This window comes from Lepidochelys olivacea (genome assembly GCF_965140295.1).
Source record: "Lepidochelys olivacea isolate rLepOli2 genome assembly, chromosome: 1".
In the NCBI taxonomy this organism is placed as follows: domain Eukaryota; kingdom Metazoa; phylum Chordata; order Testudines; family Cheloniidae; genus Lepidochelys; species Lepidochelys olivacea.
Window position 1 is genome coordinate 221,450,105 of NC_140411.1, and position 71,887 is coordinate 221,521,991.

The window sequence follows — 71,887 nt, forward strand, 5'->3', positions numbered from 1 at the left end:
AGCATAATTATGATGCATTTTATGCAAGATGGGTCATGTGAGATGTCATTGAAAAGATTATTTGCTGAATATGATTATCCTATTTGTAGGCATGTATCATTTTTGTATCTGAAGTTATGAATATTGCCTATGTATCTGTATTTCAAATAGGTAATCCCTACTAGAGAAGATGCTTTCAGTCTAGATGAGTGGTTGAGAAGGGCTTAGTCCGGGCAATGAGCCATTAGAAAGAATAATAGGCCTTAGGAGAAGCTTATCTCCCACCTGGTGAGCCTTCCTGAGAAGGTCCAAACAGTCTGTAAGTGATGGCTGCTATGACTCTGCAAGGACATGTGACCAGTCCACATGATGCTGGGCTCCATCTTGGAATGTCAATATTTTTCCATAGACCGGACTGGGAACCAAGCTTTGAAGCAAAGGGTTCCCGCTATATGCAAAACCTATGTAAGGCAGGTAATGACATCATCTGTGGTTCCTCACTCCCCACACAAGAAGACTCCTAGAAACAGCTGAGGAGCAAAGACTGAACTAGGGGAAGTGCTGGACCCAGGCTAAAGGGATTTCTACCCTGTGTATAGAACACCTATCATAGAATCATAGAATATCAGGGTTGGAAGGGACCTCAGGAGATCATCTAGTCCAACCCCCTCCTGCTCAAAGCAGGACCAATCCCCAATTTTTACCCCAGATCCCTAAATGGCCCCCTCAAGGATTGAACTCACAACCCTGGGTTTAGCAGGCCAATGCTCAAACCACTGAGCTATCCCTCCCCCCCTGGGGATTCCAAGCTGTAAAGCAAGTGCAGCTTGCCCCTTAAGAATCTGCAGCCTGTTTGTATCATCTCTTAGGGTGAGAATCTGCTAATTCATATCCCATCTATCTAGTATATTAAGATTAGTTTTTTGTTTATTTGCTAGGTAATCTGCTTTGATCTATTTGCTATCCCTTATGATCACTTAAATCTATTTTTTGTAGTTAATAAACTTGATTTTGTTTTAATCTAAACCAGTAAGCTTTGACTGGAGTGCTTGGGGGAAATCACTGCTTGGTTACTACAAGTGTGGATTGTTCTCTTCACATTGAGGGAGAGGTGGGCTGGGTATGAAACCCATATATTGGTCAGATTTGACCAGGGAAGGACACTACTGAACTGGGGTCCCAGACTGGCAAGCTGGTGGTTAGAGAGTTTGTGTGTAACTACAGCTGCGTGAGTCCCTACTTGTATGAATGCTAGTGAAAGTTCAGGCTGGAGGGCTTTGCAGCTTGTCACAGCATGTAGCAGGGCAGTTACCCCACTCCTGGGGAAAAGGTAGGCTGATTGGGGAAGTGGCCACAGCTGGCCCTGATATAAGGGCTAGGGGAGGAGCTGGGTCAGTCTCACTCCAGCCTTGGAGTGGGAAGGACCTAGCTTCCAGGAAGCACAGGGTAGAGCAGTGCTAGGGAAGGGCAAGAGGAACTGGGGAGCTCCAGCCTGGCAACTCCCCAGGATGAGGCCTTGTTAAGGGCTTAAGGAGGTACTGGGACTGCAGAGGTGCAGCCCAGGGATAGGCAGAGGCAGCTGGTCCAACCCCCTTAACAGTGATGAGTGGCCATTACAGACTGCAGTTTGTCCCAGAGAAAGGGGGCTAGATGATGACTGGCAGTAGCCACTGAGGCAAGGTGGGTATAGGGGGAGGGGGTTCCCCTAGAAGGGGAGACCCGGAGTGTGGGGGTACTGCTGTGGGCAGAACCCCAAGGAAAGGGGCACTGGGGTCTGGGAGGGACACAGGGCCTGGGGCAGGAGAGACACTGGCCAACAGGAGGCGCTCCGAGTACCGGAAAAGAGCTAATTCCCGGGCGACCAGCCAGCGGTGCTGTGGCGGTGAGTGCTTGATCTGCTACACAGCAGTACAGTGTGAGAGGGAGCCCAGGCTGTTGGGTCAGGTGGCTCAGTGGTACCTCAGTTCCACGTGCCCCCCTGGGGAGGGAACCCGTCACAGTCTGTGACCCCGACTTCTTCCCCTGACTCTATCCAACTTACCTAGGAAAATACATTGGTCCTGGCCATCCCTGCATTTCTGAGTGGTGAAGCAGTTTCCTCCATTAAGGCAGTAATAACACTCCAGAGACACAGCAGCTGAAGGAGACAAGAGACAAAACAAGGAGGGTCAACAGGACAATGGCCAAGGTCCTTCTTCCACTCAAGAGTGAATTGAAATGCAAGGCCTTCCCACCAATTTTTCTCTGTGGGGGCAGGGTAGATGGAACAGAAGTGTGGTCCACCAAGTAGGGTGCAAACTTGAGACATGAGTTCATTTTCCTGGTGTGCCACAGACATCCTGTGTGACTTCAGGCAAGTCATTTAGTGACTGTGTGCCTCAGTTCCCCATCTGCACAATGGGGATAATAGCACTTCCCTGCCTCCTACGGCTGTTGTAAAGGTAAAAATATTAAGGATTGTGACGTGATCAGATACGATGGTAATGGGGTGATTAGGAGTAGCGTAGACAGATATCTAGCTATGGAACCATGCGGACTTGGCGGCCGGAGGAGGGTCGATCAGTCTGTGACCTTGTCTACGCTTCTCTATACTTGAGGTAGCGTGTTGGCAGGGGTGGCACCGGTCTCTTCCTAGGTGGGGGCCGGGGGCTGAGATGGACTAGACAGAAATAGGGGGGCCTACACCTTACATCATGTGGGCACACTATTTATTTATTTATTTATTAGCAGTCTTCAGAGCTGGGCACCTGGCGAGCTGTGGCGGCTCTCCGGCCACCCAGCTCTGAAGGCACCGCTGCCGCCACCAGCAGCACAGAAGTAAAGGTGGCAATGCCTTACCATGCCACCCTTGCTTCTGCATCTTAGTTGACCTTTGAACTGGGAAAGGTGGTTACGGGGGACTAAGGCAAACTTTGGGGTGGCTATAGCCACAGAAAGCTCTGCACTAGTGCCGTCCCTCCATGTCGGGTATTCATAGCTACGCAGAGCAGTGAAAGGCTGTGGCAGGGGAGGAGCAGTGGGGGGAGGCTCCAGCACCTCCCTGCTGGACTCACCTTGTGCCATCAGCATAAGGGTGAGCACACACACAGTCAGGTTCCTCATTTTGTGTAGAAAGGCTTTAAACAGACAGTGGAGGATGAGAGCAAGCAGTCAGTCTGGGGAGTTGGCTTTAGGAGATGGCAGCAAATTTTTTTTTAAAAAAGGCAGTGTCATTAGTGGGCTGCATGTGGAGAGTCAGCACGCCTCAGAGCACGGAGGTGGGACTCCCTTACTAGACAGCTCTGGCCTGCCACTCTGGAACCCTGTGTTCACCTCAGACGCGGAAAGCTATCCGAGTCAGTAGCAGCAATTCAGAGAAGAGCCACAAAACCCACCAGAGGCTGAGGGACTGACCACGGAGGAAAGCTCAAAAGAGCTAAGTACACAGAGCTGGGGTTAGTGATGACAAGGGCCTGCGGGGGGAACATGGTAGCAATCTTTACACAACTGAAGGTGTAAACACCATGGAGGTAACTTTGTAGGGTGCATAAAGGGACATAACGAGGCATGATGGGGGAAAGTTCTGCTGAATATCCTATGTTTTAGTTCATATTTGTCTTGTCTTTTAAGGAAATAACGGTTATAAGGGCTTTGTCCCCAGGGCATTGGCGTTTCTGTACCTGAATAGATGCCATTCCTACATTGGGGGAAGGGGGGTTGGGTGGCAGGCTCCAGCAGCAGGACTTCAGGAGCCTGGCTGTGTGGCCCCAGGCTCCAACCGCGGGGCAGTGGGTACCAGCCCTGGCCACGCGGCCCTGGCCTTCTGCTGAGGTCCTGCAGCCCCTGGTTGCAGCTGCATGGCAACGGGTGGTGGCCCCCACTCCAGTCCTGAGCTCTGGCCACGCAGGGGCGGGTGCTGGCCAGAGGCACTGATCCCCAGCCCCTGCTACATGGCAACGGGCTTCAAGCATGGGGCTTTGGGCACGAACCCCTGGCTCCGGTCACAGGGCGGCAGGTGCTGACCCCCGGCTCCGGCCGCAGAGCTTCAGTTGGCCTGTGGCCCAATTCTGGCCATGCAGTGGCGGGCGCTGGCTCCAGGCTCCAGCCACACACTGCTGGGCTCCAGCACCCAGCTCCAGGCTCTGGCTATGCAGCAGCAGGGACTAGCCCTGGGCACTGACCCACAGACCGGGTTCTGGCTGCAGGCACTGAGCCCCGGCCCTGGCCACATGGCAGCAAACACCAGGCCCTGGCTCTGGCCATGCAACGGTGGGCCTCATCACCCACCCCCATTGCCTCTGGCCTCCGCTGCCTCCCATAGCCCTGTATCCATTCTCCTCACCCCCCACCCCCGACCCTCCAGGACCCTGCTGTGTTCCTTGCCTCGCATCCATTGCCTCCATTTCCCCAGGCCCCCGCGGCCTCGCATTCATCCCACCATCACCTCTGGCCCCTGCTGCCTTCCCCTTCGCACCCTCCCACCCCCCATCCAGCGCTTAATGGGTCCTGGTGTTGCTGAGAAAAGTGATATTAACAAACACACAAGTATCACTTTTCACAGCAGCCTTACTAGCTATCTGTGGAAAGTGATACTTGTACGTTTGTTAATATCACGTATCACTTTTCATAGCCTCCCAGGTAGCTATTAAGTGTGCTGTGATATTAACAAATATGCAGATATTCACAGCAAGCCCCAGAACCCACTGAGCCTTGGATTGGGGTGGGGATGGGGAAGCAGCATTCTTTTGTTACTGAGTCTGCTGAAAAACCCTACAAATATACATTACACTGATTTGGATGTGAATCTGTGCATATTTAATTGTTTTTTCCTAAAGATTATTAAGTATTTTAGGAAAAAGTGTCAGTGTGGTCACAAGTGAGAGTTGGTGGCCGCACTTGGAGGCCACCAAAACATTTGTTGCAAGAACCCCTGATCTAATGCTTAATTTCACATTCTATTTATGCTGCTAGATCAAGCAAGGAAAAAAGATCTCACATACCTGGTTTACAGCTGAAGCGCAGGGCAATCTGTTTCAAAGTTGCCGTGTAGAGCTGCTGGTTTATATACTTCCCCATATGCCTTTCACTTCCACTCCACTCCCACCCAGTAGACTTGGAATTTCTCACATTTGTTGACTTTGTTTTACAATCTTTTTGCACAGGAAAAACAGAGGAAAGAACAGCCCACAGCAACCCTGAGTAACCTTGTGTTGAAACACTTCCTTTTGGCTCGGACTCGGCTTTTAGGGAAAAGTTGGGAGAAGTGGTGGCAGCTCTTACACTAGGTGCAAAGTACACAGTGTATCTTCCAAAGAGATGAGGAAATATTCAGAGAATCTGGGATGGCTGGAGTAAACAAAACAAAACAAAAATCTCTCTAAGAGGTGCTTCCCACCACAGTAAATCTATGGTATATGCTTATGGCTCAAACCTACACTTTATTTTTTTAGTCCTTAGATCACAGACGAGCATCATGTCCATATTTAAAAATTGCACAGTTGTATCTTAAATCAGTCTAACTATACCTGTTTAGATACATTGTTTTGTGTATGTTCACACTGTGGTGCTCACATCGGTGTAGCCCCTGTCACGTTACAAACCATGTGTTCACACAGCAGTGTGCAGTCTAGGTAGATCTCCCAGGATTCCTTGCGCTGCTTCTAGGCTAGCTGCATTCCGGGCAATTTCAATAGCAGATACTGGGATACTTCTCAGATGGCCAAGGGAGTTGTGGGAAGTGGGGTCAAATTTGCTTAATCACTGTTGCCATTTTGAACACTTTCAGCATGGAGGTGACACACATGAACAGTGGGCTCCAGTCCCTTACTAACTGTGAAAAGCAGATCCCGTCGTATTGGAGATGTTTCAGTGACGCATCCTCAGCAGCCCACTAGACCCAGCAGGATTGTTACAAGAGTTGGAATGATGGAGGACCAGGTGATGGATTCCGTGGACACGTTTGTATAGTCTGTGTATTTGGTGAACTCTACTCGACAGAGCACGGCTTTGGGGCCTGGCCCATGAGCACAAAATGGTGGGACCAGGCAGTTATTCAGGCCTGAGATGACAAGCAGAGTCTTCACGATGCTGAAGGGCACTTTGCTGAGTCTGTGTGCTGAGCTGACCATAACACTACCGTATACCAGAGCAGGAGGTTGAGAGGCCCCCTCAATGTAGTAATCCCCATTTGGAAGCTTGCCAGCCTAGACTGCTACTGGTCAGTGTGGAACCAGCTTGGTGTTGGGAGAGGTGGAGTGTTGTGATGGAGGTCTGCAAGCACTGCTAAATTGTGTGACAGAGGGGCAATGTACAGCATGTCACTGAAGGATTTACACTAGGGCTGTCAAATGATTTTTTTTTAAAATGCGATTAATAGCACTGTTTAACAACTATAGAATACCAATTGAAATTTATTATAAATATATTGGATGTTTTTCTACATGTTCAAATATATTGATTTCAATTACAACGCAGAATACAAAGTGTACAGTTCTCACTTTGTTTCTCTTTTTTAGAGAGCAAATATTTGTAATAAAAATACAATCTTCCAATCTACAAGTCAAAGCATGAAGGGGGTGTCACAGAGTCCCCGGGCGATGCTCTGGAACTGCTCCCTGCGAAGCCAGGCAGGACTCTGGGGAAGTCTCCTCTCTGTGAGCAGACAGTCTGCAGGACACACAGCTTCCACCTTCCTGGGTCTGACCTCGGAGCATTCAGCATCCTCTCTGCCCCTCCGTGCGCTTCCCACAGCCAGTCCACCCAGGCGAGGTCCTGCGGAAGCCAGAGGGTCCTGCACCCCAACTCCGCAGTCAGACGTGACTCTCAGCCAGCCAGTAAAAGAGAGGTTTATTAGATGACAGGAACGTGGTCTAACACAGAGCTTGTAGGTGCAGAGAACAGGACCCCTCAGCTGGGTCCATTTTGGGAGGCAGAGAGCCAGACAACCACATCTGCACTTCACACCACGTCCCCAGCCAGCCCTAAACTGAACCTCCCTCCAGCCTCTCTTCCTCTGGGCTTTGTCCCTTTCCCGGGCTGGGAGAGCACCTGATTCCTTTGTTCTCCAACCCTTTCACTCTCACCTTGCAGGGGGGAAGGGCCAGGCCATCAGTTGCCAGGAAACAGGGTGTCGGCCATTCTCTGTGTCCAGACCCCTGCACACACCTGCCCTCTAGGGCTCTGCAATGATCACACACCCTTATCCCACCACCTAGATACTTAAGAACTGCATAGGGGAAACTGAGGCACCCCCACAATATTCAGAGGAAACATTAAGAACAGTCCCGCTTCGTCACAGGGGGATATGAATGATTAGTCTATCTGGCAAGTAAATATTTTGCAACTCAAGCTACAACAGTGCCATGTGAACGCTTGTTCTCACTTTCAGGTGACATTGTAAATAAAAAACAGGCAGCATTTTCTGTAGTGATCTGCTCAAGGTCATTCTTGGCAGGCACCAATGATACTGCCAAGGATGACCTTGAGTAAATCACTGCAGCCTATGTGTCTCTGGGAAGAAGGATAAAGGAGTTTGAGGCACAAGTCGTGTTCTCATCCATCCTCCCTGTTGAAGGAAAAGGCCCAGATAGGAAATATTGTGGGGGTAAATGCGTGTTTGCTCAGGCAGTGTCGGAGAGAGAATTTTGGATTCTTCGCCCATGGGATGTTGTTCCAGGAAGAAAGATTGCTAGGAAGAGATGGGATCCACCTAACGAAGAGAGGGAAGAGCATCTTTGCAGGCAGGCTTGCTGACCTAGTGAGGAGGGCTTTAAACTAGGTTTGCCAGGGGATGGAGACCTAAGCCTTGAGAGAAGTGGGATACTGGGAGGAAACACAAGGAGGGGAGGGTGCAACAGGGGAGGCCTCCTGATTCATACTGAGAAAATAGGGCAATTGGCTAGTTATCTTAGGTGCCTGTACATGAATGCAAGAAGCCTGGAAAACAAGCAGGAAGAATTGGAAATCCTGGCATAGTCAAGGAACTATGATGTGATTTGGAATAACAGAGACTTGATGGGATAACTCACATGACTGGAGCACTGTAATGGATGGGTATAAACTGTGCAGGAAGGACAGGTATGGGAGAGAAGGTGGAGGAGTTGCACTGTATGTAAGAGAGCAGTATGATTGCTCAGAGCTCCAGTAGGAAACTGGAGAAAAGCCTGTTGAGAGTCTTTGGGTTAAGTTTAGAGGCAAGAGTAAGAAGGTTGGTGCCATGGTGGGCGTCTGCTATAGACCACCAGACCAGGAGGATGAAGTAGACAAGGCTTTCTTCGGACAACTAACAGAAGTTTCCAGATCACAGACTCTGGTTCTCATGGGGGACTTCAATCACCCTGACATCTGCTGGGAGAGCAATACAGCAGTGCACAGACAATCCAGGAAGTTTTTGGAGAGTGTTTGGGGACAACTTCCTGGTGCAAGTGCTGGAGGAACCAACGAGGGGCTGGGCTCCTCTTGACCTGCTGCTTACAAACAGGGAAGAATTGGTAGGGGAAGTAGAAATGGGTGGCAACCTGGGCAGCAGTGACCATGAGATGGTCGAGTTCAGGATCCTGACAAAAGGAAGAAAGGAGAGCAGCAGAATATGGACCCTGGCCTTCAGGAAAGCAGACTGGGAGGCTAATATGAGGGGGAAAGGAGTGCAGTAGAGCTGGCTGTATTTTAAAGAAGTCTTATTGAGGGCACAGGAACAAACCATCCCGATGTGCAGAAAGAATAGCAAATATGGCAGGCAACCAGCTTGGCTTAGCAGAGAAATCTTTGGTGAGCTAAAACACAAAAAGGAAGCTTACAAGAAGTGGAAATTTAGACAGATGACTAGGGAGGAGTATAAAAATATTGCTAGGGCATGCAGGGGTGTAATCAGGAAGGCCAAAGCACAATTGGAGTTGCAGTTAGCAAGGGATGGGACGGGTAACAAGAAGGGTTTCTACAGGTATGTGAGCAACAAGAAGAAGGTCAGGGAAAGTGCGGGACCCTTACTGAATGGGGGAGGAAACCTAGTGACAGATGTGGAAAAAGCTGAAGTACTCAATGCTTTTTTTGCCTCAGTCTTCACAGACAAGGTCAGCTCCCAGACTGCTGCACTGGGCACACAGTATGGGGAGGAGGTGATCAGCCCTCAGTGGTGAAAGAACAGGTTAAGGACTATTTAGAAAAGCTGAACATGCACAAGTCCATGCGTCCAGATCTAATGCATCTGAGGGTGCTAAGGGGGTTGGCTGATGTGATTGCAGAGCCATTGGCCGTTATCTTTGAAAACATGTGGCAATCCGGGGAGGTCCTGGACAATTGGAAAAAGGCAAATATAGTGCCCATCTTTTTAAAAAAAAGGGAAGAAGGAGAATCTGGGAAACTACAGACCGGTCAGCCACACCTCTGTCCACAGAAAAACCGTGGAGCGGGTCCTCAAGAAATCCATTTTGAGGCCCTCGGAGGAGAGGAAGATGATCAGGAACAGTCAACATGGATTCACCAAGGACAAGTCATGCCTGACCAACCTGATTGCCTTCTACGACGAGATAACTGGCTCTGTTGATATGGAGAAAGTGGTGGGCATGATATACCTTGACTTTAGCAAAGCTTTTGATACGGTCTCCCACAGTGTTCTTGCCAGCAAGTTAAAGAAGTATGGATTGGATGAATGGACTATAAGGTGGATAGAAAGCTAGCTAGATCGTCAAGCTCAATGGGTAGTGATCAACGGCTTGATGTCTAGTTGGCAGCTGTATCAAGCAGAGTGCCCCAGGGGTCAGTCCTGGGGCCGGTTTTGTTCAACATCTTCATTAATGATCTAGATGATGGGATGGATTACACCGTCAGCAAGTTTGCAGATGACACTAAACTGGGGGGAGAGGTAGATATGCTGGAGGATAGGGATAGGGTCCAGACTGACCTAGACAAATTGGAGGATTGGGCCAAAAGAAATCTGAATAGGTTCAACAAGGACAAGTGAAGAGTCCTGCACTTAGGATGGAAGAATCCCATGCACTGTTACAGGCTGGGGACCGACTGGCTAAGCAGCAGTTCTGCAGAAAAGTACCTGGGGATTACAGGGATGAGAAGCTGGATATGAGTCAGCAGTGTGCCCTGGTTGCCAAGAAGGCTAATGGCATATTGCGTTGCATTAGTAGGAGCATTGCCAGCAGATCGAGGGAAGTGATTATTCCCCTCTGTTCGGCAATGGTGAGGCCGCATCTGGAGTATTGTGTCCAGTTTTGGGCGCCCACTGCAGAAGGGATATGGACAAATTGAAGAGAGTCCAGCGGAGGGCAACAAAAACAATTACGGGGCTGGGGCACATGACTTATGAGGAGAGGCTGAGGGAACTGGGGTTATTTAGTCTGCAGAAGAGAAGAGTGGAGGGGGGAGATTTGATAGCAGCCTTCAACTTCCCGAGAGGAGGGGGGTTTCCAAAGAGAATGGAGCTACGCTGGTCTCACTGGTGGCAGATGACAGAACAGGGAGCAATGGTCTCAAGTTGCAGTGGGGGAGGTCTAGGTTGGATATTAGGAAAAACAATTTCACTAGGAGGGTGGTGAGGCACTGGAATGGGTTACCTACGGAGGTGGTGGAATTGCTATCCGTAGAGGTTTTTAAGGCCCGGTTTGACAAAGCCATGGCTGGGATGATTTAGTTGGGGTTGGTCCTGCTTTGAGAAAGGGCTTGGACTAGATGACTTCCTGAAGTCTCTTCCAAATCTAATATTCTATGATCTCCTATAAATGTAAACAAACTTGTTTGTCTTAGCGATTGGCTGAACAAGAAGTAGGACTGGGTGGCCTTGTAGGCTCTAAAGTTTTTGATTGTTTTGTTTTTTGAGTGCAGTTATGTAAAAATATTTCTACATTTGTAAGTTGCACTTTCACGATAAAGAGATTATATTACAGTACTTGTATGAGAAAAATACTTTTTTTACAGTGCAAATATTTGTAATCAAAATAATATAACTTTCTATGCCAATTTCTCTTATACTGTGTTTTGAAAAATAGATGTGTTAGGTTGATAGCCTAAACAGTTTATTATTGAGCACAGTAAACAATGATATACCAGACAGGACCCACTTTCTCTTAAAGTTTTTTGCCTGATTAGAAGCAGTTTAAGTATCTGAGATAGTAAACTGGACTCCCAATATATGTGGGAAACAGTATTGTGAAAGACAAGATAGATGAGGTAATATCTTTTATTGGACCAACTTCTGTTGGTGAACGAGACAAGCTTTTGAGCTTCACAGAGCTCTTCTTCAGGTCTGGGGGAAAGTAATCAGTGTCACAGCTAAATACAAGGTGGAACAGCGTGTTAAGCATAGTTAACACATGTTCTAAGAAACCATTCAGAATGAAGTGGCCAATTAACACCTCTGCAGTCATAGGACAAAGGAGACTTAATGGGTTACAGATTATTGCAATGAGTCGTAAAACTGATGAAAGCAGGGTCTGAATGAGATCTCCCCTGACATCTAGTAATGAGCTTGCGGGGGCGGGGGGAAAGACTGCAGGACCAGAGGGTATTTGCATAAACACCTACTCTGCCTAGGTACTCAGGAAACAGCACTGCGTTGCCAAAGTGGTCAGTTTTGGCTGTTGTTGGGTTACAACAAATCACTTTGAATGCAGGGGTAATGATATGATGTTATCCTGATTGTATGAGTAAAGGGCAACAGAACTGTGCTTAGTTTGTTCTGATTGAGAGGGGTGGGGGGCTCACCCTCATTTGAACTGCACTCGCTAAGCAGTGGGTAGAGATGCCAAAGCCCATTGAAAGGGAAAAGAGGGTGGGGACGGATGTTTCCACTTGGGATAAGTTTTCCTTATGAGCAGGGCTACACTTTAAAAAATAAAATAAAAATAAAAAAAATTTGCAGCTGCCCTAGTGCAGTGTTTCAGAGAAAACACTACTATGCTGACTGAAGACCTTCTCTTGCCGGTGTACTTAATCTGCCACATGAGAGGGGGTAGCTATGTTGATCAGAGAAGCTCTCCTATTGACATAGTGCCATCTACATTGCGGGTTAGACTGGTATAACTGTAAAAAGAAAAGGAGGACTTGTGGCACCTTAGAGACTAACAAATTTATTTGAGCATAAGCTTTTGTGAGCACAGCTACATACATCTGATGTATGGGGGAGGGATAGCTCAGTGGTTTGAGCATTGACCTGCTAAACCCAGGGTTGTAAGTTCAATCCTTGAGAGGGCCACTTAGGGATCTGAGGCAAAAATGGGGGATTGGTCCTGCTTTGAGCAGGGGGTTGGACTAGATGATCTCTTGAGGTCCCTTCCAACCCTGATATTCTAGGAAAGCTTCTGCTCAAATAAATTGGTTAGTCTCTAAGGTGCCACAAGTCCTCCTTTTCTTTTTGCGAATACAGACTAACACGGCTGCTACTCTGAAACCATTTATATGTGGGTAGTTTAAATAACCCATTTTTGTTTAATTAGACTTATTTGCCATTCTGTTCTTCCTTAATATCATACATTTAATCTGGAGACCAGTAGTAACACAAATTAGTATTAGAGTGGTAGCTATGTATCAGCAAAAAGAACAAGGAGGACTTGTGGCACCTTAGAGACTAACACATTTATTAAATAATTAACTGTTAATAATAAATGTGTTAGTCTCTAAGATGCCACAAGTCCTCCTTGTTCTTTTTCCAAATTAGTATATTTGTATTCAGACCACTCGGGGGTGTGCACAGGAATAAAAATGTTGACTGTTTTTAGATGGGCTCATTCTGTGCCCCTGCTGGGGCCCAGGGGGTGGAGGAGCTGTCAGCTCTCCCCGGAGTCCCCTGGGCTCCTGCGGTGATGGCTATTCCTGCCAGGTCCTGGACAAGCCATCAGCTTCGGGGCGGGAGGAGTTCAGTGCCCGTGCCGATTATTGAGGGCAGGGCATGTCCCTGCTTGCTCTCCCCTGTGCACACCCTTGATACCACTTCAGACTTTTACTCATTCAGACTATTGTGGTTGGTTTTCTCCATTCAGAAATTTAATCTCATTAGATTCTATGGAATCTTTTCACATGCATTAGCAGAGCTGTGTGCAGGAGCCCAGGCCTGGAATAGCAGAGGGATAGATTCAAGCAGAGATTGAAAAGAATTAGCAGTACTCTAAAGCTAATGTGGGAGCGGGGTGCAAGAAATTCAGGACTCTGTAGCAGGGATTGCTGTGTTATATGACTGAAGTGCGCTGGCAGGACTTTGTTGGGATCCAGGACTGACACATCCAGGTGCTGCAGGTTAGGTCTGACTGATTGAGGCTTGTGTAAGGGGACTGTTGCCCCCTTGCTAACATTCAGTGGGGGTGTTTTGGTTGGCTAGCTCCCAGTACTAAAAGGAGAAGGGTCAATGGGGAAATCAGGACCCTTAGACTGACAGTCCACAGGGGCAATGGGGAGAAGCAGTACTCCAGGTCAGCCTGAATGACAGGGCGGGCAGGCTAGTCAGGAGGCCAGGGGGGTCCCCTCCTCTGCGTGAGCGGGAATTGTCTGAGTCAGATAGAGTTGGGTCGAGCTAAGAAGAACGCAGAGGCCCAAGCTGAGCTAGGGAGCAGAGCTGTGCCAGAGCCAGAGGGGCCAGAAAAGCAGCCCAGGAAGCAGGTCAGAGTTGGGAGCAGAGTCAGAGAAGCAGCCCAGGGAGAGCAGATCCTGTGCTGGGAGCAGAGCTGCAGCCACAGAGCCATGTGTGGTGAGCAACTGGGGCCAGCCAAGGGGGGACCCTGGGCAAAGGGCCCAGTGCAGAAAGACACCCCCAGCCAAGGGTCCTTGCAGGCCAGACTGGGAGGGTGATCTTAACCCGACAAGGGGATGATGCTGGGAAGAAGGGTCCCAGCACCCAAAGCCTGAAGGTGTGTGGCTACTACCAGAGCAAGTGTCCAACCTGCAGCGTCCCCGCAGCACATCCAGGGCCTGAGAAGGAGACCTGGGACCTACAAGGAACAGACTGTGAAGTGCCCTGACGTCCAGAGACACTGTTTGTGATGTTCCCTGCCGCAGAGCAGGGTGATGTGTTTTCCTTTAACCTTTCCCATTTTTTCTTATTTTTTTTTAATTAATTGTTGATTAAATAACACATATTTGCTTTAAATTGTATGTAATGATCAGTGGGTCAGGGAAGTGCCCAGTGCAGAGAGAGAGAGAGAGTACCCCGGAGTGGGGACACCCTAGCCCCTGTCCTAGGTGACTGCAGCAGGGTTGAGGGTCAAGCCCCCCCAGGAATCCTGGGCCCAGCCTTGTTGGGGTTACGAGGACTCTGCCAGACAGGAGAATGGAAGGGGAGACCCTCAAGAGCAGGGAGACCTCTGCATAAAGGAAGTGGGAGCGAGGACTCAGATCCTTTCACTAGCCCACCTCACTGGGGTAGTGCAGAAGCTAGGAAAGTTCCCCACAATAGCGGGACCATTCCCTCGCTTACACTTGCACTATACCTGTCGGCCCTTCACATTTCTGTGCATCACTTAAGCTTTAACAGTTGTTACATTTTATAAATACTTACTTATAAACAACCATTTCAGCTGATTTTACATTTTAATATTTTTGATCATCGCTATCCTGGCATGTGAGTCTCTCCAGGGAGTTACTAGTAGAGATGTTGGAAATATCAGCTTCCAAGTTTGTTCGGATTCCAGGAGGAAAAAAAAAAAAAAGAGAGCAGTGAAGTATCCTTCGTGAAGGGTCCAGTTGCTGTGCAATGTGAAAGGAGATAACAACATGCCAGTCTTGCATGTGGAGGAGCCCTCAACTTGCCAGTCTTGCATGCACAGATTAGACTGCAGCAAACAGCCTTCAGTACTGATCTGCCCATGACCTTCATGACATCGCACTCATTCTGAGAGGATGGGAGGGGATACCAGGCCGCTGAAGCTCTGGGGGCATTGGAATCCTAGTATGTGGCTAATTGGTCCAGCTCTAGTTTCTTCGTGCATTATGCTAACTTACGTGAAAAGTACAGATGGCCTTGTCTAGTCTTTACTCGGAATTTAGCTCAAGTTAACTAAAAAAAACCATTCAAGTTAACTAAGGCCTGTGTGCTCTGGGGTCTCAGATCATTGTGGATTCAGCCAAAATGTAAATATCCCCACAAATCCTGTAAGGACCATTCAGAAAACCTGATCAGAGGCTGGGTGGGCTTGATCAACATATGATGCCAGTGGCAGCAGTAGCAGCTGGGGCTCAGCTCCCCCATTAAGCTGGCCCATCCTCTCCCAGCCGTGGCAGCCCACATCCAGTGGATACTCCTACCACAGGTATCTCCCCCCCCCAGGCACCTCCCAAATATCCATCCCAGTACACAGACATCCCTGGCAGCACCCCCTAAGTGCCTCCTCCAATTTCTCACCCCCTCTGCCTAGTAGTGTCCTCTATTTGGGAACTTGAAATATGGTAACCCTAGGGTTGCTCTGTTCTTACAGCCTTGGTTTCTGGAGCTGGCAGGAGTCACTCCGCCCTGGTAGCTGAGCTCCGGCTGTGTGATCGCAAGCCTGGCAGCCATGGCGCTGGAGCAGGGCAGCCTAGGGGAGCAAGGGGTTCTGCTCTGAGTGCAGGCAGAGTGACCCAGCTGCAATGGCAGGTCCCCAGGCAGTGACTGGGTTGTGACCACCCTGCTGAGAGGCAGGTGCCCAAGGGGGAGGAATAATGCAGGGAGCACCTTGAGGAGCATCTCATGGCAGCCAGACTCCTTGGGCAGGGTCTGGCTCCAGGGGGTTTCGCTGGCTGGCGCTTGGATCGTTTTGGGGCAGATTGTGTCAGGGGTGCAGCTCGGAGCTGTGCTGCCCATCCTGCCTGGGGAGTGCCTGACCGTGCAGAGGCAGCTGGCTCAGGGAGCAGGGCAGGGAGGGCTGCTGAGCAGCCAGCCAGGGCACTGGCTCCCACAGCATAGCGGGCCAGACAGCTCCCTCCAGCTTCTAATCTGCTGGCTCCTGGCAGGAGGCGATGGTTTTCAAACTGTGCTGTGCATCTCCCTAGGGATGCGCACTTCACAGTTTGAAAACCTGTGTTAAATGGGAGGCAGAAATCTGGAGGGGCACGTGCCTCCAACACATCACCTCTAGGGGGCGTAAATATGATTGATGGCCCCGGGTGCTGAAATGCTTAGTTACGGCTCCGCTCTGAGTTATTACAGAGAATTCTTTCCCAGGTATCTGCGTGGTTGGTCTCATCCACATGCTCCTGGTCCCATGAGGTCAGGAAGGAAGGACTGAGGAGCATTGTCAGAGCTGTGTGGGGAGCCTAGGACTGGAATAGCAGGGGGCTGCAGGGCAGGACTGAGGGAAATAAGCAGTTCTCTGTGAGCGGGTGGGTGTATGCAAGTGATTGAGGACTGAGTAGCAGGAGTTGCTGCGGCGCAGGGTTGAGATGAGCTGGCAGAAATACAAGCGAATCCAGGAGTGGAATGACAGGTGTATTGCAGATCAGAACTGACAGCGCTGTGTGTGGGGAAAGCTTGCACTACCTGTCTGTTACCTGCATTATCAGCCCTCATCTTTATGTGCTCTAATTAAACAGGAAAGATTGTTATGTTTGTTAGTAAATGGACATAAAGCCAAAGCAACTGCAGCTGATTTGGGGCTGTAATATCCTTTTATTATTAGTGCTGTCCATGGAGTCACTAGTACAGCTGCTGAAAACATCCATGGCAAATGTGTGTTCTTCTCTAAAATAAGAATAAAGAGTGTGTGTGTGTGTGTGTGTGTGTGAGTGTGAGAGAGAGATGGCAGCAAGGACCCTCAGTGAGGATTTCCAGTCACACTGCAGAGGGAGGAGGAGACCCTGCTGGTGTTGGTCTTGAGAGTGCAGGAGCTCCTGTCTATCGGTTGCACCGGTCAGTGCCGCAGCAAATGGCCTTCACTGCAGACCCCCCCATTGCCTTCATGACTTCACATTCATACGTCCTGGAGCATCGCTTAGCGTATTTAGCTGAAGGACAGGAAGAGAGAGAGAGGGGGAGATGGAGTAACTCCAGGAATTTAGTGAGTAGGCATACTTGGGTGAGGCCACCACTTATTCCCTTTTCATGTTCTGCTTCTCCACCTTTCTTCTTTCTTCTCACCCCTTCCTCTGCTCCTCTTTTCTTCCCTTCTGCCTTATCCATTTCCTTGCTACTTCTCACTGTTTATCCTCCCTTTTCCCTTGTTGCTTTGTCTCTGTTTCCCATCTTCACACCTCATTGCCTCTTGTGGTACCATAGCAGTTATCCAGCAGCTCTCCTTCTGGTTACAATGGGCAGGGTTGGGCTGGACGCTCAATGTTAATTATCTTCAGGCCCCTCCGACACTCACCCAGGCTGGGGAGCTTGGTCAAAGACTTAGGCCTAACCCACTGTGGCTGCTATATACTTAGCTCCGTATCACATTAGTCTGAAGTATCTGTGACCCTAGCCTGTTCCCCTGCCTCTATCCTCCTTACCAGTGAAAGGGAAGAACATGGTAATACATTGATCCTGGTCATCCCTGCATTTCTGAGTGGTAAAGCATCTTCCTCCATTAGGGCAGTGATAGCACTCCAGAGACACAACGGCTAAAGAAGACAAGAGACAAAACACAGAGGATCAACAGGATAACGGCCAAGGTGCCACCTTTCCTCCAGGAGTGAATTGAAATGCAAGGCCTTCCCACTGTTGGATCATATTAAAGAAGTTCTGTATTAAAATCACAAATGAGTTTGATTCCCCAGAGTTTAAATTCCAGGGTATCACTAATTAAGAGGTCTCTTGGTTTTTGGTACTGTTTCTCTCCCTCTATGTGTGAAACTTGCAAGCTGCTAATTGTGTTAGTACATTCCAAGACAGAGTCTGTTCTCAAAGCAATTCACAGAGAGAGAGACTCAAAGCAATACTCTAACAACAGAAACAGCACCCAGAGACTCCCCGCCCTTTTGTTGTATTAACCATTGTGATTAAAATAGAGATAGAGGATGTATGTGGATGGATGCTTGGTGTGGATAATAACTGAATGATCAGGGAGGTGCCAGCCTAAGAATCCAGTGTCCATCGGCTGAAGAAGGCGTCAAGTGGAAATAACCAGAGGACCCCACCCGGAGGGCAGACTGGAATCCACCCAACAGCCTCAAGAATGGGAGAACCAAAGAACAAGATAACATCTTGGAGCCGTCAGGAATGTGCTATCTGCTGATTGATTCAGCAACAGCATGATGAAGCAATTCCCATAGACTGGCATAGGAAGAAATTCCTATAAAAATAGACTCTAAAAAGTGAGAACTTTGGGGTCTGATTCTGCAAACCAACTTCCAGGAGCATCAGATGAGCATCTGACAAGGCCCTGCTCCCTCCTCATGTCCAGGCCACCTGGCCAGTGGCTTGGCATGAGCAACTCTAAGGCTGGTAACTATGATAACAACCTTGCAGAACCTGTGTGTGTGTGTGTGTGTATGAATGAATGAATGAATGAATGTGAGAATAAATTTGAGATTGAATGGAATGTTATAACTATAACTAACTGCTTACTATGATTCTTTCTGTATTCACAATAAATGTGGTATTTTGCCTTTTTCCCTTTAATAAGATCCTGCTGGTTTTTATTTTATTGGTACAACATTTTGGTGGAGAATTGCGAAAGGGGGAATATTGGTAAAAAACCTCAGTTATTGTAAATATTGGTGTGCACACCGCCAGCTCTAGTGAGCTAGGCATTTCTATTAGGTTAACCAGACCTGCTGGCCTCTGAGAAGGTAGCAGGGGACCTGCTGGCCTCCGAGAAGGTAGCAGGAAAAACAGATTAAACCAGACCTGCTGGCCTCCGAGAAGGTAGCAGGGGACCTGCTGGCCTCCGAGAAGGTAGTAGGGAAAACAGATTAAACCAGACCTGCTGGCCTCCGAGAAGGTAGCAGGAAAAACAGATTAAACCAGACCTGCTGGCCTCCGAGAAGGTAGCAGGGGACCTGCTGGCCTCCGAGAAGGTAGTAGGGAAAACAGATTAAACCAGACCTGCTGGCCTCCGAGAAGGTAGCAGGGGACCTGCTGGCCTCCGAGAAGGTAGCAGGAAAAACAGATTAAACCAGACCTGCTGGCCTCCGAGAAGGTAGCAGGGGACCTGCTGGCCTCCGAGAAGGTAGTAGGGAAAACAGATTAAACTAGACCTGCTGGCCTCCGAGAAGGTAGCAGGGGACCTGCTGGCCTCCGAGAAGGTAGCAGGGAAAACAGATTAAACTAGACCTGCTGGCCTCCGAGAAGGTAGCAGGGAGAAACAGGTTAACCAGACCTGCTGGCCTCCGAGAAGGTAGCAGGGAGAAATAGGTTAACTGGACCTGCTGGCCTCTGGGAAGGTAGCAGGGGACCTGCTGGCCTCCGGGAAGGTAGCAGGGGAAAAACACATAGATTAAGCTATGATTTCAGAATCTAGGCTGTGTCACTTGCTAAGTAATACCAGCAGTGACAAAGAGATTGAAATATCCATGTTAAGATGTTTAAAAGAAAACAGGGTAAGCCAGTACTAGAGGGAGGAATGGAGTCAGAAGGAACTCCAACCTCACCTTTTGTTAAAGAAATTACACCTTTTAAACAAATCCTTCAAAAATTTGGGCACAGTCCTTGGACTAAACAAGGCCTAGCTGATGTCTGCACTATTTCGGACCTAGAGGATAGATTGGCTCAGTATATCCTCATATACAAACCTTCTAGTGCTGCCAAAAGAGATGCAGCAGCAATTTGGTTGTTGTGGGAGGCATGTAAGGATTCTTCCCTCCGCTTGTCTTCATGTAAAGAGGAAAAGGCACAAATGGAAAAGGGAGCAGACAATTGGAAGGTGCTGGCTACAAATATCCAAAGCCAGCTGAAAATAGTGAAAGAGGCACTCCAGGAATACAAAAAGAGTGAAAAAGTTAACTCTGCAGAGGCTGGAGGGAGGCAGGTAAAGGGGGAGAAGGTCCTATGTATGGCACCCCCAGGCATAATTACAAAGAGAAAAGAGAGTAAAAAAAAAAAGAAAAAAAAGTTAACTCTGCAGAGGCTGGAGGGAATTAAGCAGTTAAACTTTGTATTTCACCCAAACAACTTTTAACCAAAAATGTTAAAAAGGAAAAGTGTTAGAGCATTCTTGGTTTCTTTGCAGCCATTCTGAAAGAAAAATGGGCCCTTTTCCAAAGGAATGTCTGTAAATTAGCCAGGCAAAAATAAACTGATTAAAATCATTTGACTGGACAATTTAGTCAAATTTGCTAAAAGAACATAAGAGGGTTCTATTGGAACTTAACTGCCTCAAATGTATAAAGGGAATGTAAGATGTAAAAAACAGAGCAGTGTGGAAGGGATGTTAAGGAAAAGAAAATGTGTATGTATCTGTCTGTGTGTGTGTAAATATGTAAAGTTCTAAGGACCAGTTAGTTTTGTTTTTGTTTTAAATAATGCCACTAAAAATCCATTTGACTCTTTAATTCAAAGTTGCAAAACTGACAGACCTTTTTGCTAGACACAGGTAATTAGTGTTGTTTGGCTTTGGGATTTGGCATTTAACCCTTAAAAGGTAACTCAATGCTTTACAAAATTTAAAATGTTTTTAAGTTGTGGCTGCAGCAGGGCAGTCAAAATCAGGAGAATATAAAAAAAATTTTTTTTTGGATTCTTTTTGTTTGTTTTTTGTTTGTTTGTTTTTGTAACAAAATAGCAGATGAGAGTTGTAGTAAAAAAAAAAAATTAAAAAAGACAGTGCCTCTCTGAAGCAACAGCAGGGGTGAGGTGCACAAAACAAAAAGGAGCAATGTTAGAAACACTGAGTAATCAGACTGTCACTTTGATAAAGGTACATGAAAACTCTGTAAGCAAAAAAAGAAATAGTGACACCTTATGTAAAAATGGATCTGGATAATGTTATAGAAGTTAAACTATGGAAGGAATGTGCATTTGCCCCAGAACATGTGCAGGGTATATTGTAGAAGGGGCAAAAGAAATGCAAACATACCATGCTACTTAATTAAAATGCTATTAGGGCTCCAAAGGGAGCCACAATAGGTTGGGTTTTCTTTTTCAGATTGCTGTGTGTTTTGGAAGCAGAAGTTAAAAGTAATCAAAACTCTGGTGAAAGTTGATTGTGTCCCTTTTAAGATAGAGTCTCTGAGCTGCTGATGGCTTTAAATCCAAAAGCAGGAAGTTTCTGTGAAAATGCAAATGACCTAAATGATAAAGGAAGGAAAGAACTAGCAGCACAAAGGAGCTGCAGATAAAGGACATACCTGGTCAGCAAACAAATTGTCTAAATAAAAGGCATGGGATAATAATGATAATAAGTATCCCTGTAACAAAAAATCCTTTAAGGTCGTATGGTAATGATGCTTCTCAGTTATTACCTGTAAATAAAACTTAAAGCTTAACACAGCAGGAAAAACATTATAAACTTGGTCTGCTGTATAAGAAGGAAAACTCAGGGATTTAATGACTAAACAGTGGGATAATTTCCCCATAACCCTTAAAAGATAAAAGCCTTTGAAACCTGGCCTGCCTATAGAACAAAAACAGGAAAATATGGGGGCAATTTCTCTGTTTTGCCTGCAATCAGCAAGGGTATTTGTAAAAGAAATATTTTAAGCAATAATCTGCCACCCCAAAAGGGGTAGAAACATGTTCTTTTTGTCTTTCAGAAAATCAGGAAAAGCTGATGCCAGCTGAAAAGCAACCCAATACCATGAATCTACTGTCACAATAGAAATTGTGTTCTGTGTTCTGTGTTCTATGTTTTGTCTTGTGTTTTGTGTTGTTGCTAGCACTGTTGTGTGTTTAAAAAAAAAAATACTGAAGACCTGCAGGAACTTAAAAATAAATTAAGCTTTCTGTCCCAGCTACAGGACAGCCTGATACAAAAACAAGTACATGCCAATGTAGACTTGGTCCAAATTGGTCTGGGTAACCTAAACGGCCAATGGAATCTTTAGTAATGGCTTAATACTACCACATGGCTTATCCATAAGAAAAAAAAATATTAGAAATAGGAAACTACACAGCCATAGCTATGGGATGCACTGAAATGCAGATACTTGCACTAGCTACTTTGGAACACAAAATGTTCTGGGTCATATTGGGAAATATTAAGGGTTTGATGCATTTGTTAAAAAAGAAAGAGATCATTGTTTGACACTTATCAATATGAATGGATGCAATATGTTTCCACTATTGTAAACCAGACTTGTTAATGGGAGAAATTGTTGTCAGAATTGCACACCAACAGTCCCTGGTGGCAAAGGTATTGAAGGTTAACCCACTCCCCATATTACACATGGGATCCTTTTGGCTACCCTGGACCTTGAGCCAGTGAGCTGGGGAGGGAGGGAAGCTATTGGACACTAGAGGTTGTACCGAATGGACTCCTCAAAAGTGGGTGTGCCTCACCTTGCCTGTTGCCCCAGAACCTTGTAGTAAAGATACATCACCAGGATCATGTATGTGGCATGAATTGGAATCACAAACTCAAATTGCCTCACAGTACTTTCTCTTGAATAGGCTACATAGAAAGTGACACTGACGATTATAAATCTTAGTGTCAAAAGGGGGATTATGTTGGATCATATTAAAGAAGTTCTGTATTAAAATCACAAATGAGTTTGATTCCCCAGAGTTTAAATTCCAGGGTATTACTAATTAAGAGGTCTCTTGGTTTTTGGTACTGTTTCTCTCCCTCTATGTGTGAAACTTGCAAGCTGCTAATTGTGTTAGTACATTCCAAGACAGAGTCTGTTCTCAAAGCAATTCACAGAGAGAGAGACTCAAAGCAATACTCTAACAACAGAAACAGCACCCAGAGACTCCCCGCCCTTTTGTTGTATTAACCATTGTGATTAAAATAGAGATAGAGGATGTATGTGGATGGATGCTTGGTGTGGATAATAACTGAATGATCAGGGAGGTGCCAGCCTAAGAATCCAGTGTCCATCGGCTGAAGAAGGCGTCAAGTGGAAATAACCAGAGGACCCCACCCGGAGGGCAGACTGGAATCCACCCAACAGCCTCAAGAATGGGAGAACCAAAGAACAAGATAACATCTTGGAGCCGTCAGGAATGTGCTATCTGCTGATTGATTCAGCAACAGCATGATGAAGCAATTCCCATAGACTGGCATAGGAAGAAATTCCTATAAAAATAGACTCTAAAAAGTGAGAACTTTGGGGTCTGATTCTGCAAACCAACTTCCAGGAGCATCAGATGAGCATCTGACAAGGCCCTGCTCCCTCCTCATGTCCAGGCCACCTGGCCAGTGGCTTGGCATGAGCAACTCTAAGGCTGGTAACTATGATAACAACCTTGCAGAACCTGTGTGTGTGTGTGTGTGTATGAATGAATGAATGAATGAATGTGAGAATAAATTTGAGATTGAATGGAATGTTATAACTATAACTAACTGCTTACTATGATTCTTTCTGTATTCACAATAAATGTGGTATTTTGCCTTTTTCCCTTTAATAAGATCCTGCTGGTTTTTATTTTATTGGTACAACACCACCAATTTTTCTTTGTGGGGGCAGGGTAGATTGAACAGAAGGCTGGCCCAGTAAGTAGGGTATGACGAGCTTGGAACTTGAGATGTGGGTTCATTTCCCTGGTGTGCCACAGACTGTGATGACCTTAGGCAAGTCACTTTGCGACTCTGTGGCTCAGTTCCCTATCTGTACAATGGGTATAATAGCACTGCCCTGTTTCCTAAGGGTGTTGTTTAGGTAAAATCATTAAGGATTGTGAGGTGATCAGATACTATGGTATTGGGGTGGTTATAAGTAGCATAGATAGATATCTAGCTATGGAAACATGGTAGATTTGGTAGGCATGTGGAGGATGGATCAGTCTCTGACGTTGTCTATGCTTGTCTGTACTTGCGGTAGCATGTGGGGTAGGCATAGCTACAGGCAGCAGGGAAAGGCTCTGGCAGGAGGGAGGCAGTGGAGAAAGGCTCTGGCACCTCCTTGCTGCTGGAGCCTTTCCCCACTGCATCCCCCGCATAAGAGCCTTTTCCCACTAGCAGAGTCTTTCCCTGCAGTATAGAAAAGCTCCACCGCCAGGAGGCGGTGGGACAATAATATCTAAAAATATCCGTGTAGATGAGGGAGGCATGGCTTGGGCTGGTAGTGAGTTGTGCAGTGTATACACCCTACGGTTCAGGTGTGTAGAACATTCTACTCACATAGGCCGTGTCTCACGGCCTGCTATGCTGTTTATCGCTGTACTCGCTAGGCATGCAGCATCTGTACCGTACACCCTGCCATAAGTGTAGAACTCCCCTTTGTCTAACTTTTGCTTTCTAAGGTTTCATATTGAACAAAAGGGTCAGTTAGGAAAACATGAAGGATGGTGAGAAGCAACAGAGGCTTTACAAACGGGGGACCCACCTTGTGCCATCAGCGCTAGGGCGAGCGCACACACAATCAGGTTCCTCATTTTGTGTAGAAAGGCTTTAAACAGACACCTGGGGATGAGAACAAGCAATTTTCTTTAAAAAAAAAAGGCAGTGTCATTAGTGGGCTGCATGTGGAGAGTCAGCACGCCTCAGAGCACGGAGGTGGGACTCCCTTACTAGACAGCTCTGGCCTGCCACTCTGGAACCCTGTGTTCACCTCAGACGCGGAAAGCTATCCGAGTCAGTAGCAGCAATTCAGAGAAGAGCCACAAAACCCACCAGAGGCTGAGGGACTGACCACGGAGGAAAGCTCAAAAGAGCTAAGTACACAGAGCTGGGGTTAGTGATGACAAGGGCCTGCGGGGGGAACATGGTAGCAATCTTTACACAACTGAAGGTGTAAACACCATGGAGGTAACTTTGTAGGGTGCATAAAGGGACATAATGAGGCATGATGAGGGAAAGTTCTGCTGAATATCCTATGTTTTAGTTCATATTTGTCTTGTCTTTTAAGGAAATAACGGTTATAAGGGCTTTGTCCCCAGGGCATTGGAGGTTCGGTACCTGACTAGATGTCATTCTTGCAGTGCACAGGGCTGTTGGTTTAGTCCACCTCAGTGCTGTCACACAGAATAACACAATTGAGCAAATGCAATTCAGTCTCGGTGGTTGTTAAACCTAGGGGGACCCTAGGATACATTGCGTGAATCGTTCCACAATCTACCAATGATGAAGCACTCTTGTATTTGGACACAGGACATGCTAAAGTCACACGAGAGGAAGTGCTCCATTTTGAAAATCATCTAAAGGTCTGGTCTAGACTGGTGGAACTGCTTCTGTCAGTTAGGGATGCTGAGCTGAGTAATGGTTTGCACGATCAGGCCCTCATAATAAAATCACAGGTATTCTCTAAATATCCCCTGCAGTTATTCAGCCTCTTTTTAACTGTCCTGTGATGGGGTTTATAAACTCCACATTACAAGTGATGGCTTGAGGGGAGCTAAGGAGCCCGACTAGCCCATATTGTGCCACCTAGAACCGGGAGACAGGTAATTCTGGAGTGGATCCTGCTGGGTAGAACCAAACTGGGTGATTCCTATAAAGAAAGGACTGAAGGGCACTAGGGAGAGGAGACTCAGGAGAGAGGTAGGTGGGAGTTTTCTTTCTGGGGGAAAGAAACCATGGAAGTGCCTATAGGAACGATCTGGTATCCTGGGACTAACCCTGAAGGGAGAGGGCAGCTGGGGAGAGGAGACTTCTGAAAGAGGCCTGGGAGAAGAAAAACTCCAGAGAAGAAGCAGTGAGGGTCAGTGGCTTGAAAGGATCTTGGTTTCTATGGAGAAAGTTCTGGAAAGCAGCAGTTTGGAATAAAGTGAGGAAGAACTTTGCAGAGCTTAGAAAGGGGCAAAGAGGTTGTGGAGGACTGAGCCTGGGAAGGGTGGAAGAGTTCTGAATTTGGACAGTGTTACCCCTGGAAGTACTAGAAAATCACTGTCTTGTCATTCAGATCCCTCCAAAAAACTCACTCCTCCCGCTCAGTTTTTCAATGGAAATCCACCAAAGCAGCTAAAACATTTACATACAAAATGAATGGCTCTCACAATGCATCTTCATTTCCTCACCAGAGCATAAGGGCCTGTATTTTAAAACATGTTTTCAAAATTTTGATCTCCAAGTCCATATTAATGCACTTTGATACATGTGGGCTGAGCACTTACTGAATTCAGCATTAGTTGGAGTGGCTCAACATCTCTGAAAATCTGCCACATTTAGTTAGTTGCTTAGCTTTGGGGCCACACACAACTAAAATGTTAGACTGAACTGTTTTGTCTGTAAAACTCATTGGAACAGGGACTATGGACCAGATTTCTTAAAGGGGATTTAGGTGCCTAAAGAGCAGGTATCTCACTAGGTGCCTATCTGCATATTTAGGTGCTTAAATACCTTTTAAAAAACCTGGGATTAGTCTTCATCTACTAATATACACTGTATAGCACCAAGCATGTTGTGGATGCTAAATAACATACTTGTGAACTCTTGCTCTAGAGAAGAGTTAGAGGAAACTCAAACTTCAGTAAAACCAGGGAACACAGGCTGGAGTCACAAACACAGATTAGATTAAATGACACGAAATTGGAATCTGACTGTGTCTAATGCTCAATTTCATGTTCTATTCATGCTGCTAGTTCAAGGAAGGAAAAAAAATCTCACATACCTGGTTTGCAGCTGAAGTGAGGGAGATCTGTTTCATTGCTGCTGTGTGGTGCTGCTGGTTTATATACTTCCCCACGTGCCTTTCCCCATCCACTTTGTTCCCACTCAGTAGACCTGGAATTTCCCACATTTGTTGACTTTGTTTTACAATCTCTTTGCACAGGGGAAAGAACAGCCTGTAGCAACCTTGAGTAAACTTGTGTTGAAACACTTCCTTTTGGCTTGGACTCGGCTTTTACGGAAACTGGCAGCTCTTACACAAGGTGGAAAGTATACGGTGTATCTTCCAAAGAGCTGAGGAAATATTCAGGGAACCTGGATGGCTGGAGTAAACAAAAGAAAATTCTCTAAGAGGTGCTTCCCACCACAGTAAATCTATGGTATATGCTTATGGCTCAAACCTACACTTTATTTTTTTAGTCCTTAGATCACGGACGAGTGTCATGTCCATTTTTAAAGGTTGCACAGTTGTAGTTTAAATCAGTCTAACTATACCTGTTTAGATACACTGTTTGTGTATGTTCACACTGTGGTGCTCGCATCGGTGTAGCCCCTGTCACGTTACAAACCATGTGTTCACACAGCCGTGTGCAGTCTAGGTAGATCTCCCAGGATTCCTTGCGCTGCTTCTAGGCTTGCTGTATTCCAGGCAATTTTCATAGTAGATATTGGGATACTTCTCAGAGGCCAAGAGAGTAGTGGGAAAAGGGGTCAAATTTCCTTAATCCCATTTGTGCCGTGGAGCCATTTTGAACACTTTCAGCATGGAGGTGACACACATGAACAGTGGGCTCCAGTCCCTTACTAACTGTGAAAAGCAGATCCCGTCGTATTGGAGATGCTTCAGTGACGCATCCTTAGCAGCCCACTAGACCCAGCAGGATTGTTACAGGAATTGGAATGATGGAGGACCAGGTGATGGATTCCATGGACACGTCTGTATAGTCTGTGTATTTGGTGAACTCTACTCGACAGAGCACGGCTTTGGGGCCTGGCCCATGAGCACAAAATGGGAGGATCAGGCAGTTATTCAGGCCATAGATACACACATGTAGCATTTTGTAATATATCTCTGCCTTTCTAATATGTCTATCCTAAATTCATTATTGGAATGCTCCACTATATATTAGTGACGGACCTTTTTATATAAGTTCTGTTTTCAATAAAGTTTGTATTTCAGTGATTGTGTAAGTACTTATCTTATACATCTAAACTTTGATAAACAATCCTGATTTAGACATACATGCATTTCTAAACAGTCATTTACTTTATTGAACAGTTTTGCAACCCATATTCACATGCCATTTAGTGCTACGGAATATGAGTGTTGGTTGAAAAATGGAACACTTTTGTAATAGGATTTTGTAAACATTTCTCAGAATCTTCCTTAACAACTGTGAATGTTCTAATATTGATTACTTTGCTATCTCTTTAAGTAGATATTTAGGAATGATATTTTTCATATGGGATCTGTCCTCCAACTTTCTTAATAAAGATTAAAAATAATCTACATTTGTAAATTGCACTTTCACGATAAAGAGATTGCATTACAGTACTTGTATGAGGTAAACTGAAAAATATTATTTCTTTTATCTTTTTTACAATGCAAATATTTGTAATAAAAATAATATAAAGTGAGCACTGTACACTTTGTATTCTGTGTTGTAATTGAAATCAATATATTTGAAAATGTAGAAAAACATCCACAATATTCATAACACATTTCAGTTGGCATTCTATTATTGTTTAACAGTGCGATTGAAACTGCAATTAATGGTGATTATTTGTTTAAATTGTTTGCCAGCCTAGTTTTTTCAAATATTTCCAGCAACTGAGCTCTGGTCGCTGCTATGATGAACCTGCCAGGCAGGCATCTACCATTTCCATCAACCCCCTACCTAACCTCCCAGAGTGACAGCACAGCTGTATGTCCCTGAAGCCAGAATATCCTGCAATTGGTCTTCATAGTCTGGAAAGGTTCTGGTGGCCAGGTGTAGGGAGAGACGTCAATATTAACACAAAAATGATGATAAATTTTATTAATGGGTCATTAAACTTGCCCGTGCCTCTACTGAAGTTTAGGATATATTTATCATTACTTACCTACATATGGTGCTTCTCAAAAAGTACCTAACATGCATATATCTATTTGTTAAACTATATGAAATATTCAAGCTATCCAAAGGAATTCCAGCAGGCTTCTGCTTTCTGTTACTGCAAAGACAAGCAAATGTCAGAAAGATCACCCATCGTTAGCCATAAAACCATGTTTGTTGCCCCTCTGAGCATCTATACCAAATCAGAAAAGCTGCATTTTAAACTTCCTCTTGCTTTAACTTTCTATATCAATTTTTTATATACTGTGTTTTTGAAAAATAGATGTGAGTTAGGCTAATAACCTAAACAGGTTATTATTCAGCACCGTAAGCAATGATATACCAGCCAGGACCCGCCAGCCTTATAGTCTTTTGCCCAATTAGAAGCAGTTCAAGTACTTATGAGATAGTAAGCTTGGCTCACAATATATTTAGGAAACAGTATTGTGAAAGACAAGGTGGGTGAGTTAATATCTTTTATTGGACCAACTTCTGTTGGTGAAAGAGACACGTTTTTGACCTGCACAGAGCTCTTCTTCATGTCTGGGAAAGGTAATCAGAATGTCAGCGCTCAATGCAAGGTGGAACAGAGTGTTGAACATAAATAGTTAACACATTGCAAGAAACCATTCAGAATGAAATTGGCAATTAACACCTCCGCACTCATAGGACAAAGGAGAGTTAGTGGGTTTCAGATTATTGTAATGAGACGTAGAAACGGATGTAAGCCGGGTCGGAATAAGCTCTCCCCTGACCTTGCCAGAAACAGACAGGAGTGGAGGAGCTTTGTCACTGCCCTAAACGCCAGAGGCGTAATAGGAACATGATGATGGTGATGATGATAACCTCTCGTAATGAGTTGCGGGATGGGGGGACTTCAGGACCAGACCATATTTACATAAACACCTACTCTTGCGTAGGTATTCAGGAAACAGTGCTGCATTGCCAAAGTGATCAATTTTGGCTGGTGTTGGGTTACAAATTGAATGCATGGGTAGTGAAATGTTGTTATCCTTATCCTATGAGTAAAGGGCAGCAGAACTGTGCTTAGCTTGTCCTGATTTGAGGGGGTCACCCTCAGTTGAACTGAACTCCTTAACCAGGGCATAGGGATGCCAAAGCCCAGTGAAAGAAGAGTGTGGGGGATAGATAGGTCTTCCTATTTGGTGTGGGCTCTGCCTAAGGGCAGGTCTACACTTAAAATGCTGTAGTGGTGGAGCAGCCCCAGTGTAGCATTTCAGTGAAGACACTACTACACTGACAGGAGGCCTTCTCCCGCTGGCATAGTTAATCCATCTCCATGAGAGGTAGATGGTAGCTATACTGATAGGAGAAGCCCTTCTATCGATGTAGCGCCATCTACATTGGGGGTTAGGCTGGTATAACTGCTTCACTCAGTGATGTTGAGTAAGTTTATAGAGCAGACCTGGCCTTCGAGGCCTAGGCAACATTTGACCCTCCCCCTCTCCACTATTTTAGGCAGAACTGAGTAGGCTCAGTCGAGAGTCTTTGTTTTGGTAAGTGATCACCAGAGCTGAAATCACTGATTCTCAGATGTAGCAGTTGAGCCTTGAGGCATGTCTACACTACAAAATTAAGTTGACTTAAGTTTAGGTTGATCTACAGCCACTGTAGTAATTAAAGTGGTTGTTCATGTCCACACTACCCTCCTTCTGCCAATGGTGTGTGTCGTCATCAGGAGCGCTTGCACTGACTTAAGTGCGGTAGTGGGGGGCAGTCTGCCCCAGGGTAGCAGGGCTCCGGTGGTGAGCCCAGGATGGGCCTGACAGTTTGGGCTGTCAAAGGCAGCAACAGGCAATGCAAGCAACACAGTGTCTATATGGACACTGCATCAACCTAACTACATCGACCAAAGCACTACACCTCTCTTGGAGGTGTAGTTATTAGGTTGGTGTAGTGGGCGACTTACTTTGGCAGGAGCAACCTTGTAGTACAGATGCTTACAGAGTTTGGTTGACATAAGCTGCTTTACGTCCACCTAATGCTGCAGTGTAGACCAGGCCTTAGACCTGCTGTGGGACAGTGTTCAATGAAAGGGATCTCCCAGCTGGCATTGAGGTTCCCCACTACCTACTGAAATCACTGATAGGTGAGTTAAGTGGTGGAACCTCAGAATGTGGCCTCTCAGAGGGTGGCAGGAGAGAAGCAGCCATGCCAGAATGAACAATGGGGGCAGACTGAACAGTGGCAGCAGCGGCTAGAGGTGCCAGAGTGACCAATGGTAGCAGGTGGCGAAGTGAGCAATGGCTGCAGTGGGCAACAATGGCAGAGTGAACGGTGGCAACGGTGAGTCAGTTGTGGAGGAGTCAGCAGCACCTGAGGCATTGCTTGATGTCTCCCTGCCCCCCCAGGGTAGGAAGTGAACCCACATGAACACACCTCTGAACTCTGGGTCCTTGCTGACCAAGGACAACAGACTGTGAGTGGGCGGAGGGAGAGGGGAGAGATGTGCTAAAGGGACACTTGTTCCTCAGACTTTCCCACTGCAAAATGGGAAACTGAGGAAAAGAAAAATGACCAATGCACTGTGCGGTCAGGCTGGCTTTTGATCGCACGTTTTTTGAATGTGGTTGTGGTGTTTTCCCAAACTAATGCTGGGTTCCCTTTCTCTTTTATTAAAAGTTATTTTTTGTTATACACAGACTCAGTGCTTCTGAGTGGGGAAGTATTGCTTCTTAGAGGTGCCCATGGGTGGTGTTAAGTTTTCCCAGATTACTGGGTGGGGGTTCGAGCCCATTCTGGTTTGTGTTGTTAAGAGGGGCTCCTAGATATTGAACCCAGCCCTTGTTGCTAACAGCTTCCCCTCGCAGAAGGGTTACACCTATGTTTCTGTTGAGTCCATGATATTTGGTGTGTAGTGGAGTTCTTGACTTAAACTCCCAGGCTGGTCTATGGAAGGTGGAGTGCAGGTTTCCTTTGAGGATGAGGACTGAGTAGTCAGATATGGAGTGGTCATTTTGTGAAGTGTTCACCGATGGAAGACAGGTTTTATGTCTTTATCATTTTTCTGTGTGAGTTCATTTGAGAGTGTAGTCATTATCTAGTTAACTCTTATAGCTGTTGTTGGGGCATTTGATGCACTGATGAGGTACACCACATGTTGTGATAGTCATATGTAGGTCCCCTGGATATTAAAAGGTGTGTTGGGGGGGGGAGGTGTTCATCATCCTAGCAGTGGAGATATGTCTGTAGGTTTTGTATCTATTCTGGCAGGGTCTGGTGCTGCTTGGAGCTGGTGTCTCCTGGTCTGTGGGGAGCTTGTTTTAAATGATGAGCTTGGCAAGTTTGGTGAGGGGGGTGGGGGAGTGTTTGAAGACCAGAAGAGGGGGTTCAGAAAAGATTTCTTTCAGGATGTGGTGCCCATCAAATATGGGTTGTAATTGTTTGATACTGTGACCAAACGCACCCCTGTATTCACACTTTACAACACTACTGGGATAATATTTTGTACAAAATATGACTTGTGAGGTATCATTTGAAAACTAATAACTCACCAGTCAATAATATCATGGTGAAATGTATGTAGCAATGTTATATGTGAAGTTGTGAACATAAGGTGAAATCATGACTGTAGTCTGTTTACCAGACAAGTCTGGGAAGTGAGTAAACCTGTTTCTCAAAGACAAAGGTCAAGTTTATGCCACAGGCAGGTGCCATCATAGGTGATGGGCCATCACCTGGGAAGTGGCCATTCTTTGGCAAGGAAAGGGGGCAGGAACAAACAGATTTGCATCTTAGCAAACAACAGCAAAAAGCCTCCCCTCCACCTGATTCCATGTCTCCTTACTCTCAACTGGAAAGAACTTTACCTAGGGGGTTACTCTCAGGAAAATGCATTTCAAAGAGAGACTGGACTATAAAAGTGAGGGGCAAAACATCCCAAGTTATCCCTCCCTATCCATTTCTCTGGAACCCAAGAGGACAAAAGAATCCAGCTCTTTGACTTTGGGTGGGATCCTGACCGGAAGATTCATCTGTAATGCTGTTAGGAGCATGTGATAAGAATTTTACCTTGAATCATGCCTAGGTTGTAAAGTTTTAGTATCAGGAAGTGTTTTATCTTTATTTTTCTTGTGACCATTTCTGACTTTAATACCTCATTACTTGTACTCACTTAAAATTGATCTCTTTGTAGTTACACTTTTTGTTCTTTAATCACAATCAACACAGTGTTGTGAACTGTGTGGGTAATTCCATTTAAGGTGGCAAGTTGTTGTAAGGGAACAATAAACAGGGACAATGGACCTAAAACATCTAAACTGTCCAGGAGAGGGCTGGACAGTACAGAACACCCTTTTGGGGGGAAGGGGAAATTTGGGACTGGGAGTGTGTTGAGGTTACCTTGCAAGTAATAACCACGGCAGGAGTTTGCTGACAGGCTGCTTGGATCACAGTTGCTGAACCAGAACCGTGGCCCTAGGCAGATTCTCAGAGTGAGACCTGCATGATGTTTGGCTGTTTGTGAGGAGTCCAGGTTGGGAGCTACAGCAGCAAAGCATTCTGAGGCATCCTTGGTTGCAGAGTAGGGGTGACACAACCCCACAGTGGTTATGACTGCATCCTGAAATGTCATAGATACCCTGTAAGGGCCAGAGTGGGGTCATACGTGACAACGAGGGGTGCGCAGTCAGTGTTTTTTTCTGTATTGGATGGCCCATTTCATAAGATGATCTACTTCTCTGTAGTGTCATTGTTTGGTGAAGGTGGTTTTAAGTATGTTAAGGTGTGCATGCTGGACTGTTTCCTTGGAACATATTCTGTGGGATCTGAGTTCCTGGCTGGAGAGAACAGATTTCTTGGTGTGTGTGGGATGCTTGCTAGATCTGTGGAGGTAAATCTGGAGATCTGTGAGTTTCCTGTATATAGTTATCTGTAGGGTTCCCTTGTTGAAGCTGACTGTGGTGTCCAGGAAGTTGACGCTGTGTGCGAGTGTCCTAGAGAGAGTTTGATGGATGGGTGGTTGTTGATGAACTTGTGGAGGAAATCTATGATTGTGACAGATAACAGCAATTTCCTGCAGTATCCTGGACAAATCTTAATTCAATAAATTAAATCTAACCCATGTTAATTGTATGTATCATTGTGGACCAAGGAGTGTATGTAATTGCAGGGGAAGGGTAATCACAGCTCTTCCAGGAACAAAGAACAGTGGGAGGTGACTAGGCAAATTCACTCAGGTTGTAACACTTCTAGATCACTAACACCTCCTGGAGAGGCTGTACGTACTGGTTCAAACTGGATTCTCTGGAAAACCAGGAGACAAAGAAAGGAATTTCTCCATATCATAAGCTATTTTGTTTTGATTAGCTAGGTCTGTGACCCACAAGAGGAGAAGCTGCTGTTGCCTTAGTCCTAAATTACCAACAAAATTGTAATAATCCCTTTCTACCCCATAGAGGGCATACCTCAAATTGCAGGAAGATTCTCCATTTTGTTTGTCTCTGGTTGTTGAAGGCTGCTTCGTTCCACACAGTCTGTGGTTTGGTCCACAGACTGTTCTATGGCATCCTTGACAGAGGCATACTCCCCTGGGCTATCATGTGTCAGTTCTTCAAACACCTACTAGGCTTTGCTTTTGAGCAGCAGGCCAAGAAAATCCATCTTGATGGCCTCATTCTAGCCATTTATTCTTGCAGCTAGTTCAGAATGGCTGGCCCAGCCTTAGCCAATCCCAGTGCACACTTTGGGCATGAAGATGAGCTGCCATATTTCTCTACCAGTGGTGACCTGTCTATTTCCCCTCCCATGTATCGGGGGCATGTCAATTGTTTGTTGATTTCCACCGACCGTGCAGCCCCCTGGTATCTTGTACCTATGGCACCAGCAACCCTAGCTCGGCCAGCCAAATCTAACAACTGTGTCGCCTCCCACCTGGAATGTAATGGTATCCCAGGGTTACCACCAGTTTAACATAGCTGCTCAGTACTGTCATACAGCAAGTCTATTACAGTGCTCAGTAGTGTACGCGGTGTAGCATGACTTGGAGAAAAGGGAAGAAGGTGCTTCAGCTGCTAGGCAATAGAGGCACTAGCCCTGGTGGGTCTCAATAAATGCTCAGGCAGCTCGCTCCAGCGAAGGGATAACTTTGAGACTGTCAGGAAAGGGGAGTGGCATAAGCAGTTACACTTCAAGCTAGGAACCAGTTTTACCTTGGCCCCTGGGAGCAGCTCAATTGAGGGAGAGAGCTCCTCAGGCCTCGTGCCTCCGGAGCCCTCTCCTGCCCAGTCCTCCATGAAGGATGTAGGAACTTGCAGGTTTCCTGGTCAGAATTGGTCCTTGGTGTATCGCATTTGGGGGGCCCCTAGCTGCTGTGATAGCAAGCTGCTCCAAGTGTGGTGGCAGCTAGGCTACATGCCCCCCATGATCTCTGGCTGTAGATAATTGTCCTTAGCAAGGCCGAAAGCCTCTTCTCATGGATCGAACAACCAGTCCAGGCCCACCAACCACTTATCAGATTCATTCCCAGTGTGTAGGGTGCTTTGGTTCAATAGCCTTCTTCAGGCTTCTGTCCCTTTAAGAGCCTGAGCTAGCCACAGTCTCTGACAGTTCTCTCTCTGCTCAGCCATCTGACTGCAGGGTGGCTACTGCTTCCCACAAGGTCTGCATGGATCTGAATTCAGCTGTAGCAGCTTCCTGGTCACAGTCTGCTCTGTAGGCAGATCTCTGAGCCCTGCAGCAGCCTGCTCCTCTGCTTGTCATGTGGTCAGTGTCAGTCAGCTTCCCTGCTCCGCTCATGGCTCACCATGTGGCCACAGCTTCCCCTAGAGTGGTTACTTCTTGGGTCAGGGTCTTTCAGGGAGTTCCTACCCTTTTCCCTTCTGGTGGGGGGAGGGAAGCATATGCTGTGGGGAGTGGGGTGATGGGAATGGTATGTTTCATGCTTAGTAGATTCTTCATGCTACTTGAACTGAGTCCTGGGTGTAATTTAGGACTAAGGCAACAACAACTTCTCTTCTTGTGGGTCACAGCTAATCAAGAAGCAATAGTTTATGATGTGCAGAAATTGCATCTTTATGTCATGCCCTGACGTGACATTTATATGTGGGTAGTTTAAATAACCCATTATTATTGTTTAATTAGACAATTGTTTAATTGTTTGCAATTTTGTTCTTCCTTAATATCATACATTTAATCTGGAGACCAATAATAACCCAAACTAATATGTTTGGTTTCAGACCACTTCAGACTTTTACTCATTCAGACTATCATGTGTGGTTTTCTCCATTCAGAAATTTTATCTCATTAGATTCCATGGAATCTTTTCACATGCATTGGTAGAGCTGTGTGGGGACCCCAGGACTGGAATAGCAGGGGGGCTGCAGGGCAGGACTGAGGGGCATTGGCAAAGCTAGGTGGGGAGCTTAGGACTGGAATAGCAGGGTGGTTGCAGGGAAAGATTGAAAGGAATTAGTAGTACTCTGTATGGAGGTGTGTGCGCAAAACACTCAGGACTAAGTGGCAGAGGTTGCTGTGTTATATGACTGAAGTGCATTGGCAGTACCATTTTGGGATCCAGGACTGACATAACAGGGATGCTGCAGGTCAGGAGTAACTGAATGAAGCTTGCACTATACCTGTCGGCCCCTCACCTTTCTGTGCATCACGTAAGCTTGAATAGTTGTTATGTTTTATAAACACTTACTTATAAACAACCATTTCAGCTGATTTTACATTTTAATATTTTGGATCATCACTATCCTGGCATGTGGGTCTCTCCAAGGAGTTACTAGTAGAGATGTTAGAAACATCAGCTTCCAAGTCGTGTTCTGATTCTAGGAGGAAAAAAAGAGAGAGAGAGAGAGAGAGCAGTAAAGTATCCTTAGTGAGGGGTCTAGTCGCTGTGCGAGGTGAAGGGAGATAACCTGCCAGTCCTGCATGTGGTGTGGAGGAGCTCCTGTCTATCTGTGGCATAGATTAGTGCCACAGCAAACAGCCTTCAGTACTAATCCGCCCATGACCCTCATGACATCACACTCATACTGAGAGGCGCATCGCTTGGTGTATTTAGCTGCGAGAGAGAGGAGAGAACTGATTAGGAGGGAGAGCTTCGAGGGCTGTCTGACTGGGCATATATGGGAAAGGGTTACCATTTTCTTGGGGATGACTCTCCTGGTTTATCACCCAGTACAGCAGAACAGGAGAGAAAGAGGCAAGGGCTGGGAAGTGGTGGGGCATGGGTGTCATTGTTTTAGTAGCGTGGAAGGGAAAGAAAACTTGAACATGTAATGGAGCATCTCCATCCCACTTTTCCCCTTCTTTGTTTCCTTCCTCTATTCTCCCTGCACCCCAATTCTCTGCTCCCTTTTCATTCTTCCCTGCTTCTCTTCCCTTTTCCCTAATTCTCTGTCCCCCCGACCCCCAGTTCTTTCCCATTCTCTGGACTTGCATTTATTCTCCTGCTACTTCTTCCCCCTTTTCTCCCCTCTTCCTTTTTGCTTTCTCTCTCTGTTTCACATCTGCACACCACATTGCCTTCTGTGGTCCTCATTGCAGACAGGGTCACTGGAATGGCCATACTGGATCAGACCTGTGGTCCACCTAGTCCAGTAACCTCTCTCTGACAGCGGCCAGCACGAGGGGATTCAGAGGAAGGTGCAAGTAACCTTGGAAATATGCATATGGGGAATAATCTGCCTTTACATTGGCATTGCCTTTACCCTCATCTCTTGTAGTTAGAGACTGATTTAACTTCACAAAAGATTTAGCATAACTAATTATGAAACTCTGGATATTCATATACATGCTCAGTCCCATTTTGAATGCTGTTAGTTCTTGGCCTGGATGACTTGTTGTGGCAATGAGTTCCACAATGTAATTACATGTTGTTTGAAAAAGTACTTCCATTTACCAGTTTTTGAATATGCAAACTGTTAATTGCATCAAATGTCCCCTTGCTCATGTGTGATGAGACAGGGAGAACAGAAGCTCTCACTGTACCTTTTCTAGAGCATTCATTATGGTATCGACTTTTTCCATGCCCCCTCTTATTTGTCTCCTTCCAAAGGTGTAACAATCTCAATCTTTTCAGTCTCTCTTCATATGAGAGTTTTTTCTAGACCCCTCCTCATATTTGTTGCCCCTTCTCTTAATGCCCCTTCTTGCCCATCTATTTCTACAATATCCCTTTTTGGGGGATGGCGTGACCAGTACTGCACACATTGGTTTATATAAAGGCATTATGATATTTTTCTCCAGCTTATTCCTTACAGCTGCAAACATCCTGCTAGCTATTTTTTACTGCAGAGGTCTTCGAGGAGCTGTCTATACTCATGCCCTGGTCCCTCTCTGGAGCTGATACAATGTAGAACCCTGTAAGTTGCAACAGTCAATTCAAATGTTCCCCTCCAATGTGCATTGCTTTGCATTTTTCAATATTGGACATTATTTGCCACTATCAAATGCCTCTTCCTTCAGTTAGAAGGTGGGGGCACTCATTGAGTTAAGTCCCCTCTCCTGCCAGTCTGTGGTTGTGGAGTTGGGGAAGAAGCTTAGGCCCTACTGACACCACCATAGTTGCAATCCATACTCTTTAGGGATGTCTTTGAACCCAACTTGTTCCTTTGATCCCCCACTGCTTACCAAGGGTAGGATAAAACACGGTAACACATTAATCCAGGTCTTTTCTGCAGGTCTGGGTGCTGAAGCATCTTCCTCCGGCAGGGCAATGGTAAAACTTCAGAGCCCCCACAGCTAGAGGAGAAGGATGACAAAAAGGAGAGAGGGTCAAGTTTCAATAGAGCCAGGGGAGTCAGGTCAAAAGTAAAAAGGGCCTTATCTCCAGCTGTGGAGGGGGAAGACAAACAGAATTATGATGATTTGGTCACAGCAGTTATGTGGGGAGGCTGGATCTGTCTCACTTCTCTGTTTCTCAGTCTCCCGCACCCAGACTCCCTCCTGAGCCTGCACCCCGGCGCAGAGCCCCCTCCCATGCTCTCAACCCCTCTGCTCCAGCCCAGAGTACCTTCAGCACCCCAAACCCCTCATTCCCCGCCCCACCTCACAGCCTGCATCCCCAGCTGGAGCCCTGACCCTCTCCCTCTCCTGAACCCCAAACTCCTCATCCCCAGCCCCACCCCAGAGCCCTCACCCCCCCACTCTGAACCCCCCCAGCCCAGAGCCCCTTCCTGCACTCCAGAGCCCACACCCCTGCCCCAGCCCAGTAAAAATGAGCTAGTGAGCGAGGTTGGAGGAGAGCAAGGGACAGGGCCTCAGGGAAGAGGTGGGGTGGGGCCTCGGGACAGGGGGCAGGGCAAGGGTATTTAGTTTTCTGCTATTAGAAAGTTGGCAACTCTACTTCCAGGCCTCTGGGGGGTGGTCATCCCATCACATGCTGACAGCAAAGTTGTGAGGATAAATACATGAAAGATTGTGAGGCACTCAGATATCACAGTAAGGGGGGGCATGAACCGTAGAGAGAGAGAGAAGCTTTACATGCATCAGAACTCACCTTGTGCCATCAGTGCTAGGGGTGAGAACACACATTAGAGGTTCCTCATTTTGTTCGGAAACACTTAAAAACAGCTGGGGATGAGAGCAAGCAGTCAGTTAGGGGAGTCTGCAGTAGGACACTACAGTAAAAATACACCGCAGTGCAATTCTGGAACTACTTATGCAGAGGAAGGCAGATGTTTTATATGGAGCAGGGAGGGGAGAGCCCCTAACTAGATGGCTTTGGTATTATCACAATGGAATATCTGAGACCAGACAGATCTCAGAGAAAGCAGCTGAAATGCAAAGAAGAGCAGCAAAACCATCAAGGGCTGGAGGGGCTGACATTTGAAGAAAGATTAAGAGGTAAATGCTCAGTAGCTTGAGTAAACAATCTGAAAGTTGGTGGGAAACATGGTTCCAATCTTTAAAATATTGGATGGTGTAGATGTAAAGGCATTGTTTAGGGCAGGGATCTCAAACTTGAATCACCACGAGAGCCACATGAGGACTAGTACATTGGCCCAAGGGCTGCATCACTGACACCTTTTCATATAAAGGTACAAAAGCCCCCCACACCCTTGGCCTCACTCCCACTCCACCCCTTCCATGAGCCCCTGGCCCACTTCTTCCCACCCCTTCCCTGACCCCATTCCAACACCTTCCCCAAAGTCCCCACCCCAAGTCTGCCCCCTCCCTGCCCCATTCCAACCCTTTCTCCAAATCCCTGCCCCACCTCTTCTCCACCTCCTCCCCTGAGCGTGCGGCTCCCCACTCCTCCCTCCTCCCTCCTGGAAAGCACTAAGCACCGCCAAACAGCTGTTTGGTGGCAGGAAGCACTTGGAGGTAGGCAGAGGAGCGGGGATGCGGCGCGCTGGGGAGAAGGGGGGGGAGGGGAGCTTGGCGGCCAAAGGAACTATCCCTGCGTCCTGCGCCGTGTGTTCGAGACCCCTGGTTTAGGGGACTACTGTGGAATAAAGTTGAGGAAAAGGAAGAGTTCTGCTGGATATCACATTCATTAGTTAACATTTGTACTGTGCTTAAAAGACAAAGTTCTATATACACGTTTAGCATTTGTATTGATATTATTTATTTGTTATCCTGTTTCCTAGTGATGAGATCTCTTATAATGGGGCATCCTTCCCCCTTGAAATAAAGACAGGTGCAGCAATTAGATGTAAACCGCTCATTGTCCCAGGAGCATTTATGGCAATGGCCAAGGAATCAAATGTATGTTTTCAAAACAAACAAACAAGAAAATTAATCTCATTGTTAAAGCTGAGTATTTGAAATGCCCCAAAGTTTGAATCGTCTAAAGTTGAGGCTCTCCATGCAGTGTTAAGTCAGTCCCTTTCCACGTGGAATGTTTGTATTATGCAGTTAAACATACGCCTGCCAGTTAATGCCATCGTGGGATCCTTATCTTTGGAATGTCTGGACTTTTGCACATTTGAAATCCCCACCGTAATGTTTTGGTAAATGCAGTCTGATGTCCTGGGTACATAATGTGAAGCTTGACCCTGCAAACATTTAGGCACTCACATGTGTTCATCGAATCAGGCCCTTAGTTTTCCTATTCGCCTGATCCTGCTGATCCTTATTCTTGTGAGAAGCCTTTATGGACACGTTTTGGTCAGATCTATAGCTGAATATTGCACAGGTGAATTGGGAGTGCTTTGCCAAAAAGATTTGTCCACCCTGGAAATAGCTCACAACTGGGACCTACAGCTCTACTTGGAAAAAATGTAGGCTGAAATTTTAAAAGTTGTATAAGGCATTTGAATGTCCAATTGTCACTAAAATTAATGGGAACTGTGCATCTAAATCCTGTAGACAGCTTTGAAAACCTCAGCTTTAAACTGGTAGTTTAGCTTCCTGTCAAAATGGCTTCCTCCTTTAGGCATTGGCAGTTAACTACTTGACTAGAGAAGCCAGAAGTAACACAGCTGAGATGATGTGATCCAGCCTCAGTTATGATCTACTCTTGGAGGCCTCCTGGCATAGAAATCGTAACCTAGCAGGATCTATGCATGGTGGAGGGACTCTTGGTGTGGATGGAGAGCATGGTAAAGCCATGTGAGAAAGAACACGATGTTGAACATGATCTGACTAAATCCTCTAGTCTAAACAAGCCCAGGGGGACTGATCCTGTCAGACATTTCTGCTTAGTTGGGTAAGGGTTTGCAGGATCCAGGCTCTGAATCTTTCCTTGTAATAAAATCATTGGTGTTCTTTGACGATAGATTCATTTTCATTCTCTCTGGCTCATATTTATGCAGAGCGGAACAGCTTTACCAGGCACAATTGGGAGACTACCCCACTGCCATTCTATCCCATATTCCAGCAGATAAGGCACTCACCTGAGAGGTGGGAAATCCAAGTTCAAATCCCTCCTCCACATCATGCAGAGGGGAGAACTGAACCCAGGGTGAACCCACTGCCCTAACTACTGGGCTAAATGATACAAGGGAGGCAGCTTTCTCCCCTTCCTGTTTTGGTGTGGGGTTAGGCATGCTCTGAGCACACCCACCAGAGCAGGCCCCACAAGCAAGATAGGCAGGGGACTTTAACAACTGACATTTAAGTACCGCTAGAGTAGCTGAGCAGGGATTTTGAAGATCTCAGGAGCACCTAAATGTTAGACTTAGGCACCTAAACCCTTTTGTGGATCTAACCTTTAGGCTCCTAGGTCCCTTTAGGGGAAACACAAGGATACCAGTAAAATCAGGGAATACACAATAATCAGCTGTCAGGCTGGGGTCACAAACACCATTTAAATTAAAGAGTTTTTATGAAAGAGTTTACAATTTGTAAAACAGGTTTAGCTTTGGAGTCTCTATGGGTATGTCTACACAGGGATAGACCTGTGGTACGGCTGTGTCAGCTGACTCAGGCTTACAGGGCTGGGGCGGCAGGGCTAAAAATTGTTTGTGTAGATGTTTGGGCTTAGGCTGGAGCCCTAGCTCTGGGGACCTTCTGGATCCCAGATCTTGGGCTCCAGCCCAAGCCTGAATGTCTACACAGCACTTTTTAGCCCCACAGCCCGAGCCCCATGAGCCCAAGTAAGCTGACTTGGGCCAGCTGCAGATTTTTTTTATCCCTGTGTAGATGTACCCTTATTCTCTAGTCTCTCCCCTCCGTAAATTTGAGTGAGGAAAGAAGTTTGTACTTACCTGGTTTGTAGAAATAGTGCAGGAGGATCTGTTCATTGCCGCTCTCTGTGCTGCAGTTTTATATACTTTATGCATGACCTTTTCCCCCTCCCTTCTACTTCCTTCTCAAGACAGGTAGAAATTCCCTTCATTGTTGCCTTTGGTTTATTTTCTTCTTTTCCCCCCTTCATGTGTCATGTGGAAAACAGGGGGAAACAGCCCAGAATCCTCCTGCTGGGAAAACATGTATTTCTAGTTTGCTAGGACACAGAGTGTATGGGGGAAGTTAAAAAAAACAGTGCAAACTCTTACACTCAGTCATGTACTGTGCAGCTATGGCAATGGGGAGAAAATCTTCAGGGGACACAGCATGGCTCGGTAAAGAAGAATAAAGTGTGGTACTTACATGCCACAGCAAATATGTGCCACAAGCAGCAAAAGGCTCAAAACTGCTTCTTATTTTAACCCTTGACTGTGACACCTTCCTGCCCCCCCGCCTGAAGGTGATCCCCACCGCTTGCTATAGAACATGGGGTTAGACAGGACCACAAGGGCCATCTAATCTAACACACACACACACACCCCACCAAGTTGCAGGATTTGTTGTGTCTAAGACAGATGGCTATCCAAACTCCTTTTGAAAAGTTCCAGTGAAACATCTTCCACAAACTCCCTAGGCAGTCTGTTCCATTGTCCTACTGTTCGTATAGTTAGGAAGTTTTTCCTGAGATTTAATCTAAATCTGCCGTGCTGTAGTTTGAACCCATTGCTGACTCATGTTGAGGTTATGGTCCACTACAACGCCCAGATTCTTCTCAGCAGTGCTGCTGCTGAAACAGTTATCCCCCATTCTGTATTTGTGCCTTTGGTTTTTCTTCCCTAAGTGTAGCACCTTACATTTGTCTTTGTTGAATTTAATTTTGTTGTATATAGCCTATTTCTCCAATTTATCAACATTCCTCTGACTCTTAGCTGTATTCTCCAAAGTACTGGCAACTCCCCCCTAGCTTTGTGTCATCTGCAAAATTGATCAGTATGCTTTCTATACCTACGTCCAGCTCATTAATAAGGATGTTAAACAACACTAGACCCAGAACTGATCCCTGTGGAAACCCACTTGAAACCTCCCTCCAATCCAACATCATTCCATTAATAGTTACTCTTTGTTTGCGGTTGTCTAACCCTTATGTATCCACTTAATGGTATTTCCACCAAGCCCACATTTCTCCAGCTTACTTATCAGAATGCTATGTGGGACTGTGTCAAAAGCCTTGCTGAAGTCCAGGTATATTATATCCACCCACCAAACCAGTACTCCCCTTGGCTTCTTTCACTCTGTGAGCACTCTGGCCCTGATTCTTCAGTGCGATGAAGAAGTACTTAATACAAGTCTGGAAACATGGCTGTGTTTACATGTGTGGGAGTGCAGAGGTGGCTTTTGGCCACATTTATGCCTCCTCTCCCACCCTATCCCCAATCCGGGGGCTGTTTGGGTCAATACCTTGTTCTTGGAATAAACTAGAGCAGCCTGATGGCTACTCTAACTTTAGTTACCAATGGTCCCTCACAATAGATCCAGGGTGTTAGGGAGCCCAGGTCACACTCTTTCTGTCCTGGCAAGGTGGAGTAGTGCTGTAGGGAATACTGCTTAGCTTTACTTTATGACTTGCAGTAGTCCTTCAGTAGCCAGCTGGGCTAGATTTAGGGCCACTTTGATCTGTTCTGGACCAGCACAAAAGTTAGGTTCTGGCCCTCTGTCTTCCCATTGGTCTTCTCCATGACCACACCCACAAAGAGATATACTCATGGACCGCCTACTTCACCCTGCCAGTACCTGACTTAGTTGTCAGGTGGTGAGTAGGAGATGGGCTGCCTAGGATGCTGTCACAGATCCCCTCGAACACTCTCTTCACTACTCACAAGACTTCTGTGAGGGGATCCAGCTGCTGGGTCCCAGATGTTTTAAGTTTCTTATGTCTGAACAGAGTCCCATGTTCTGTCTCTAGCCTGAGGTCTCTAAGAACATTCTCAGGGTGCAGATCCTCTGTCTAGCACCCCTCCTGAGACTTACAACCTTGTAGTCCAACTTTTCAGCCCCTGGATCCAGTACTGACCCCCCAGATTCCCTCAAAGTGTAAACAAACCCTCTCCCACACCATGTGTGTGTTCCAGGTCCACAGGTTAACTATCCTAGGGCATGTGATAGGTGTAACAAATAACTCTCACAGATTTTGCACAGGATTTTAATATGCTATTGCTCTTTACCTAATCACAAAAGATATACAGAGGTCAATACAAAATAGCTCCTACATGCACTTTACTGCCTCAGTTTCCTTACCACTCTAGAGCATTCTTTGTGCTGGGGTCAGAATCCTCTGACGCCATTCAGAATCCTCCTCCTGCAGTGCATGACTTCTCTTCTCAGTCATGGAGGATCCCTAGCCCAGCTAGGCTTCACTGACCTTGCCTGGTTCATGGCTTTCCTCTCTCCTGGCCAAAGTTCTCTGTCCCCATGAGTGTCTGTAGTTAATATATTCTTTGTTCCCCTTCTGGTGATTTTCCTCTCTCTTGACTTCCCCATCTCCCTTGAAGGTAGTCAAAGAAACTAGTTTCAGCCAACCTCCTTAATACACTAACTATCTGGTCAAAGTACAGTTGTTAGGGTTAACATCTCTCCACAGTTCCTGGTCTGTCAGAAGAGCCACACGGGCCTTGTTGCAATGGTGGAATCCAGACACACACAGGTATTCAATGATACAAATTCTGGTGATATTATGAAGATGTAACTATAAAAATTGCTGTAAGTTGTACAGACGTGACCAACACAGCTGTACAACCCAGAAATATGAGTTTTCCATATGGGAAAGAGGATGATATGGGGAATGCATATTAAGGAAGATGGGGATGGTTTCCTTCAGTAGGGAAGCAGGTGGCATGGAGAACACCTCTCTTGGGGATTAGGGAGGGTGTCCGGTAACAAGGAAGTGGTGACATGGGAAATGTATGTCTGAGGACCTAGTCACTTTGGGGAGTACATGTTCACAGATTTGGGGAGGGTTTTGGGAACTGGAAATGCAGGTGGAATGAGAAATGTGTCCCCCAGGGACAAAAGAGTCTGGGAGAAGATCAGGCAGGATGGGATTTGCTCCAGGCAAGAATCACATCCAAACCCATTTTTCAGTTGCTAGGACTCTTACTCAAGACTATCCATCCCAATGTAACTGCTCTCCCAACTACTACAGGGAGTGAGCTGCCATCTGCCTGGGAAACTGCCATGTAGTATCAGGGCTAGTTTTGTTGTTTGGAGATACATGAGCATGGCTCTTGGATTTTTCTCTTGGTACATTGTTTTATTTAAGGCTAGTCTTGTTCGTAGCTCTTTTCTGATAAATTGTGCTGAGGGTTTTTGGGCCTGGGTACATAGCAGTGACAATATATTATTATTACTAGAGGGTATTAGCGGAGGGGGAAAGAGCATCAAGCGAGATCAGGTAAGAGACAAGCCAGGGTGGGATTATTTTATTTTAGAGAGAAGAGTTAGGAGGAGCTGGATTAAGATATTCTAGATAATGAAAGGTCCTTTACACACAACCCTATAAGAACAGAATGAGGGGTCACATGATGAAGTTAAAAGGCAACCAATGAATTCAGAACCAATAGAAATTAATACTATATCTTTAGCCTCATTCAACCCTGTCATGAGCAATTCCTGCTCTATGGACTTAAATGGAATAATGGCCACTATAACCACAGCTCAATATGGGCCCTAGTGAGCAATCAGGGGGTCATCAAGTCACGTACTGAGGATGGATTTAGTGGGCTGGATAATTTGATGACTCATATTTGTAGTAACATTTGTAGGTATGCATAGTAGATAGAGGCAATCAAACCTTATGCTTCAGGGCAAGCAGCTTGACACAAGGAAGAGGAAAGAATTTCTTCTCCTTATGTACAGCATTGCATAATGGGTGTCATTTAGCATGGGGGTATATTCCCCTGCCTGAAGCATCAAGAACTGGATGCTGCTGGCATTGGAACACCACACTGCACGACCCTAAATTCTTATCTTTTGAAATAGGGAGTTTGGCTACTGGGTTAAATGGACCAGTGGTCTGATGGGACATGGCAACTCCTGTGCTCCACTGATATTGTCACCATAGAATAATAATAAAGAACAGTTTAACAAATCTGCAGCCACTTAAGGTTTTACAATTGCCAGTCTGCTGCACAACATGGCTACTTGGAATATTACAACATCAGCAGAGATAGAAATGGGGGTAATTATGCTTGTCCTGGAGTTCTATGAAGATGAATTTGCTACAGTTTTTGAGACACTTGGATACTCTGGTGATGAGGGTTATAGAAAGGACTATAAGGAAATTAATACTTCCATAGTCAGTGCATCATTTATGTGGTGGGCAGGAAATATAAGAGATAAGGCCACATGATGAATGATGAGAATAAAAAGAAATACTGAATAGCTACCCATTCAGAGAGCACCATCCATCCTGTGCACTCAGTGAGGCAGGGGTCTGGTAGAAAAAATAGTTTGTGATAAAGATTATATCTTAATGCATGTGCAATTGGAGGGAATTAAGTATGCACAGGCAACCTTAGGCTTGGTTTACACTACAAAGTTTTACCCTTAAAACTTGCCTACTTTTGCTACATCTTCGCATTCATTCACACTCAATTTTGAGTCCTGTTGGTTAAAAACCTGACTTTCTGTCGGTGGCTGAAAACCACTTCTCTGCATGACATCAATTCTCCATCAAACTGTTCTGCCAGTAAAATGCATGTGTAGATATTGTACTAGTAAAAATAGTCCTCCAGCAACAGTCCCACAAAGCTCCCCATGTCTGTGACAATGACCACTCAGGTCACAAATCTGAACTCTACTGCCCAGAGTCACAATGACTGGAGTCACACTCGCCTCCCCCCACAACTTTAAATCCGCTGCATGTGTTTAAAATGTTTCTCTTCCCACTAGACCACCTTTGCAACTTCAGAGGTCCATAGATTCGCATACATCCACAGCTAAACCTCACGCTGCTGCCTGGTCCAGTAAAGATGCCCCAGATTTCCTCAGGCTGTGGGGAGAAGGGGTTGTACAAGCCCAGTCACAGAATAACTGCAGAAATAAAGATGTCTATTTGGACACAGTAGAGGGCATGTAGCAGCTGGGGTATGACTGGGATTGGCAGCAATGCCAGGAGAAGGAGCATTTGTACCAGAAATCAATGGAGGGCAGCAAAAAAATCTGGGGCTATGCCACAGACCTGCTGCTTCTCTGAGGAGCTGGATGCCATATTTGGTAGGATCCCCACCACCACCCCACGAATGACAGCGAACACCTTCGGAGACCCAGAGACAGGAACCCCAACAGTGGCAAGTGACAAAGAGCTCACCTAGGAGGGAGATGTGGGGGATGTAAAGACCCTGGAGAGCCAGGAGCTCTTTGAGAATCAGCTGGACCTGATCTGGATGAGCCAGAAGAAGGAACCAGCTGAGGAAGGGAGCTTAGGTGGGTGTTTTATTTCATGGCTTTAAAAAAAAAAACAATCCCAAAACCTATGTTTGCAGACCCCAAAGGTTCCCCCTCCCCTTTCTTCCTTGCTTCTCCAAATGTTGACAAAAGCTGTGGAAGCAGCAAACAAAGGAATTGCCTTTCAAAGTAACCAGATTATTTGAGCAATTTAGTTTGGCCAGGCCACTGCTTCTCGCAGCTCCCATTGACAGGGAATGGTGAACTGTGGCCACTGGGAGCTGTGAGCGGCCGCACCTGTGGATGCTCAGGTAAACAAAGCATCTTGTGGCCTGCCAGGGACTTATCCTGAACAAGGCACAAACGACGTTTGCGAACCACTGCTTTAGAGACATGTTAGAAAAGTATGTAAATAGTAATTAGGGCCATTCCATGTTAGATAGGCTAGAACTTTGAAATGCAAACCTGTTTTGTTAGAGAATTAGAGGTGATACTAATTGTATGTGTTTACTTATATCTTGTTAGATGTTAGCCATGTAAAGAGACAGTTCCTGTCTATTACTATAACTATTGATTCACAGATTGAAAGGGAATATTAACATTTAGATGAATCTTGGGTGAAATAATGTCATTGTCTATATGTCTCTTTAAAGTTTGTGATAAACTGCTTAATGGATAAATTGCCTTATATTAATCCATGTAGTAATTACCGGTGATGTTTGGGAAACAGAAGGTTACATCAAAGGCCTATTTTTAAGTCAAGGACTCTGTGCAGCCCAACTCTTGGAACCCAATCCTTTTTATTTAAAATTTGGTTATGCTTTATTGGGGGAAGCATTGAGCTGCAAGATTGGGATCTCCAGTTTAATTCGGATTACCCTGGTATGGAATATTGGACTGAATCTATGGAAAAAGAAAAGGAGTACTTGTGGCACCTTAGAGACTAACCAATTTATTTGAGCATAAGCTTTCGTGAGCTACAGCTCACTTCATCGGATGCATACTGTGGAAAGTGTAGAAGATCTTTTATACACACAAAGCATGAAAAAATACCTCCCCCCACCCTACTCTCCTGCTGGCAATAGCTTATCTAAAGTGATCACTCTCCTTACAATGTGTATGATAATCAAGTTGGGCTATTTCCAGCACAAATCCAGGTTTTCTCACCCCCCCCCCCGCACCCACAAACCCACTCTCCTGCTGGTAATAGCTTATCTAAAGTGACCGCTCTCCTTACAATGTGTATGATAATCAAGGTGGGCCATTTCCAGCACAAATCCAGGGTTTAACAAGAACGTCTGGGGGAGGGGGGAGGTTAGGAAAAAACAAGGGGAAATAGGTTACCTTGCATAATGACTTAGCCACTCCCAGTCTCTATTCAATCCTAAATTAATTGTATCCAATTTGCAAATGAATTCCAATTCAACAGTTTCTCGCTGGAGTCTGGATTTGAAGTTTTTTTGTTGAAGAATTGCAACTTTCATGTCTGTAATCGCGTGACCAGAGAGATTGAAGTGTTCTCCGACTGGTTTATGAATGTTATAATTCTTGACATCTGATTTGTCAACATTTTTATGGCTGATTTAGAACAACGCTTCCTCAGCTCTTGTCCCCTAACACCCCTATTCTACTTGCGCTATATTGATGACATCTTCATCATCTGGACTCATGGAAAAGAAGCCCTTGAGGAATTCCACCATGATTTCAACAATTTCCATCCCACCATCAACCTCAGCCTGGTCCAGTCCACACAAGAGATCCCCTTCCTGGACACTACAGTGCTAATAAACGATGGTCACATAAACACCACCCTATACCGGAAACCTACTGACCGCTATTCCTACAAACCCGCTATGGGTTTGTGTGTGGGGGGCGGGGGTGAGAAAACCTGGATTTGTGCTGGAAATGGCCCAACTTGATTATCATACACATCGTAAGGAGAGTGATCACTTTAGATAAGCTATTGCCAGCAGGAGAGTGGGGTGGGGGGAGGTATTTTTTCATGCTTTGTGTGTATAAAAGATCTTCTACACTTGCCACAGTATGCATCCGATGAAGTGAGCTGTAGCTCACGAAAGCTTATGCTCAAATAAATTGGTTAGTCTCTAAGGTGCCACAAGTACTCCTTTTCTTTTTGCGAATACAGACTAACACAGCTGTTACTCTGAAACCTGAATCTATGGACTAATTCTAAGAACTCTTTGCAGCTCCAAAGATCATTATCTCTACTGTGAAACTGATCTCAGAACTGTACTCATGTCTGTATGTATAATGGTCTTTTAACCAATAATCTCTTTTTTTTCTTTTAAAATAAATTTTAGTTTAGTTAATAAGAATTGGCAGTAGTGTGTATTTGGGTATGATATGAAATATTCATTAACCTGGGAGGTAATGGGTCTGATCTTTCGGGATTGGAAGAACTTTCATATTTAACTTGGCTGTCTGGGAGGGAACCCAAGGCTGGGTTGCTATAAAGGGAATTGTGTTTTTGGTGTGTAACCAATAAGGTAGTGTCGAAGCTGTTTTGCACTGGCTTGGTAAATCCAAGTATTGGAATATTCACCAGCTTGGGGGATTGTCTGTCCCATTCTTTGCAGTTTGCCCTAATGGAGAGTAACCTCAGTGTGCCTCCAACGCCCCCAGGACCCTGGTCACAATTCCAAAGAGTAGATCTGGTGCAGTTGAAAGATAAGGGGGTAATTTATTAGTCTGTTTATTTGGGATATATCGAAACAATTGTTCTATTAAAATATTTCTTTGTCCAACATCAGCTACAAATCCTCCCTCCCCCCCCAACCCACTCCCTCAAAACGATTAATTCATCATCATCTCAGAAATCGGGGAAGGTAGATAAGGAGATGGATTTGCATGGTAAATTGCTTACTAATGTTATCAGCATTGGTAAGATACCACACTCAGGACCAAAGCATTCCTGAAAGCCCTCATGCATTAGAGAAGTGAATGAATTTAGAATCAACACTGATTGAAGGAGCTAAAGAAAGTGATATGGGGTGTGAGCTAGCTAGTTTTGCCATTCCTGGGACCCATTCTCTGGTTCACTGGGATCAGCAGGGCCGGGTGTGTTTGCAGAGGCCACACACTGCCCTCATGGCTAGGATATTTTGCTGATATGTGGGAAATCTAAGCTTCATTTACATTTATGACCTCACTCCTTAGCTGTTGATGCTGCAGGCAGAGTGTGCTCTGCCTCGGCACAGGGAATGCCTCATGTCTCTCAAAAGGGACTCCTCTGGCTGGGTACGGAACATAGCCTGATTACCAAAGGAGTCCTGTGTATCCCTCTCAAGACAGCAGGAAATTCTGCTTGGATACCAAACAGGAAAAAATATTATGGAAGGACCTTTTTATGTGTGGTGTCCATTTGTTCACAGCATTCGAGTTAGTGAATGATGGGCTGTCTGCCTCCACTTACAGAACAATTCTTTTTAAAATAAGGGTTACAGACACTGTATTAGGAAATAATATACAAGGCAAAAATATATAGATATAAGAATTATGTGTACTTTGTAAACAAACATGCTGGAGGGGGGAAGAGTAGACCAGATTTTAGAATGAATTGTTATTGGAGTGATAGTTTAATGCTAAAGATGTAAATCCCTTTACTTTGAACACATTGGTTTGTGTCAGCCCATCACAACTTAGTGGAGCTGGATTTTTTTTTGAATCAAAACTTTTTTTTCATTAAAAAAGCTGTGAAATGGTAATTTTCTTTAAAAATGCTTTTGAAAAATACCAGGCTTTCATCAAAAACCCTTTTAATTTTTTTTCAATTAAAACACAAAATATTCCAAAGGAAAATATGAACTAAAAGCATTCATTTTTTTAAAGCCAAAATTTTCTTGGGGGCAAATTCCCACCCAGCTCTGTAAAATAATTATTTGTATTTTGGAGGTGTTCATAATTAAGGCTATGAGTAGGTCATGCATTCCATAATTTTATGAGACCTCTGTGACTTCCTGAAAATTCCAGGAATTGAGCCCTGAGCAGTGGGGATCCGGGCTTCCATGATTCTTAATAAAAATGCCCATGCCAAAATTGTAGCCTTACTCATAATTATTAGCTACCCTGAGAATATTCTTTTTTCGGGTATCTCCCTGATTCCCTCTCTGGTGCAAACTCATGCAAATAATTCATTTTGCTTCTCTCAAATGTCCTTAAGTCTTATGTGCTCCCTTAAGTCGCTGGTAGTGCAATGGACTCACTGATTCTCTTGCAGATTTCCTGCTTAGCTATACTGAAGGAATTGCTTTTTCTTATGCCTGGCTACTTCATGTTCAAATATCCCCTTAAGCCTCTTAATTTCTGTCTTACATTCCACTTACTGTAGTTAATACTCTTTTCTATTGGATTCAAGTTGATTGGATTACGATTTTCTGAAATATAGCTGTTTGGCTCAAATAACCACTTGAAATTTGTTATTATATTCATTTCTTCTTTTTTCTTGGTTAGAAGTCTGCGTGTCTTCTGTGAGTCTGACTTCAATAAATCCCACTGTGAGTCTAAGGATTTTAATTTCCTTACTTTTGACTTTAGGATGGTTTTTTATGAGCTTCCTCACTTTTAGACATTCCCTGTCTCTCTCTACTAGTTTTTTGGGATGAGTCCTCCCAAATATACTCAATTTATACTACAGTCAATATTACTCAATAGCTCAACTCTAGTGTCGTTCTTGAACCAAGCCTTATGTGTTAGGACTAAGATGAGTATAGTCTCTCCCTTCTGTTCTCTAGACCTAGCTGTTCCAAGAAGCAGTTGTTCCTTGTGTCCAAAAACTGCCTCTCTATACCTTGTCCCATGTTGAGACTGACCATATTATAAGTGCATAGTTTCAGGCATTTGTAATGGGGTGACTTGCCCCATGGGCTACAGAGCTTCAGGCTAAGCCAACCCTTATTACAGGATGAGCTCCATCTGGGAGGAATTAAGTGATTCCAGAACAAAAGGAGCAGGCAGTTGCAGTGAAGGAAACTTATGTCTGTAGATGCTGCAGTGAGCAAGAAGACTCTTGCAGGGCCCTGAGTCAGCTGGGGAAAAGCTCAAGAAGCAGGAGTGAGTGAGGAAAACTCTCCAGGCCTGGAGCCTAGGAGAGACTGCAGAGGCCTAGCTGGTAAGCCTGTGAAGAAGGACAAATGCCAGACAGAAGGTGCTGGGAAGCAGAAATACTGTCGCTCAGGGAGGTGGGGTTGTGCCCAGCTGAGCCTGGGATAGAGACACCGAGTTTGTGTTCTATTTTCAAAGACTTTGTGGTATTGTAGGCCACTGGCGGAGAGACTCTGAACTAGGCTTGGGGCCTAGAAGGGACTCAATAACTTGGTCCCCAGGAGGGGATTGTTGAACTGAGCGAGTTCTTAAAGGGCCCTGAAGAGGGAGAAAACAGAGGAAAGTCTCCACAGTCTCTCCTAGCTCCAGGCCTGGAGCATTTTCCTCACTCGCTCCTGCTTCTTGAGCTTTTCCCCCTGCTGACTCAGGGCCCTGCAGGAGTCTTCTTGCTCACTGCAGCATCTACAGACATAAGATGTAATGTGACCCTAGGCCACAAGAGGGACCATAGGAAGTAGCTGACTTGGTTCCATCACCAATTAGTACTGATTGCTAGATTTAATGACCTCTTTGATTTCTCTCTCCACTGTGCACTCCATTTTCTTTTCCTGGATCAGGAGGCTGGTAGTATAGCATTGCTCCCAACAGATTCTAGTGTGTGGTTCTCTCCACTCAGAATCTGTGTCTCTCTGGATTCTCTGGAGTGTTTTTAGGTGCATTGGTGGAGCTGTTTGGTGACCCCTCATTGGAATAATAAAGGTGCTGCAGGTCAGGATGGAGGCAAAGAAGCAAAACTCTGTGTAAGGAGGTGCTTTGGACTAGCACAGCAACTGGTTCTGAGAGTCAACATGGAGCTGATTTGGCAGAACTGTGTGGGGAGCCAGGCCTAGAGTAACTGGGGTACTGCAGATCAGAAATGGTACATCTGTAGAAGAAGGACGCTTACACTACATGTGCTCGTAACCAGTGTTATTTGCCCCTGCCTTCATGTGCATCAAATAAATATCAAAGTTTCTTACTTTACTAAGTGGACAAAAAGCTGCTTCAGCAGGTCTTATGCTTTAATATCTTTTGATACCCACATGCCAGGCTAATCATAGTATCTCTGCACCATTGTTAGTACAGGTGTTGCAAACATTAGCTGCAGATTTTGTTCTGATTCTGGGGAGGGACTCACAGGGAAAGAATAGCAAAGGATCCCAAGTGGAGAGGGAGGAGATGGGGGATGCCTTGTCAATCACAACTGCGGACAAGTTCCCTCTATTTGTTGCACAGGCCAGTGGTGCAGCAAAAGGCCCTCAGAGATTGGTGTCCTGCTGTCACTGACTCACAGGCCCTGTGCTCTCTTGGCTCTGTATGGTACCTGGGAGGAACTCCTCTTCAGTGTGACAGCCCTTCTGAGGGGTCCTCCCTCTCTCTCTCTCAGGGTGGGGTTGGGGGGTAAACCCTGGGCTCCACCACCTCCTGGAACTGCACTTCTCTGAGCCCGCAGCACACCTCTCTCTTGTTATGGGACCCCTCCAGAAGTCCGTTCGCTCTGGACTCTCACGGGCGTCACAGTCTGGATGCTCTTGAACTTCTCTGGAAGAAGCTTAGCCAGGACTCTGGTGCAGCGTGACTCCCCTTGGGACACATTGTCCAGGGCAAGAAGGCTCCTCGGCTTCGTCACTTCCTGGCTCCAACCTCAGAGCATTCAGCATCCTCCGTTCACACTGTGAGCTCCCCACAGAGAGTACACCTGGATGGGATGCCTGGGGAAGCCTTACACGCCCCCAAAGGGCCATGCACCCCCACTTCACAGTCAGCAGCAACTCTCAGCCCATGTTGTAAAGGTTTATTAGTTGACAGGAACACAGCGTAGAACAGAGCTTGCTAGCACACAAATCAGGAACTTTCAGCAAAGTCCATCTTGGGCGGATACAGGACCTGGTGCTCTGGACTCCCCCCGCCGAGTCCCAAACCTGGAGACTGAGACCATTTTTCACCAGCCCAGCCTCTGACCCCCTGTAGCCCCTCCTCTGTCCTTTGTCCCTTTCCCAGACAAAAGGTCACCTGATCTCTTTGTTTCCAACACCTTGCAGTGGGGGGTGGCCATCGGTTGCTAGGTTACAGGGTGTCAGCCATTCTCTGGCCTACGGTACTTACACCTGCCCTCTAGGAGACTCTGCAGACTCACGCACTCTTATTGCACCACCTACATATTTAAGCAATACATAGGGGAAACTGAGGCGCACACATACTATTCAGAGAAAACATTAAGAACATTCCCACTTCATCACACCCACAGCATTCAAAGTGTTGTGCTTGTACTGGCTTGGGCATAGCTTCCCAAAGCTCTTGAGAGATTTAAGATTAGAAGGATAACTGCCAGGATTCTCTGACTGGGCATCACAGGATGAGGGCAACTACTCTGAGGAGAATCCCCAGGGATTGTTACCTGCAATACATTAAGGCAGAAGAAGGGGGGGGGTGAGGAGGAGGAGGGGACATTTGGGAACGGTTGATTGTGGGCAGACTGTGGGGGGAAAAGGGAATTTTCCACCCTGCACCTCTCCCTTCTCTAATCCCTTTTCATTCTTCCCTTCTTCTGGTCCTCCTCCAACTTCTCTTCTGCTCCCTTTTTCTTTCCCCCTTCTTCCTTTCCCCATTTTCTTTCTCTACTTCTTCCCCTTTCTTTCCCCGTCTCTATTTTTTTTCTTTATCATTGTCACAGTTCAAGTAACTGCATCTGAATCCCCCTTCTATGGTCCAGCAAGAGCACCCACTCTAGGCTTCCGGCTCCCCAAGCCATCACCACTTTTGAGTGGAGACTTGCGTCTCACTCCCTTCTGACTGGGGTATTTCCGGGCTGCACAGACCCCTGACTATGCTGTGATATCCCAGCAAGAGATTTTGCCTAAGCAGGTCTACTTACTCTTATTAGTCTCTGAAGAAAATTCCCCACTGTTTATAAGGTACCACACAGCACTTCCTATGTCAGCCTATTTTATTAAAGTAAAAGCCCTACTGAGAAGACATCTTAAAAACAATAAACCTACATGCATGTTAATAAGCTTACTAGAGATCACCCCAACTGTAAACTCTGGCAGGAACAGTCCTTCAACCCCCACCCTCCCCAGGTTTCTGTGTGGTTTCATGTTTGTCACAGCTTCAGCTCAGAACAAGCTCCAGTCTTATGGGACCTCAGTAGGTTTTTTTCTCCTGCTGATAATAGCTCACCTTAATTGAACACTCTCATTATAGTGTGTATGGCAACACCCATTTTTTCATGTTCTCTGTGTGTATATATATATATATATATATATCTTCCTACTGTATTTTCCACTGCATGCATCCAATGAAGTGGGCTTTAGCCCACAAAAGCTTATGCTCAAATAAATTGGTTAGTCTCTAAGGTGCCACAAGTCCTCCTCGTTCTGTTTGCTGATACAGACTAACACGGCTCTTACTCTGAAACCTGTCAGTAGGCTCAGTCCCTCCAACCCTTCCCAAAGGATTGAGGCGTTCTGTGGACCAGAGCTTCTGCCTGTTGGCTGGATCAAGACAAAGGCCCTGAGCTATTACCCCAAATCTTTCTTTGTTTGGTCCCTGAAGAATCCAGTTTAAACCAGTGGTGCAAGCAGAAATAATTTCTTGCCGGTGCACTGCACTCATGGGAGGGACACAAAGTGTGTGTGTGGGGGGGGGGAGCTGACCCCCCCCCATGTGACTCCGCCCCAGCCCGGGGCCCCTGCACTCCCCTCATCCCCTCAACATGAAACACATTCATTCCACGTTGCTGGGGAGGGGCTCTGTCCTCTTCCCACTGCGCCGCAGACTTCTGCTGTGCAGACCCCAGGGAGGAGGACTCAGGAGACGCAGCTGCACTGAAGGGCTGGGGGGGCGGTAGAGCCGCGCTGGTGGTGGCTGGGAGATCAGGGCTCTGCGGAACCACAGCGGCGAAAGGAGCAGAAGAACGTGGGGCTGCTGGCAGCTCCCCTGGCGCGGCTACTGTACCACCCCAACCCCGCCCCCAGCCCTTCCATGCAGCTGCGTCGCCTGCGTCGTTCTGCCTGGGGTCTGTCGAGCAGCCACGCCGGAGGACAGGACTGGGGGGGGGGTACAGCAGCCCCACCGGAGGAGCTGTCGGGGTTCTACTCCTTTCCCCGCTGCAGTTCCGGGGATAGCCCTGCAGTTCAGGGCTCTCCCGGGAACTGCAGCAGGGAAAGGAGCAGAATGTGGGGCCGTCAGGCAGCCCCTCCCGCGCGACTGTACCGCCCCCAGCCCTGCACCCCCACCCTGCCCTGTCCTCCGGGGGCATGGCAGCAAAGAAATAAAAGGCGATGCAATTAGGGGTTACCATGTCCCAAGAGGCTGCATGTCCAGAGGAAGCACATCTCTTACCTCCATGCCTCTTACTACGCCGTTCTGGCTCTGCTATCCTGGAACGCTGTGTCCCCCACCATCTGTAGATAACTGAAGAGTATAAACACCAAGGAGGTAGAGGTAGTCTGTTGGTGGGGACTTAAGGGAGCATAAGAAGCCGTGATGGGAAGGACTGAGCAAAAAGGAAATTTCAGCTGGATACACACTTATTAGTTATTTGTACTATGCTATAAAGGCCTGATTCTCCGCTGCTTGCAGCTTGTGTAGTTATTTACACCTTTGCAAAGTGGGAGTAAAATGCTATGAGGTGAGAATGGCAGCTTTTTATATTCACTGTCCTTATTTTGCACAAGTGTAAGTGGCTACCTAAGCGGTAGAGAATCAGGCCCATAGAAGTGCTACATTCATAGAATCATAGAATATCAGGGTTGGAAGGGACCCCAGAAGGTCATCTAGTCCAACCCCCTGCTCGAAGCAGGACCAATTCCCAGTTAAACCATCCCAGCCAGGGCTTTGTCAAGCCTGACCTTAAAAACCTCTAAGGAAGGAGATTCTACCACCTCCCTAGGTAACGCATTCCAGTGTTTCACCACCCTCTTAGTGAAAAAGTTTTTCCTAATATCCAATCTAAACCTCCCCCACTGCAACATTCATGCATTTGTTTTCCTAATGCTGAGACCTGTTGCATTGTGCCTCAGCTCACTGCTGAAAGAAATGCAGGCGTATTTAATGCTGGGATTAGACAAAGGGCCAGAATTTGGGCCCAAATCTATGCCCGTTATCCATTTAGTGTCACTAGAGAGCTACAGAAAGCTGGTTTATAGAGCCTGCTGGGGATTAATTGTGCATAAGTGATTCCCGTGGCAGCACACAGCAAGTGTAGATAACTCTTCCCCATCCTCTCTTGCCCCATTCAGAAGAAATGAGTCCACTAGGTTCTGGTGATCCTCACTGATGAAGCCTCTTGGGGGCTGCTATTCTAGCCCAAGTTAGATCAGCTCTGTGGCTGCTTTAACTTGGAATGTTGTTTGCCTTCATGCTCAGGATGGGTGGAAAACTACCTATTCCTCCCTCTTCTCAGATGCAGAGAGCATAGGCATGTGTGAGGTTCTGTCCCAATATGTGCAATACATGACATGTTCATGTATGGCTTGGTGCTTCAGACAGTGGAATTTTAAATCCTATGGGTGCATTTCAAAACACAAAAACTTTGCCCCAAGAATTGCGTCTAGTTAGGGCAAACTCTTCTGCTGTATACAGCAGTTCCCTCTTTCTGAAACTAAATCATCAAAACTGAACAACAGTACAGCATTTCTTCAAGGACAGTACGCTGCTCACAAGCTTGGAAAAAGAACTTGTGAAACGATGGGTAACAGCACCATCTGGTGATTCCTGCCATAACAGCAATCATTTTAAAAGCATGCATTAAATAGGTGCTGCTCTGAGGGCGCACCTCCACCTCCTCAGCCTGTGCACTACGGCCTACTTTGCAAATCTGGGAATATAAAATGAGGCACTTAAACAGGTGGTCTGATTTTTCTGAGCTGTTGTGTACCCACAGCACACATTGAAATCAGTAGTAATTGTGGTTGCCCAGCACCTCTAAAAATTGGGCCACTTTTATTTTCCACTGAATGCATCCGATGAAGTCAGCTGTCGCTCGCGAAAGCTTATGCTCAAATAAATTTGTTAGTCTCTAAGGTGCCACAAGTCCTCCTTTTCTTTTATTAAAGTTCTTAGAGACTTAAGTACTGAACTTTAAGCACCCATGTGTGAAAACTTTAGCCTGTGTCTTGAACTGTTCTGTCAATACCATTCTGGGAGGGACCATGTTCTCATCTACAATAGGTATTTAGTACCCAAGCGTGCTCTGGGTGCTAAATAAGGTAAAATTGAAAATATAAGTGAACATACATTTTACAGAAGTCTTAGGAGACCATGGACACCTAAAACAAGTAAAATCAGAATGTGGTAAAAATGGGAAACATACAATATCTTATCAACAGACTGAGTTACAAAAGAATGTTAGAAGATTATTTTAAACGGGAATTTGTCAAACTGGAGCCTAGTTTATGTAATTATTTTCATTCTTTTTTTACTATGTGCAAGAAAAATCTCTTATCTGATTTGTAGTTGAGGTGCAGGAGGTTCTGTTACGGGTTGGTTTATACCTTTTGCTCTCCCCTTACTTCTACCCTAACGATCTCTCAGAACATATGCAAATTTCCTCAGTGATTGATTTTGTGTCTGAACATCAAAAATAGAGGAAGAACACCAGGGCCAACCCTAGACTTTTTCACAAAATAACCTTCTTGCTTTGAAAATGGTGTTTGATGTCTTCTGGCTGATTTTCTGAAAAGCCCTGGAAAAATATTTTTAAAAATGAATATTTCAAACAATCAATTAAAAAAAAAACATTTTGCTAAAGTACTTGCACAAACTAAATGTAGATTGTGCACTGATCAACGCCCTAAAAGTGACTTAGGTGAAAGTGGCATTGAAGGAAAAATAATGATAGATTTGTGACTTTAACATACTTTCATTCCTCACTTTCTGCATTCGGTTTTATTTTCAGATACATACCCAATGTCAGTATTACGGTCATACATTGGAATCCTATGAGTTTGTGGGTCATGGCCATTAAACATACCAAGATTTTTTCCATTTGTGAAATGAGCCTTAAAAAGCTGCAGAGTCAAAAGAGATGTACATTTCCTCTGGAAAGAAACAACGAGGAGTCCTTGTGGCACCTTAGAGACTAACAAAGTCTAACAGCTAACACGGCTATCACTCTGATTTCCTCTGGAGACAGTCCTATTTTGGGGTGAAAAGCTCTTTGCCTAAGCCTTGCAAGGTGCTGCATATCATCACCATCCACTGACTTCTGTGAGAGCTGGGAGTGCTCAGCCCTTTGGATTGGGACCTTTCCTGGATAAAACTTGATCTTAATCCAAATGAGCCAGGTTTTGGATATCAGAGTTCAGGACTTCAGACTTTACTATGGTTGATATTCCAGAAATGTTTGTTAATCTTCTGGCGTTTGCCGGGAAATGAAAGTACTCATATCAAACAGAAATGCAACCCTTACCCAGTACAAAGTAAGAAATAGTCCAGTAAGATTAAGAATGCCCTTGCAGCTGGAGATAAAAATAACTGAGAGTTATTGGAAGTGGCATCTTTAACAGCACTAGAACAAGATTATGGATACATAGAATCTGAAGACTCATGGCTTAGCAGGCCAGTGGATTGCCATTCTTTATCAAAAATAAATGAAATGCTCACCAGCCTGAATGGGCCAGTGAGCACAAGCTTGGATTTATCTGTATTTCATTGGATACTTTTGAATTCTACCTCCTTTCATCATTGTGGATAACAACACCGTCCTGCCTGTCACTCAGGCCTGAAACCTGGTAGTCATTTCTGACTTGGATCTCTCTCTAAGTCCTTGCAACCAGGCTATGTCTTGCTGATTCTCTCTGCATAACAGATATGGCCTTTCTTATTTATCCACACAGCTAAGACTCTCCTCCAGGCTCTCATCTCCTTGCTGGCCTTCACAGATACAATCTTGGTCTTCATATCAATTCAAAATGCTGCTGCAAAGATCACTTTGCCCATGTCACCCCTCTCTTTGCATCCTTCCACTAGCTCCCCCTTCTCTAGCACACGGAACATCAGCTACTTTGTCTTCACTTTCAAGGCCCTTCACAGTCTATCCCCACTTTACTTACCTCCTTTTTACTATTGAGCTGTCAGTGTTTACCTCCGATTAGGCCATGATATCAGCCTCCATCACCCACCTATTAAACTTTCTAACAAGCTCCTTCATGCTGCCTCTTACACTTGGGAGGCGCTCCCTGTAAACATCCCCAAAGCTACCTTGTTATTCACCTTCAAATCCCTCTTTGAACCTCTCCTTTGCTGGGATGCCTACAAAAAAATTGACAATGGTTAGGCTGCTGGTGGGCTGAGCTCGCTGCCTGTCATGCCAACCAATATTGTCTCATTGTTTTCTTGTACTCCCCCCTCCGTCTGTATCCCTATGTCTTTTACTTAAATTGTAAGCTCTGTGGGTCAGGGACCATCTTTTTGTTCTGTTTCTACAGTCCCTTGCACAATGGAGTACTGGCCTATGACCAGGGCTCTTAGGCACTGTGATAATAGAAAGAGATCATAAGACTGTCAAAGATATTAGCATTTATAACCGCTGAAGATGTACGCATGTGCCCCATGTGGAACTTGCTTCAGAAATTTCTGTGCGTCAAGAAACCATGCCTGCAATTTTCAAGGGGATGCCAGAGATATATTGTTTGAAGGACAACATGATTTTGTATGGATCAGTTTCAAAAGAACGTTAAAGGTAATATGTATGCTGAAGTATCACGGCTTTACTGTGAAACATGATCACAGTATTGCCAATACCAAATGTGTAAAAATCAGTCAGACAGCAAAATCATGAGTAGCTTAATAATCATGAGGTTTAAAAAAAACCACGTTTGTTTCCTTTGTCTTTTGGTTTATGGTCCTCTGAGGTGCACTTGATATTCAAGCTTTTCTCTACGATGATGAGGGCTAGTAACTTACTTTCTCTTTCTATAAAACAAAAGCTCAGATTCTCCTGAAATAACATGACTCCAGGAATTGGCACCTTCAGAAAAAACATGAAACAGTGTGACTTGCAATAAAAATCATGAGCTGGCAACACGCTGAAAATGCCAGTTAAGTGCATGCTTGCTAGCATTAATGGAGTCCACATAATCACACGTGGGGCAATGAACCTCAAATGTGACTTTACTAAAATCCAGTGAGGAAACATCTAGCTCTTGTGACAATGAGAAACTACACTCCACCTTGAGTTTCTGTAAGTATTATTCCACGGTACTCTTCCAGAAAGGCAGAGCTATTAGCTTTTAAAGACAAAAACACAATCAGCAAAACACCAAGATTGAACTGTCACTCACACCTGGATCCCCCCACACTAAGCCCCTCCACACTTGGATTCTGCCAAGCTGAGTCTGCCTGCCCGACATCTGGATTGGAGTTGGGGGCAGGGCTGGGCACTTCCTTTTCCCTGTTATATAATTCCTCACTACCAGGCAGCCAGCATTGCAACAGCCTGGTTTGTGCTAGTTTTTTCATAGATTCACAGATATTAAGGTCAGAAGAGACCATTATGATCATCTAGTCTGACCTCCTGCACAACGCAGGCCACAGAATCTCACCCACCCACTCCTGCGAAAAACCTCTCACCTATGTCTGAGCTATTGAAGTCCTCAAATAGTGGTTTAAAGACTTCAATGTGCAGAGAATCCTCCAGCAAGTGACCCATGCCCCATGCTACAGAGGAAGGCGAAAAACCTCCAGGGCCTCTTCCAATCTGCCCTGGCAGAAAATTCCTTCCTGACCCCAAATATGGCAATCAGCTAAACCCTAAGCATATGGGCAAGATTCACCAGCCAGATACCCAGGAAAGAATTGTCTGTAGTAACTCAGATCCCACCCCATCTAACATCCCATCACAGGCCATTGAGCCTATTTACCATGAATATTTAAAGATCAATTAATTGCCAAAATCATGTTATCCCATTATACCATCTCCTCCATAAACTTATCGAGTTTAATCTTAAAGCCAGATAGGTCTTCTGCCCCCCACTGCTTCCCTTGGAAGGCTATTCCAAAACTTCACTCCCCTGATGGTTAGAAACCTTCATCTAATTTCAAGTCTAAACTTCCCAATGACCAGTTTATTTCCATTTGTTCTTATGTCCACATTGGTACTGAGCTTAAATAATTCCTCTCCCTCTCTATTTATTCCTCTGATATATTTATAGATAGCAATCATATCGCCCTTCAACCTTCCTTTAGTTAGGCTAAACAAGCCAAGCTCCTTGAGTCTCCTTTCATGAGAGAGTTTTTCCATTCCTTGGATCATCCTAGTAGCCCTTCTCTGTACCTGTTCAAGTATGAATTCATCCTTCTTAAACATGAGAGACCAGAACTGCACAGAGTATTCCAGGTGAGGTCTCACCAGTGCCTTGTATAACGGTACTAACACCTCCTTATCTCCACTGGAAATACCTCGCCTGATGCATCCCAAGACCACATTAGCTTTTTTTCACGGCCATAGCATATTCAATCAGGTCAGACAGGATATGGCCCACACGTGAAGCTTTTCTGGTGCATCTTGTCAAATCTATAAATATGGGGTATGCGGAAGTCATAAAGCATTAGCTAATCCTATTGAAACAGGGACTTTATTTTGGGACAGCTGACTACCCTTTGTATTCAGCCACCCTGTGCCCTGAAAGAATACTGCACTATCCCTATATTCCCTGCAGAAAATCTGGTTACATCTACACTAAATTATAAATCCGATCTGTGGGACCCAGGCTTGTGGACTCAGTGATTCCAAGCCTGCACTTGAGCATCCATGCTCCACTGCAAACTTGGGTTTATAATTGCTGGACCCAGGTCTCCCAGCTGTGCTAACTCATCCACACTGCACTACACAGACCTTCTGACTCAGGTCTGCAAGTAGAACTGCGCCCACACTGCAAAATGACAGGGCTTGGACCCAAGTCACAGCAGGACTCAGGGCACATCTTCGCTACTGCACTAAATTGACTCTAAGTGCTGAGCACTATTTAAATTTTTCATGGTGGTTTGATGAAAAAGGGATTCATAACAGAGGCAATAATCATAGTTCAAACGTCACTTCTTTTTGGTGACTCTTCACACTGGGTTGTCTCTTTTCCTTATGCGAGCAGCCTACAGACGCCCCTGGAACCTCTCCTCTGGCCACATTGTTGCTACTTATGGCCCAGTTCCAAGAATGTCGGTTATACAGTCTGTTTTTGTTTACCGTGTTTTATAAATTCTTAGCCCGAATAGAAAATGTGGGTGTCAGTCTGAAGTTGCTCAGAAATGTGCTGTGGTGCAAATGCTGTCACTCACATTAACTCCTGTAGCAAACACTTGTTAAAATACACTGGAAGCTGAGGGAAAAGTTCCTGAAGCTATGAAAGAGATGATTGGTTCAAATCTCACCTCTTGATGGATGTTTAGATTCCCAAGCAACTGACTAAGGTAATCAACCCCAGTCTGGAAGGCAGGTGGGGAAGAGCCGTTGAACCCTCCCTTCATCTCCTTCCCCTCCCACCCACATAAATAAACAGAAAATTGAAGAACTTTCATGACATCATTGCAGGCACAAAACTTGGCTTTCTAAAAGGACAAACCCAATGCTATCCACTGCACCCCACTGCCTTTCAGAGTGACTAAACCCATTTGGTCCATCCTATCTCTACCCCCTCTCCCAAGGGTTCCTAGGTGCTACTGTAATATAATGCAAAACTTCAGTTTACATGTGCTGTATTGGTGTAAAGATGTTAAACAAGCAACTTATTCCATTTTCAAAGACAGATCTCCATCTTCCCTTTTGAGGTGTGTTAGAATGATCTCAGTAACATCGATTTAGCAGATGAATTTATAATAGGTTTAACACTACTACATGACTTCTAGAATTGCCACAATTCCACAATTCCCCCAGCACCCTTAGTTCCAGCACCTATGAATTCCAGGTCAGAGCCATGAAAGGCATGCAAAACTGTCATGTGGTGACATCCCTCTGCTGGCCTCCCCCAAGTGTCTACTTCACTGGAAAATTTCATTTGGCTTCAGTTGGCAGCTATGTTTTGGAACAAATGAAAAGGTCTGATGTACTGGTTCCTTGGGGTCCCAGACCTCCAACTGAAGCCAACACACCCCAACAAAACAAATTCAAGGAGTAAGGCAGTTCAGAAAAACAGTTTCCACTGAACTTTAATTTTTCTTTTCTGAAAAACCAAACATTTCACCTACATATTTTGGTCAAAACTATAAATATTCTGATTTGGATATGTTGCCACAATGCCTCATGTAAATTCTAGTTTAGTTCCAGGTTCCCACTCTTTTCTACAGGCCAGACTATATCTCCCACAATGCACTGTGGCCAGGGCCTCCAACCACACACGGCCTTCGCTCTCCAAAAGGGAAGTTTTGGTGCATCATAAGAGATGTAGTCTGGTCATAGAGTAGACTGGTGATATGAGGCAGCTGAATTAAAGCTCACATGAGATAGTGTGGCAATTTTTTTTTCCTGAAATACTTCAGTATTTGATTTTTCTCCCCAAAATTTAATTTTTCCACAGTGTAATCCCTCCACTTTCCAACCAGGTCTAGCTCTGACACAGTCCTTTTTGGTGTTTCTACTGAGTGTCTCTGAAAACCCATATCTATCTCCCTGATGCTGGTCCTCTCAGGAGCTATTCCAAGTTGAGATGGTCTCCTGCCTGATAGGAGTCCAGATTTATTTCTACATGCACTAATCTGCAGTACTTTCTCCAAAGTATTTTCAGTCTGAAAATCTTTCTTTAAATTCCTCAGTGACAATGAGCTTCTTCCCTCCACACACCCTTCCACCTTCCACTCAGGAGCAACGTACTCGTTTGCCAAAATTCCCCCAAGATTCTAGTAATGAGACAGCACTCTCCCTTCTGCTGTGCAGTTGTTCTTTTACTCAATGAAAAACACACTCAAGAATATTCAATGTCTTCTAATTTAATGTTTTTGTTAGGAACCAAAATAAAAATTGATGCAAAGCAAAAATGTCAACTTAATCTTCATCTCTGCTGCCACTCAGGATGTGAAGGGCTTGGAAAGTCTGTGTGTCAAAGTAATTAATTCTGTACTGGGACTGCACAGAGTAGATTATTTGCAATTATTGAAAAGGATGGTTAAGTAGGCATCTCTGTGGTTTTTATATGCCTGATCTGTGACTCATTCCACCACAAAACTTGCAAAGTATATTCAGTATCTGAAGAATGTCAAGCAAATTGCCCAAGGAATTTGTCAGCAGATAGGAAGTTTCAGTGTTCGCTGTACATTCCTGGTATGACCCTTTACTTTTCCTCCTTCCCAAACAATTTTAAATGTGGGATGGCAGAGTGAAGGAGTGACAGCTAAGAGGAGACTAGGGCAATCTGAACTGAGCCACTTGGGCACCACAAGAGGATCTGTGCAGGCAGGATCGGGGTCTTGGGTTTAAGTTAGCCCCACTGTAATTCATAGGTTCATTTGTGTTGGATGAGAATGTTTATTAGGATATTTACTCTGTCTCTGTCAACATCATGGTAGGATTGGTTTTTATCATCGCTAAACAATTCTTGATGGACAGGTGGCTAGCCAATAAACTGATGAATTGGAGGAAGCTAGGAAAAGAGCAATAAAAATAAAGAAGAATGTGGTGGGATATATTTTTAAGGGTTGTCTTCTGGTCAGCCCCTTTGTGAGGTCAACGAAGCTCAAATGGCTAGCAAACAATTGTACATCTACAAATGATACAATTTCACTTACAAGAACAATTCTGGGGTTTGGAGATTATTTTTTTCATCCTCGATTTCCCCCATAGAAATACTGATCCCACAAATGTGATTTAATCGTTTGGGTTTTTTTGCAAGTTTAAAGGCTAAATTTTGGCTGGAACTGCATGGGGGTGACAGGAGTAAAGAGGGTGGAGAGGTATCCTTAATCCCAATCCCTAGCTACCTGTGTTGTTGGGGAGAGAGTAGATATCACAGCACTGATGGTAGCACCAGGCTTCCCAAAAGGGTCTTTGGTTCCATTCCCCTGCTATGTCAGCTGTCAGATCAAGGCCACCCTGAGTTATCTGAGAAGAAGGCATGTTGCACCGAGCAAAAAAGATGTAGCACTGGCCATTCTGGCATGCTCTACCTCTCCACAGGTAGAGGCATTCCACCCTATGACCCTGATCCATTGGTGTCAAAGGGCTTTGGGCAGACTGGCAGAATGCCTCCACAATGTGTTACTTCATTAAAGCCTCTCCACACCTTAGGAGTGCAGGCTGTGAGATTCAAAACCACCATATAAACCAACATGTACTGCGAGAATTTTAATTAATGGCAGGATGTCCATTATGATATACACAGATGAGGTTTCCCTTTCCTGTTATAAGCTTTAACAAGTATAAAGGCTTCAGAAGCAGGAAACTATTAACTGTTCTTCAGATTTTGGCATAGGACATAAAGCCCCATAGCATTGCATGAGACATGGAGAATGACTATTGTTTGATAAATGAAATCAGCAGCCTTAGTTTTGTGGCAGTAGAGGTGGAGTGCGTAGCAATACCCTTCAGTAAAGGGCCAAACACAATAACATTTTCTCACAGAAAAATGTTAACCTGGAGTTAAAGCTGCTGACATCTACTCCTAAACAACACAAATACTAAGACCGTGTTTACTTTAATGCCTAATATAATGGAGACCGACCTTGGCTGGGGACTCCAGGCTCTGCCGTGATATAAATAACATACCTTAGGCCTTGTCTACACCTAAAACTTAAGTTGACCTAGCTACATACCTCAGGGCTGGGAAAAACTTCCCATCCCTTGAGTGCCATAGTTAGATTGACCTAATCCCAACCATAGATGCAGGGAGGAGGAGAACAGAAAGATTTTTTTCCATCTACCTACCTACCAGCTCTCTAAGAGGTGGCTTACCTACATCAATGGAAAAACCCCTTCCGTCGATGTAAGAAGTGTCTACATTACGGTGCTACGGCTGCAGAGCCATAGCTGTGCTGCTGTAGTGTAGACATATCCTTAGGCTCTTTAACAACAACAACAACAAGCTTCCCACTATTGCTACTGCCAGTGCAGCTTCATTGCCAATAGCAATGGTGGGAGCGCAGACTGGTGATGTGGTACAATGTCAACAGCATAACTTTACCTGGTGTATGCCTGCACTTCATGCTGAGGGGGTGATTCCCTGCTCAAGAAGACATTCCCCCACAAGCTCTGAGCTAGCGCACTGAAAATAGAGCATAGCTACAGCCGCACAATCAGCAGGATGGCTAGGCACTTGCACCACCATGGCTATGCTCTATGTTTAGTGTTCAAGCTCACTCACAGCTAGGGCAGGTATGGCTCCTTGACCTGGGATTCGCACCCCGAGCTTGAAGTGTAGACATACCCTTAGAATAGATTGAGATGGCGGAGTGACTGTAATACCAGAGGCCAGTCTCCACTAGCGATTCCAGTGTTACTAGAGGTGACACGTGGGGGCGGAGGGTGTGTAGGGTCACGTGCCCCCTCCCCCCCCCGGGTTTGATGCTTTTCTTGTACTGAGCATGCTCAGTAACACTGCTGAAGCTGGCTGCCCTCACCCTGCCCACACCACTATCATCAGGCACGGGTTGTCTCTGAGAGTTATTACCAATGGTGGAAGCAAAAGTTGAGAATTTTAAGAAAGAAAATCTAGTTTAGAAAAGACCTGAAATACAGATAACCCTGAGTTAGTAGGAAGACTGGTTTAGTATTTGAAGCAGTGGATTAAGACACAAGAGATATGGGTGGTTCATTCCTGGCTTGGTCACAAGCACTCTGCGTGGCTTTGGGCAAGTCACATAATCTCTCTGTGATCCAGCTCCCCATCTGGAACATGCAGATATTAGTCATTACTTTTCCCTACCCCTCTTTCTCAAAAGCACCATTTCAGGATAATTTGAGGATGGGGGGCAAAAATAGATGAATGACTGCCCATGAGTGGCACAAAAGGGGAAGAGCATGTGTGATTACATCCCATTGCAATTGACAGCATTCTGTAGGGTTAGATCATAAAAGAATGATGTACTGTACTTTTATATGTTTGAAGAAAACTTTATAATTGATTATATAGTTTGGGAAATTAGATTATATTAGCCTGCAAAGTCTGTGGTGGAGAGGGGCAAAAAGTGGAAGACCTAATGGAGCATGTAGACCTATGAAAAGTTTGTGTGTGTGGGGTGGGGCTCAAACCAAGACAGGGTGGGCCCGCTGGGGCAACTGCCCCCTTTGCATCATGGCAACTGAGGCCACCGCTTTGTCTCTTGTCTATTTAGTTTTGAAGCTCTTTACAGCAAAGAGTGTCTTATGCATGTTGTATGGTGCTTAGCACTGTGGGATGCTGATATCAGTTGAGGTCTGTAATACAAATAAATACTCATAATGGGTAATATTCTGTCACCGATTTTTAGAAGTCACTTCTTCATTCATATTATTTAAATCAGTACATACATATGCAAGTACAAATAAGAAATACAAGCTAGCAGATTTCGGTATGAGGTTGGAGTAGGAAGTTCCAGCTCCAGGGCATGCTCTCCAGCCTTACAGAAGCCAGTTACTGTTCACAGTATTGTCTTCCTCCTGCAAGGATTAACATATTGGCCATACTGCGTCAGACTAATGGTCTATGTAGCCCAGTATCCTGTCTTCTGACAGTGGCCAGTGCCAGGTGCTTCACAGATGATGAACAGAACAGAGAAATTACTGCGTGATCCATTCCCTGTTGTCCAGTCCGAGCTTCTGGCAAACAGAGGCTAGAGACACCGAGAGCATGGGGTTGCATCCCTGACCATTTTAGCTAATAGCCATTGATGGACCTGTCCTCCAGGAACTTATCTCATTTTTTTTTGAACCCAGCTATACTTTTGACCTTCATGACATTCCCTGGCAATGAGTTCTGCAGGTTGACTGTGCGTTGTGTGAAGAAGTACTTTTGTCTGGTTTTTAAACATGCTGCCTATTAATTTCATTGAGTGACCCCTACTGGTTGTGCTTTTATGTGAAAGGATAAATAACACTCACTTTCTCCACACCAGTCATGATTTTATAGACCTCCATCATATCCCACCCTTAGTCATCTTTTTTTCCAAGCAGAACAGTTCCAGTCTTTTAAATCTCTCCTCATATGGAAGCTGTTCGATACCCTTCTCTGTACCTTTTCCAACTCTAATATATCTTTTTTGGGGATGGGGTGACCAGAAATACTGGCCGTATACAAGGTACGGGCATACCATGGATTTATATAATGGCATTATGATATTTACTGTCTTACTATCTGTCCCTTTCCTACTGGTTCCTAATATTGTGTTCGCTTTTTTGACAGCTGCTGCACATCGAGTGGATGTGTTCAGAGAACTATCCACAATAACTTCAAGATCTCTCTCTTGAGTGATAACAGCTAATTTAGATCTCATCATTTTGTATGTATAATTGGGATTATGTTTTCCAATGTGCATTATTTGCACTTATCAATCTTGAATTTCATCTGTCATTCTCTTGCCCAGTCACCCAGTTCAGTAAGATCCTTTTGTAATTCTTCACAATCTTTGGACTTAAGTATCTTGAATAATTTTGTATCGTTTGCAAATTTTGCCACCTCACCATCTACCCTTTTTCCAGATCATTTATGAATATGTTGAACAGCACTCATCCCACTACAGATCCCTGGGAGACCCCACTATTTACCTCTCTCCATTATGAAAATTGATCACTTATTCCTACACTTTGTGTCCTGTCTTTTAACCAGTTACTGATCTATGAGAGGACTTTGCTTAAGAGCCTTTGGTAAGAGACCTTGTCAAAGGTTTTCTGAAAGTCCAGGTGCGCTATATCCACTGGATCTCCCTTGTCCACATGTTTGTTGGCCTCCTCAAAGAATTCTAAGAGATTGGTGAGGCATGATTTCCCTTCACAAAAGCTGTGCTGTCTCTTCTCCAACAAATGGTGTTCATCTACATTTCTGATAATTCTGTTCTTTACTATAGTTTCAACCAATTTGACTGGTACTGAAGTTATGCTTACTGGCCTGTAAGTTGCCAGGATTGCCTCTGGGGCCTTTTTAAAAAATTGGTGTCACATTAGCTATCCTCCAGTCATCAGGTGTCCAGAAGCTTATATAAGTGGTAGATTATATACCACGCTTAGGAGTTCTACAATTTCACATTTGAGTTCTTTGAGAAATCTTAGGTGAATACCATCTGCTCCTGGTGACCTATTATTGTTAAATTTATCAGTTTGTTCCAAAACCACCTCTACTGACGCCTCAATCTGGGACAGTTCCTCAGATTTCTAGCATAAATTTCTGTGAGAAGGTAAAGCAGCAGGGCTAAAGGGAGTCCAGCCTATCAAATGACTGTAGGGGATATATAAGGAAGAGGAAGTTGGGTCTAGGGGAAAAGAGGGGAAGAGTATGCCCTCTTTTCTTCTGGCTGGTGGAGGAAAAGGACTTGGGTGTGAAACAGCCTACCAGCCTAAAGTTCCCCCAGAATTCTCTGAAGCTTCACTTAATGGGAATTTAAAACCCAGTCAGCAAGGAAGCAATGGCAGAACAATCCCTGCAGCATTACTAAGATGCCATGGGAGCCAGAGGACAAAGGATCCATCTGGCTCAACCCCTCCCTCCCCTCCACAAGTTCCACTGAGATAATCATTCCCAATATTTGCTTGGGGCAGAAATCTGAAGGCCCCAAAGTCCAATTTATGGAGTTTTTACAAGAAAAATACCTGTGTAATGGGACAACTAAACACATTGCTTTGGTGATAATGTGTATTGTTGTTCTCTCCTTCTGCACTTTCACTGAAATGTGTTCTGTGTAATACGGTCACCTGCTAATCAAAACCTGCTCTGCAATAATGAACTATTGTGTCAGCTGTAAAGGTCACAACATATTGCTCTATTGCACAATAATTTAGTGTCTTTTCGCAGGTCACTGACATGGCTTTTCTTTCCATTTGCTTCTTCTGTTTTCTTAAGAAGAACAATTGTTCTTCATTAAAATATTTAGTCTGCATTCCCTACTGGCACATGTACAAATATATGACTTCAACATCTGCTTCAAGCCTCCCTGGCCTCCTATCTGAGTCTCCTTTTTATTTTTGTGATATCCAAAGGCCTTATTATATTCCCA

The 71,887-nt window shown here is 45.3% G+C and overlaps 1 protein-coding gene and 1 long non-coding RNA gene across 2 annotated transcripts; both read right to left on the reverse strand.

Annotated features, from left to right (window-relative positions):
- Window positions 1-16,514: 16,514 nt before the first annotated feature.
- LOC311514411 (CD59A glycoprotein-like) lies at window positions 16,515-26,603 on the reverse strand. Its single transcript, XM_084616970.1, has 4 exons — window positions 26,497-26,603; window positions 24,274-24,350; window positions 17,359-17,469; window positions 16,515-16,869 (listed from the first exon to the last, which is right to left on the reverse strand). Exons 2-4 carry the CDS (start codon window positions 24,320-24,322, stop codon window positions 16,760-16,762), a joined length of 270 nt encoding a protein of 89 aa, XP_084473096.1. The 5' UTR covers window positions 24,323-24,350; window positions 26,497-26,603; the 3' UTR covers window positions 16,515-16,759.
- A 9,720-nt stretch (window positions 26,604-36,323) lies between these two features.
- LOC311518754 lies at window positions 36,324-44,608 on the reverse strand. Its single transcript, XR_014711105.1, has 5 exons — window positions 44,531-44,608; window positions 42,214-42,426; window positions 39,060-39,133; window positions 38,192-38,302; window positions 36,324-36,620 (listed from the first exon to the last, which is right to left on the reverse strand). It is a non-coding gene; the product is annotated as an uncharacterized lncRNA (long non-coding RNA).
- Window positions 44,609-71,887: the final 27,279 nt, after the last annotated feature.

What these genes read in the sequence shown, in the direction of transcription:
- LOC311514411 (XM_084616970.1), bottom strand. Translation starts at nt 24,322, where the DNA reads ATGAGGAACCTGATTGTGTGTGCGCTCGCCCTAGCGCTGATGGCACAA. An exon ending in CCTAGCGCTGATGGCACAAG is followed by an intron (nt 17,470 to 24,273) that starts GTGGGTCCCCCG and finishes TGTCTTCTTTAG; the next exon opens with CCGTTGTGTCTCTGGAGTGC. An exon ending in CATGTTCTTCCCTTTCACTG is followed by an intron (nt 16,870 to 17,358) that starts GTAAGGAGGATA and finishes CCTGTCCTTCAG; the next exon opens with CTAAATACGCTAAGCGATGC.